The sequence below is a fragment of the Ammodytes marinus genome (genome assembly GCF_949987685.1).
Source record: "Ammodytes marinus genome assembly, chromosome: 1".
NCBI lineage: Eukaryota > Metazoa > Chordata > Actinopteri > Uranoscopiformes > Ammodytidae > Ammodytes > Ammodytes marinus.
This window is the reverse complement of record NC_137230.1, coordinates 1,152,655-1,224,743: the sequence shown is the minus strand read 5'-3', so window position 1 is coordinate 1,224,743 and position 72,089 is coordinate 1,152,655. Positions and strand designations below refer to the sequence as shown.

Below are 72,089 nucleotides of genomic sequence, written 5' to 3'. Positions count from 1 at the left end.
TTAAGATTTATTGAATAATCCCCAAATCCAACGTAAGAGCTGGTTGCAAAACACAAAAACAATAAATCATTAGCTTACTTTACATTCGGTTTTCACGGTCCTTTCATCACATTAAGCTAGCATCAATTAAACTTATAACAAGTGCTAATAAAGTTATCGCACACGAAATTAAACATAAGCCACATTGCTATAACAGTATGACAGTATTACTAACCTTGTGCCTCTTCGGAGGGTGCTAAATATCTTTAACCGTCGGCATATCTGCAGTTATATTGCCGTTTTCACAGAATCTCCGTTCAACTTAATATTGCAGTCAAAACTCCGCAAGATAACAGGAACTGCACAAACACACGCTTCAAAATAAAAGCCTTGTGCTAATAAAACAGGAAGTGAGACAATAAAAGCTTATACCCAGCACAAATACACTGTTTAACAGGGCTTTCTCTTGTTTAAAGCAAAAACACGATTTGGGTCAGTTACACTCCCACTAAAATTATGAATGTCTCATTAAATAATGTACAGAATTAATAATTTTCACACAAATAATGAAACTGTCCTTTCACAGTAATGAGCTTAAGAAGCTTCTAACAACAGAACTAGTTTCTGCACAGGCCGTTCCAACATGGACAATTGCCCAAGGCGCTCTCCTTTCTTATTCAGTCTCTTATCTCCAACTGAGATCTTCACTCTCCGTACGAGTCCATCCTTACCACTGACAGTCTCCAAGACCCTTGCAACTTTCCATTCACCTCTGGGCGATAGTTCATCAATGTCCATAACAACATCACCCACTTGGAGATTTCTCTTTGGCGCATGCCAACGCTGCCTTGCAGTAATGTTGTGAAGATATTCCCGTTTCCAGCGACTCCAGAACTGTTCAGCCAGATGCTGTACGCGGCGCCATCTTTTTACTCCATACAAGTCTTCTCTGGGGAAGGTGCCGGGTGGAGGCAGTGCTGTGCTGGATTTCATCTGGACCAGATGATTAGGGGTTAGCGGTTCCAAACTGTCAGGGCTGTGTAAGTTATCAACAGTGAGAGGTCGACTGTTGACTATGGCCATGGCTTCGTAGAGTAGAGTCTGTAGTGAAGCATCATTAAGTCTCTCCTTAGAGAGTGAAAGAGTGGCATTCAGGACACTCCTTACAGTCTTGATCTGGCGCTCCCATACACCACCTGCATGGCTGGAGTGGGGCGCATTCATGACGAAGTCACACTGCTTTTGTGACAGAAACGTACTTAGTCTCTGTGTGTCGAGCTCCTTTAAAGCTGCCTTGAATTCGTTCTTCGCACCAACGAAGTTGGTGCCTTGGTCACACTGGATTTGACGGACTGCACCTCGAATAGCAATAAAGCATCTCAGACCGTTTATGAAAGCATCAGTGGACATATCCTCTAACATCTCAATGTGGATGGCCCGTGAGCAGAAACAGGTGAAGAGTAGCCCGTATCGTTTATGCTGTTTCCTGCCTTCCGTAGTGACTAAGGGGCCGAAGCAGTCCATACCGCAATACGTGAAGGGTGGGGACGGCTCTAAGCGCTCTATAGGTAAGTCACTCATTCTTTGGCCCTCTGCGGGTCTCCTGAGCCTGCGACAAGTCACACACTGGCGGATGTAAGATGATGCTGCTCTGCTCATTCCAGGAATCCAGTAGCCACTGGATCTGATCATGTTCGTGGTGAAGCCTTTGCCCTGATGCTTTGTCTTCTCATGGTTATGAGCTATTATCAACTTTGTCACATGATGCTCCTTAGGAATGACAATTGGGTGCTTAAAAGAGTCAGCAAGGGATGAGTGTTGGAGTCTTCCTCCCACCTTGAGGATACCATCAGCGTCGACAAAGACATCAAGTTGGTGCAGTTTGTTGCCACGCAGCAGTTGACTTCCTTTGTTCAACAACTTGATTTCCTTTCCATATGCTTGACTTTGAAGGTTCTTTATGATGACTCAACACTTTCCTGTTCACTCACTGTAACAGGAGCGTGTGATTTGACTCTCTTTGCCCTTCGCAGAAGACGGGCTACAGCTTTGGTAGCTCGAGACCATGATGAGAACTTGGACAGACGGTCGGCAAGTCTCATTGATTCCGTGGTGTTTGTTTGCAGCGGCTGTGCCTTTTTGACTTCTGGATCTCCTAGGGGTAGGTCTACTACAAAATCCGTTTGTTGAGGTAATTCCTTTTCCCAGAGAAATGAAGGTCCAGCAAACCAGTCGGATGTCAGCAGCTCATTGACAGTTTTTCCACGGGATGCGCCATCTGATGGATTCTCATCTGTGGGGACGTAAAGCCACTGCTGAGGGTTTGTGCTTTGGCGGATCTTCTGAACCCGGTTGGCTACAAAGGTGTGAAAGCGACGGGCCTCATTATTTATGTAGCCTAACACCACCTTTGAGTCTGTCCAAAAGTACTCCTTTCCATCCGTATAGCCTAGCTCCTCCCTGAGCATGTTGCTGACGGTGACTGAGACCACTGCTGCAGTTAACTCTAATCGCGGTATTGTAATCAGCTTTGTGGGAGAAACTCGAGCCTTTCCTATCACCAGAGAACAGTGAATCTCTCCTTGTTCGTTCCTGACTCTCAGATAGGAGCATTGACCGTACCCACTGGTGCTTGCGTCGGAAAAGTGATGCAACTGTGTCTCTACGACCTCTCCGAAACATGCAGGTATGTAACATCGAGCAATGTTGATCTTTTGTAGGTTGGCAAAATCGTGTCGCCAGCTCTCCCACCTTGGCTTCAGCACATCTGGCAGGGGGTCATCCCAGCCAGTTCCTTGACGGCACATCTCCTGCAGGATCCTCTTCCCTGTGAGGACATATGGTGCGAGGAAACCAAGAGGATCATAAATGGAGGCAACAGTAGACAATATGCCTCGACGTGTCACTGGTTGGTCATTCAAGGTGTTTTCGAACCTGAAGCTATCTCCTTCAATGCTCCATTGGATCCCTAATGCCCGTTCTGGTGGCATGTCATCAAAGGTCAGGTCTTTCGTCTTTGCTTCCATGGCACACTCTGATGACGGTATGCTCTGTAGGACAGAATGGTTGTTTGACACAAATTTGTGGAGACGAAGACCACCTTTAGCGCATATGTCTCTTGCCTCTTGTGCCAGCTGAATGGCCGTATCCACAGTATCCGTGCTTGTGACTCCATCATCCACGTAAAAATCTCTTGTGACAAATTTGGATCCTACGGGATGAGAGTGACTGTTTTCCTTGGCTAAGTGTTTCAGCCCGTAGTTCGCACAGCCAGGAGACGACACTGCACCAAAAAGGTGCACCTTCATGCGATACTCTCGAGGGTTGGTATCTCCGTCTTTCCACCACAAGAAGCGCAGGTAGTTGCGGTCGTTCTCTTGGACGTGAAACTGGTGTAACATTTTCTCTATGTCACACATGAGCGCAATGGGATGCTGCCTGAACCGTATGAGGACGCCTGTGAGATTATTTATCATGTCTGGGCCAGGAAGAAGATGTTCGTTAAGGCTGGTGCCGCTGTACTTTGCAGAGCAGTCGAAGACGACCCGCAGTTTTCCAGGTTTCTTGGGGTGATAGATACCATGATGGGGGATATACCATCGTTCACCTTGAGTTCCATCATCATGCACTTCTTCCACATCACCTCTCTCAATGATTTATTTCATGTATGTTGTGTAGTCCTTCTTGTATTTCTCATCTCTGCTGAACTTCCGTTGAAGATGACTGAGCCTGATTTCCGCAAGTTTCTTATTATCTGGTAAGTGTGGTCGTTGCTTAAAGGGCAGGGGCATCTCCAGATGTCCCTGTTCGTTTTTCTTAATGCCTTCTTTCAGTTTGCTCAGGAATACGAGATCATCTTGTGAGACAGTCTTGTCGTCTCCCTTGGTGTCTTTAAAGTCTGACTCAAGTAGGGGAGAACGGGGTAAGTAGGCACACTTTTTACTCTAGTGAGAATTGCTTATCACCTAAACATCTTTCAATAGTCATTCCTACATTAAATTGAAGCTTAAGGTGTTGGCTTGAAATGTGTACCCCTCACTTTTTCTATCTTATTGTAATAAAGAAGAAATTAATCATCAAAGACACCCTTACACATTGTGACAACCAACCCCATCAAGGGGTCGGTTGTCAAACACTATGGGGTTGTTTGTCACAATGTTATCTTAATGGGAATAATCTTAAAAAGAAGGCAAGAAAGTAGAACTAAATTTGAAAGTTTAATTGCATTGTCAAGTTGACAAATAGGCCTACATAACTTACTGTAGCCTTGGCAGCTGGTCTAGTTTGGGATGCACTGGGTTGTTTTGATTTTGTTGCCCTTTTTTCTTTTGCATGCTAGCTGCCTTTTCCTGCTCTATTCTTTCCTTCTCTGGGGAGTCAGTGAGGATACAGCTTGACAATTTATTTCACTATTGGGTTCCTTTTCTGGCTGCAGCCTTGAGATAACATGTGACAACCAACCCCCCAAAAAATGTGACGACCAACCCCAACTTGAATTTCTTGCTAGCATCAAGGCCAACAACCATCTGACAACTAATTAGCTTGCTAACAACAATCTAAACTATAGTTTACCCTTCACACTTTGTATGGGTAACAAGTGTTTTGTTATAAACCCATTGTGTAAAAGCCTAGAAGAAAAATACTGAGGAGCTAAATATTTTCAATTTGACATGAAAAACACAAACAGTCGACTCACCTCAAATACAGCAGTCTAACTCCAAGGAAGACTATGTAGGTGACCTCTGATCCCAATTCTGGATATTTACATACCAAAATTTAACACACAGCGCCTTCTGGTTCCGAGATATAACGATTGTGACAACCAACCCGTGTGACAAATTACCCCGTTCTCCCCTACACTTAAGACATCCATAGGTGTAACTGGAGGGAGTTCCTTTAAAGTGACTCTATGACACAGGCTGGTTTCTGTTTCATTCAGGCATGGTGTTGAGTATCCAACAATGCTCCACCCCAAATCTGTGAGGATGGCATAGGGCTCGTGGTCTTTACCAGTAATTACTTGTCTGGGTGTTAGTGTTCTGGGACAATTATACCCAATCAGGAGTCCTACGTCACAGGTAAGGAGAGGTGGCATCTTTTCTGTAAGTGCTGTTAAGTGAGGCCACTTTCTTGCCGTTTCACATGAGGGTATGTGATCCCGATTCACAGGAATGCATTCTTTGGTGTATGATGGAGGAAGGTTGATGTGATGGCATGAATTGTACCCTCTCACACGGAGCCCAGACACCCTGTCACTGTCAGTGATTGTGTTCTCTCCTAACAGTGTGGTAAGTTTTAGTTTCACCGGGTAGGTGTCTGCCTTTAATGTATTGCTCACTTCTTTGTCGATGAAGCAGCTGTCACTTTGAGTGTCTAATAATGCATAGACAAGCTGTTCGTCAGATGGGTTTTTAACAGAGGACACCCACACAGGTACGATCATGGAAGTGATGCATGACTGACCTCCTTCAGTGACTGTGAGTGCCGCAGCTGTCTTGGTTTCATTCACAGTGGTTGGTTCTTTGTTCCCAAGTGACTCCGTTCTTTCTTCCTCTTTACGTCTTCTGAAGTTTTCATCATGAAGACAGGTAGGATGCCTTCCCTTGCATGAGTCGCATGTGTGGCGGTGACGACATTCCTTGGCGCTGTGATTTGCCTTTGTGCATCCGTAACACAGCCTGTTTTCCTTTATGTATGTTTGTCGATCCTCAAGGGACTTTCTCATGAAGTCTGGGCACTTGGAGAGTGGATGTTTATCATCTTTGCACCACATGCAGGTGAGCCTTGGTTTTACATCGCTTGTTTTTGATTCATCACTGTTAAAGGCGGTTTGGGTGCTGAAAACATTGGCTTTGTTTCCTTTTGTCTCCCTTGAGCTTCTTTTGTCCTGGGATGAGTTAGAAGAATGAAGAGCATGTAGGGACGTGACTGGGTTACATGCTATCTCTGCTTCTACTGACACAAAGTTAGCGAAAGCCTCAAAGGTTGGAAAGTCCTTATTTTGCATTAGAGCCACTGTAACCTGGCGATTCCAACGGGCTGCTAACCAATCAGGAGTTTTCTGAATTAGCTTTTGGTTTTCTTCACAGTCACTTAATATTTCTAAGCCTTTAACATGTGGCATGGCTTGCAGGCAGGCGTTCAGAAAGTCAGAAAATGTTCTTAACCCTTCTGCATCTCTGGGCTGTATTTTCGGCCATTTTGACAACAATGGCTGTCCATAGCGATGGTTGAGCCTATTCCATGCATCCTTGTATGCCTCTTCATCACTTCGATAAAAGGTGCCTTCAAGGCATTGGAGAGCAGGGCCACTCACGTATTTCTTGAGGTAGAAAAGTTTATCAGATGAAGCAATACTCTTTTGATCCACAAGCGAGATGAATGAAGCCCTCCATTCAATGTAGAGGATTGGGTCTCCACTAAACACTGTGGGCATTGGCATTGGGAGTCTGTTTATGGCTATGCTTTCTTGGATTGCCTTGGCTAGATGGGACACATCAGTAGGGAATGCTGGCGCTGCAATAAGAGGGCTTTGGTGGTTTACAGGAGGGGTGGAAGTTATCTGTCTGTTGTCTAGCTGTATAGACCGATTATCAGTTTCCTGTTTGATCTCTCTGTTGTAGACCGCTAGCCTTGCACGCGCAGCCTCCATGTCCTTTTCTACTTTTAGACGCTCCAATTCAGACACCTGCAAATCCATTTCCTTCTTATGTTGCTCTTCCATAAGTCTTATTTTTTCCTTTTGCTTTATCTCAACTTGCATTATTTTGTATTGAGCCTCCTTTGCAGCGAGCTCTGCAGCTGCTTCTGCCCTTTTTGCACCAATGCTCGATGTGTCAGAGCGGTGGCTGGCACCTGCCTGAGAGGCTGCTGAACCATAAATGGAATGAGCATAGTCTTGGGCTGTTAGTTGATGAAGACGAAGCCTTTCATGTTCTGCGCCAAAATCTCCATCTATTGCTGCTAAACGTTCATGAACGATTTTCAGTATATCATTACTCACAGCCTCACATGCATCGGTTTTGCGTCTCAGTTCATTGGATGGCGTGGCACGCTCTCTTATGTCATCGTAAGCTTTTGTGATGTCTCTTTTTCCCTTTTCAATTGTATCTGCCATGTTAGCCAGTTCTGATTCTGAGATGTCTTTCTTTAAATTTTCCCTGCATGTTCTGATTTGAATTTTCCATTCTTTGTACAGGCTGAGAAATCGCTTTTCTTTTTTACTGAATTCCTCATTTAGGTAAGCAGCCATTTTCTCTGTGTGAATACTAGGACGCTCTGAGCGTCGTGGTAATAGTAACCCATCCGCTTCATCCATTTTGAGTTGAAGATCAGCCAATTGTTTTTCCTTACTTTCAATTATTTTCTTTAATTCCTGCCTTGCCGTGCCTTCATTCTCTTGAAGCAGATATCCTTTGTTTTCTTCTATTTCCGTTCGTAATTTATTTATCTGATCCTTTACGTCATCCATTTTGAGCGTAATTGTATTTTTTACCTTCTCCGTTGACCATCACGTGCGTGCTGCAACTCACTGCTTTGTTTGCCGTGCCGTTTTATAATGGATTCCGTAGGGAGTGAGATGTAGCAGGTGAAGGTGAAGCTCTTACTGTAGCATTCCCCCGAAAGATGGTTTCACACTTGACTGATGGTTTTAAGATTTATTTTTTTGCATTTATATATTTTTATTGTCACAGGCAATTTATATCCTCCAAAGCGGGAATCGTTGCATACAATCGGTATATGTCTACACATATCTACATGCATATACACCTATACAAATACACATACATATATATATATATATACCCATACATACATATACACACATACATACATCCACACATGTCCACATACATACAGATCTTCCCAATGTATTATACAGATTCACACCGTAGTTGTTTCCATAGAAGAAACAAAAGATATATTAAAAAAAAAAAGATTATAATAAATCAAATGTCAGTGCACGGTCAAGGCTCTGCAGACTGGCATGTAAACAGTAAACCCCTTAGTACACCCACCTTATGGACAGGTATTGGGTCATAAGAAGACATTCTCTGATCCCAACCGAAAAAGAAAAAAACATCTAGAAAACAAACTTTCTCGGAATCATCGACTCAACCCCATGTTACCCAATGCGTGCGTATCATTTCCTGCAACACTTTTTTTTTTTTTTTTTTTTTTCCTTTCCCCTCCACCCCCCTCCCTTTCCCCTCCTCTTTAAACAATGAACACAATTAGCAATATACAAAAAAATAAAAATAAAAAAATAGAAATAAATAAACAGAAAAACTCCAATGAAAAGAAAATAAGTAAAAGAAAAAATTACGTAAGTAATGTAAGTAATGTACACTTAAGTTATGACTAGATTTTATCCACTTGAATTTATTTATCATTATTATAATCTTTTTTATTATTATCTATTTATTTACCCATTTTTATTCTATTCGTTTATTTAATTATATATATATATTTTTTTCCCTTCTCTTTTCTTTTCTGTGGAATATGCTAGGTCACTGTCTATTGTTAATGTAATCCAGGAATGGGGTCCATGTAGTTAGGAAGGAATTATGTTGTCCAGTGAGTCTGAATGTGATCCTTTCACAGTTTGCCATGTCTGTCATTAGTTCAATCCAGTCACCGAAGGATGAAGGGGTGACTGATTTCCAATTCCTCAGGATAATTCTACATCCTGTTAAAATGGCCAGTCGGCACCATGATTTTTTTTTGCCGTGCAACTGTTGATCACTTGGTATTATTCCCAGAAGACACAGTGCTGGGCTTTTAGTTAGGGTGACATTAAGCAAAACATTTAAAAGGTATACAATATTAGTCCACAGGTCCCTTACCATAACACACTCGTACAACATATGCACCATTGTTCCAGTCTCATTTTGGCAACGCCAACATTTATCATCATTTCTTAACTTGAGTCTGGCCATTTTGCTTGGGGTCCAGTATGCTCGATGGAGGATTTTATAATTTGTGTATTGTGTTTTGATTTCTCGAGCAGTTGTGTGCCAGCTAGATATGGCTTCCTTCCAGTGTTGTTGTTCTATATTTTCTCTTATATCTTTCTCCCATACTAATTTGAGACTATTTAATTTTGGTGCATTGGAATCTCTAATGTAATTGTAAAATAATGAGGCACCACCTTTTTTTTGGCTGGCATGATGAAGCATACGTTGTATTTCAGTGTTAGGGTCAGGTCCAGAGCTCATGATTGACAGGAGACAGTGACGTAACTGGAGATATTTCCAGAAGTCAGTATTTGTCAGATTGTAATGTTGTTTCAAATGTTACCATGTGGCCCTTGTCGTATAAGTCCCCCAAATGTAAAATTCCCACTTTGGCCCACTGGTACCAGCAAAAAGGCTTTTTGGCTATTCTAATCCTTGAATTGAACCATATTGATGCTTCAAGAGTCAGTGATGGGTTATTTTTAACATGACAATGTACCATTTTCCAACTTTCCCTTGTAAATTCGAGCACAGGATTAAGAACAACATTAAACGTGCTTTTCTGTGTCACAAATGTTTCTATATTAAAAGGATAAAGTAGTTCTTTCTCAATTTGTACCCAGGCAGGGACTCTGTGATGGGGCAGGTTAAATTTTGATGTTTGGGCAAGTGAGAATGAACATTGATACCAATCTAATCTAGGAAGGGATAGTCCCCCACTATTCTTAGCCGAGTATAACTTGGTACGATTAAATAGAGGCTTTTTACCTTGCCATATGAATGATTCAACACACTTATCGTATTCTTTTCGGAGATGAGCAGGAAAGGAGAGTGGCAACATATAGGTTATGTAGTTGACCTTGGGCATTATGATCATTTTTATTAAGTTAATCCTGCCTAAAAGTGATACATTTAGCTTGTTCCAATTAAGTAATAGGGACTCAATGCTTTGTATAATGGGCTGAAGGTTAACTTGCATCATTTTTTTAATGTTGGGCATAAGTTTAATACCAAGATAGGTCATACCTGAGGCTACCCATCTAAACGGCCATTTAGTGCCAAGTGATTGTGTGGCGATGTTTGATATGGGCATTACCTCTGATTTAGTCCAGTTAATTCTATAACCTGAGATCATGGAGAACCTATCGATCAGGGAGCTAAGTATGGGGACAGTTGTTTCTGGGTTGCTTGAGACCAATAAAATATCGTCCGCATATAAAAACAGTTTATGTTCCTGATGACCTGCTGTAACCCCTTTGATATTTACATTGTTCCGTATAGCAATGGCTAAAGGCTCAAGGGCAATGGCGAAGATGAGGGGGGAAAGCGGGCATCCCTGCTTGGTGCCTCTATATAGGTTAAAAGGGGAGGATGTGATGCCATTACACAACACTGACGCCATGGGGTCCATATATAATAATTTTATCCAAGCTAGGAATGTTGGTCCAAAACCAAATCTATTTAGTGTATAAAATAAGAAGCCCCATTCGACCCTGTCGAAGGCCTTCTCTGCATCTAGTGAGAAGGCCATGACAGGGTCTGGGTTCTCTCTGCTCTCCCACAGTATATGTAATAACCTTCTCATGTTATCAGCGGATGAGCGATTCCTGACAAATCCTACTTGATCATGGTGTATTATTGTTGGAAGTATGTTGTCCAATCTATTTGAAAGTATTTTGGCTAGTATCTTGGCATCAACATTTCCTAACGAAATTGGTCTATAGCTACCACAATGCATAGGGTCTTTCCCTTTTTTATGGATAATTGTGATCAAGCTTTTTCTCATACTTGGGGGGAGTAGACCCTTTGCCAGTGCACTATGAAACACGTCCAATAACCTAGGGGCAAGTATATCAGTAAACTTTTTGTAAAAATCGGATGGATAACCATCGTCTCCAGGGGCTCGGCCTGATCTGAGGCCTTTTATTGCGTCTTTGACCTCTTGCAATGAAATTTGTTTTTCCAGTAGTTCAGTATTGGGTGAGGAGATATGGGGCACATCTAGTGTGGAAAAAAAATTGTCGTATTGGTCTGTAGCAACCGCTCCCTGTGATGTATACAGATCTTGATAGAAGTCCCGAAAAACTTTATTAATTTCATTCTTCTCTGTAATTAAGTCATTATGAGTATTAAAAATTGATGGGATGATATTTTGTGTAGCGAGTTGTTTAACCCTATGTGCCAACATCTTTCCTGCTCTCTCTCCTTGTTCATAGTGGCGTTGTTTCGTACAAAAGAGGGCATATTCTGCTTTCTTTTGATGGATACTATTAATTTCAAATCTTGTGGTGTTCATACTTTTCCAGGTAGCTATGTCTGGTTTTTTAATATATTGAAGTTTGAGGTGATTCAATTGTTGCTCAAGGTTAAGTAATTTTTCCCGTTCCTTCTTTTTTTGATATGAGCAATGTTGAATAAGTTGCCCCCTTAGGACCGCCTTAAATGCCTCCCATACAATACCAGGATCAGATACAGAGCCTTCATTATATGTCCAGTATTCTTCCATTGCTGCTACAATTACAGAACATGATGTATCATTTTGCAGTAATGAGTTATTGAATCTCCATCGACTTGTTCTTTCCCCTTTGTCTAAGCTACTTATTATTAAGTCAACTGGTGCATGATCGGAAATAACTATGTTTCCAATGGAAGCATTCTGGACATAATTAACAAGGTTCTTGGACACCAATATGTAATCAATTCGTGAAAATGATTGGTGTGGATTGGAAAAGAAAGTAAAATCCTTTCCTAATGGGTGTAGCACGCGCCAGATATCTAACAAATTCAGATCGTCCATAATTGTTTCAATGGCTGTACATGTCTGTCTTGCACCCTGTCTGAACACAGATCTGTCCAATTTTACATCTCTGACCTGATTGAAATCCCCACCAAGAATAATGCTTTGGTTCCCAATGGTTCTTATAACATTGCAGATTTCATAGAAAAAGTTGGGAGTTTTAAGATTTATTGAATAATCCCCAAATCCAACGTAAGAGCTGGTTGCAAAACACAAAAACAATAAATCATTAGCTTACTTTACATTCGGTTTTCACGGTCCTTTCATCACATTAAGCTAGCATCAATTAAACTTATAACAAGTGCTAATAAAGTTATCACACACAAAATTAAACATAAGCCACATGTTGCTATAACAGTATGACAGTATTACTAACCTTGTGCCTCTTCGGAGGGTGCTAAATATCTTTAACCGTCGGCATATCTGCAGTTATATTTTCACAGAATCTCCGTTCAACTTAATATTGCAGTCAAAACTCCGCAAGATAACAGGAACTGCACAAACGCACGCTTCAAAATAAAAGCCTTGTGCTAATAAAACAGGAAGTGAGACAATAAAAGCTTATAACCAGCACAAATACACTGTTTAACAGGGCTTTCTCTTGTTTAAAGCAAAAACACGATTTGGGTCAGTTACAAAAATGCTTTGGACTGATGAGACAAAAATTAAGTTATTTGGTCTTTATAAAAAGCAGATGTTTTGGTGCAAATTGCGCTGAATTGTTGAACGATGTACAGATACACAATCTGCAGCCAGATGTTCTTGCAGGTCTTTGGAGGGGATCTGTGGGTTGTGTGCAACCATTCTCACAATCCTCCACCTATGCCGCTCCTGTTTTTTTCTTGGTCTGCCATGCCTGGGTTTAACTGCCACTGTGCCTGTGTCCTTCCATTTCCCGACAACGTTCCCTACAGTCGAAATTGACAATTGAAACCTTTGGGAAAGCTTCTTGTAGCCTTCCCCTAAACCATGACAATGAACAATCTTTGTTTTTCAGATCTTTTGGGAGCTGTTTTGATGATCCCATTCTGTCTCACTTCAGCAGAGAGTCAAAGAGAAGTGCAACTTGCATTTAGGCACCTAAAATAAATTCCCTCATGATTAAACAGACATTTCTATGAGGTTCAAGGCTTAACAACATAATCCAACCAACTTTGTGTTTAAAGTCATCAGTTTTACATGCTGTTACAGGCATTAAAATCAACAAAACCACAAGGGTACCCACATTTTTGCACAGCCAGTTTTTCACATTTTATTTTATTTCATACAACCAAATACTGCTTTTCAAAAAATCTTTGTTTGGAAAACATCCCAGTACTTAGCTGTTCCTGGTAAATTAAAGACATACCACTTTTATATTTTTTTTGTGAAAGCAGAGTCAATTATAATGCCGGCTGAGAGGGGTTCCCAAACTTTTTCATATGACTGTAAGTGCCGGCACAGGCGGACACAGGTCGCGACTAATGCCGCTCCTCTTGTGTCGTGCTTGGTGCATGCGAGAGTGTGACAGTGTTTACGTCATTTTGCTTGAGCCAACCCCTTAAGACTAACGATAGTATCAAACATGTTTGATAATGTCGGAACGTCAAGACAGGAAGAAGACTGGCTGAAATCGGGTCGTAAGACCACCATACACCAAATGACTGAGATTACGGGCGCGCGCCACAACTCCAGCACGACTTCTGTGATTTCAGTCCGACATTGGAAGATTGTCTGCGACTGTCAAATTGCGTGAAAAGTCGTGTAGTGTAAGCCCAGCATTAGGTACCCACAGTATTTTGCACACTTCTATTTGATGCTTTGTTTATCTTTGTTTATCTGTTTGTGTCTATAGCCCTCCTTCTCTAACAAGTGCAGATGGAATGTTCCAATTGGGCAAGGCAGCAAACTGCAGCCCCACAGTGTGCTAGGCTCCACACCCAGGGGTGGATTACTGGACGGGCACACCGGGCACAGGCCCAGGGGCCCAAGGGCTCAGGGGGGCTTTGAGCCAGAGATACTGATAGTAACTTTTCATGTTGCATAGTCAAAGAGATCAGTCCTGTCAATAACAGGGTCCAAAAAGGAATATCCTAAATATAAGGATACTCATTAAAATGTAACAAGATAGAAATCATCATGGGCCCCTCAACTTTAGGGGCGACTGTGGCTCAGTTGGTAGAGCGGGTCGGCTGATGATCAAAGGTTTGGAGGATCGATCCCCGCCCTGCCACTTGTGTCATGGTTGTTGTGTCCTTGGGCAAGACACTTCACCCACCTTTCCTCGTGTGAATGTCAATAGTTAGCCTGCTATCGGTGTATGAATGTGTGTGTGTGAATGGTAACGTGGGGAAGGAAAACAGGTCTCCCTTGTAAAAGAGTCTTTGGCCTCAATGGGATTTACCTGTATAAATAAAAGTATTTTTTTTTCTTGAACCTTTATTTATACAGGTATATCCCATTGAGTCCGAAGACTCTTTTGCAAGGGAGACCTGTTCCCATTTACACGTTACCATTCACACACTCATTCATACACCGATAGCAGGCTAACTATCGACATTCACACGAGGCAAAGTGGGTGAAGTGTCTTTCCCAAGGACACAACAACTATGACACAAGTGGCAGGGCGGGGATCGAACCTCCAACCCTTTGATCATCGGCCGACCCGCTCTACCAACTGAGCCACAGTCGCCCTCAAGGTTAAAAAAAACTAGTAGGGGAGAAATACAAAAGCAAGTTAAAAACAACAGCATTAGTAACTGTCTAAGGGGCTTCATGAGGGCACCTCACACATACAGAAATAAGCTTTCTATATGTAAATGATATACTGTTCATATAAGTAGCTATCCACACTTTATCTGTTGAAATGGACCCCTCCATCATAGAACATGGGTCTGCAGACCAATCTACTGTTTTTACAGTTGCAGAGTAGAGTGCTGCCTGTTCAAGAAAAATTTTCTTTCTGCATCTCAGGATTTGATATAGCCTCTAAAATTTCCTCTCAAAGTGCACCAGATTGATGCATTTTACTTTAAAAAGGTAAAAAAAATCCAGGGGGGGCATACCCCCGATCCCCCCGACAAGGACCAGGGTCCCTCCAACAGTATCCCAAAATCCTGTGGGAAACACTGACTTCCTTAATGTGTTTTTGCCATTAATTGTATGTATCTGTGTGGAAAAGTCAGTGTACCTGACTGGATTGGGAGGAGTGTGTGTGTGGGGGGAGGGAGGGGGGGGGGGCATTAAAGCTCCCATATTATACACTTTTCGGTACTATTATACACCATATTATATAGTCTTAGTGGTCCCTAATACGTTTTTCTTTAATTGTTTGCTGAAAAAAACTTTCAGATCATTTATTGTACTATGCTGATGTTCAGCTAATCTCACAATGGCCTATTTTTTAAAAAGAGCTGCAGCTCCCCTCCTAAATATACAATCTTTGAGCTGCCCCCGCCCCCTGTCCGGAAGCGAAGCCAGATACGCCTCGCCCTCTGTCTGTCAGGGCCGTGGACCAATAAGAAATAGGGGTGTGGGCTGCACAGTGGAAGCTTCTGGCTTTCCAGTTTGTGAGGTCAGAAAAGGGGGAAATTCTGACTGGAGTATATTGTGGGGGAGGGGTGGGGGTTTCAGAAAGGGGGAGAGTGAGAGCAGGAGAGATTGTTATTTTTTTTAAATATTTTGGCAGTCTCTAGGCACACTGTGGACCCATGGATATGTTAGAACACATTTAAAAAGTGCATTTAGCATAATATGTGACCTTTAAGAGTTTGTGCCCAGGGGCCCATTATCTCACAATCCGTCTATATCCACACCTACACTGTGTTGACAGCTTATCATGCTGACAGACATCATTAACCATTGGTTTGTCCTTTGACAGTGACATAAACCATTTAATGCTGGGCTTACACTAGAGGACTTTGAATACTTTGAAAAGACTGAAGACTGACACCCCCTCACATGTAAAGACAATCAACTCACACCTGAAGGCAACCAATTATTAGTTCTCTGAGTTTTTTGTCACAGATTGAGATTTTGCAAAGACAGGGGGTCTCATATTGCAAGACCACAATTAGATTCTAGGTTCTACTTTTGTCCTATTTACTTATTATTCGCTTTACTTTGAGTTAGGCTTAGGCCTATTCTTATAATCCAGCCTTCATGCAGCAAGAGTGAGTGTATCCCTCCAAGCCGCTAGGGGGCAGCACTGTTCCGAAGATAGGGTAAGCAAAGCCGTGGTGGAAAGAAAACAACCGAGGAAAAGCTCAAAACAAGAGGTGCGTGAGCGGACCGGAGCGGACAGAAGACAAGTGACAGCACTGGTCAGCAGCAGACTCCACGTCCAAGCATTTTTACAGAACAAACTTGTGTGGTTGTTAAGTGGAGATGGCTGGCGGCTCCGGAAGTGAAGATATATTCGACAGTATTATTATGGCGGATGAGAGGTGAGGTTCTGTTTACTGAAATCTGTGATCCATCAGAATGTGTGTGAATTGATGTCTATCGACCGAGTCTCACAGTAAAATGTGTAAACACTTGTAGGCTATAGCCTACAGTCTATGGTAAAAACCGATGTCCACAGTGCAAACCGTAGGCTAGCCTAAAAGTTTCACAAAATCGGCCCTGAAACTGTGAGACTGTTCCGTTGTTTAAGTTTCAATAACCAACCCAGTGTCACTGTGAACGTTGGTTCACAATGCAAACAGTTCATTTAAATTGTGAGGGGGAACAAAACAAGAATCTCACAATTTGAGTAGGCCTACCTTTATCGCTATGGTAATATCACATTTCACTGTTAAACTTGGTAGATGTTGGCGGCCTATATAACAGCTCCATCAAAGCCGGTCATAAATTGAGATGGGTCACATATTTTGCTGTAACACCAGGACACGTGCCTGACTGGTAGGCTAGTATAGCTGGAGTTTTCATCATGACACCGCTGGAAGACTCCATGTAGGCTTAAAACAAATGCTTTAAAAATGGCATTCATTCAAAACTAGCTAAACTGCAAGCAGTTATGCTCCAGGACCTATTAAAAAAGAGTAATGATGGGGAAGAAATAGGGGGAAAGGATATTAGAAACAGTGTGAGGAGGAGTCGGTTATAGAATGCACAGGCCATATTCACAAAACATCTTATAAGGCTAAGAGTAGCTCATACATTTTAGGACATTAGGCCATACCTTTCAAAAGGGTATGGCCTTAACTACGAGTTTTATGATCATAATAGAGCTAGATTAAGAATTATATATGTATATTGATTGATCATTTTTGTTTTAAGCACATTTCTGTTCATCGTTTTATAGTAAGTAAGGAACTGGAAGTGAGGCTTTATTTATATAGCACTTTAAAAACATACAGTAACAAAGTGCTCGGCGATGTAAGGGGCAGGATCATACAGTGCTTTGTAGGTGATTTAGTATGGGCAGAGATATGTCAGTAGAACTTGAATTCGAATTGATCGACTTGAATATGAATTGATCAACCTGCATTTGAATTATTGATACTTGAATTCGAATTTATACACTTGAATATGAATTAACCCATTTGAATTTGAATTAATACTTGAATCTGAATCAGTTAATATTCGAAATTACACATTCAAATACAAGTTCTGAATTCAAGTTTTCAAATTCAAGTAGAAAAAAATTCAGATTCAAGTAGAGAAAATTCAGATTCAAGTAAACGTGCACATCCGGTTTCTTTGAGGAAGAGCAATCGAGTGCAGATCTCTGATCCTAGGCTACAGCGTCCGGTGGGTGACCGTTATTTAATGTCCAGGAAATATAAAGTCATAAATTAGTTTGTTTAATCATCATCTGTGTTTTTGACCTCTTGTTTTATATCTAATCGAAGTATCTTTTAGAACACTAATCACGTTTGAGTAATGAGTAGTTATAATATCGCCAATAGGCTATATCAATGAAAACAGACGGTCAAACAGCGTCCAAATGAGCTAAAATCCTAAATACAATAAACAGTAACATGGCACACTTGGTCTAAAGATAAGTATGAGCCTATGATTGATATCCAGAAAAATTTTGCGGAGACACAATCTTGTTCGCCGCTTGTATTGTGTGGACGGGGAAATCTGCCTCTGGGCTCCATGGAAAATAAGCTCCCATTCACAGCATGCAGTACCAATGGGTTGGCCACTAGTCCATGCTGGCTGCTCGGAGAAGCATTAATGAGCATTAGGTTATCATTAAAAATCCAGGTTAATGGCACAAAGCAGTAGATAACTTCAACATAGTCACTATACGTTCCCTCTGTCTGCTAAGCGCCCTACCACAGGGGGGAGAGAGAGAGAGAGACGCGCTGACAGGATGCAATGTTCACCTGCGCACCTGCTCCTCCAAGGTGTGTGCCGGTAACTTGGCACGCTGATAAGAATTGTGTCCCTGCCGGCCGGTGAGCGTGCATGCATCAAGTAAAGGCGAACATAGCCTATTAACACTTCGTAAGTAAAAAAGTCGGTCGTCTTATATTCGGGGTCTAGTATTCGGCGTCCAGTAATGACTGCCCGTTACCAGAGCGGTCATTCAGCTTCAGGGCCTGTGTCCAAGTTGTATTTATTTTATTTTTTCGGGTGGAACCAACACTGGCTGTTCTCTCAGAAGCGGCCGGCATGCGTGTGTGCAATGGGAGAGATAACGCTTTGTGTGGAGAGAAAATAGAGGCGCGGGAAATCGCCAAAGCCTCCAATAGTATCTAGCTGCATCCCCGGAGAACAACACCCTAAAGCCTCGACTCATTATGTTGCGAGTCAACGTGTCAGAGGCAGGAATCGGCTGTGCGATCGACTTTTACTGTGGCTTTTTAGCTGCGGTAGTGTTCTGAGGAGAGATTGCCAACTGCACTGTCCTTTTACGCACCACCACGGCCGCCGTAATGTTTAGATTTCATCATTTGCATCAACGCCCTTATGATAATAAGAATGAGAGGCTTCATTAAAACGCTGTCCATGCGCTGTCTATGCGGTAGTTGTGATTGTAACTTTGTCGGCTGTTAACTGAAACTAACGGAGATCGCGGAAGCCTTCCCCTCTACAACGTTAACATGCACTGCCCCGGTTATCATTTCAGCCTTAAACCACGGCCTTGATAGCTTTCGTTTCAGCACTAGGCTATGTGATTAACTATGAGTATTAAATAAATGCTGCGTCTCAAATGCCGAGGACAGCAGCGAGGATGCCACGACCAAACCAGAGTATAGGAGAGATGACAGCGAGAGCGATCACAGCGGGGCACAAGAATAAAGTCACACATCAGAGTTCGGTCTATGTTAGTTTGCGCTGAAGAAAGGTGTTTGGTGAATACAAATTCACCAGAATGCAGGAAATTAAGCATTAAATGCTCCAAAAAAACAGCTGAGTGCTATCTGATAAGCCGGACAGAGAGCGTCGGAGGAATCCTCCGCCTCTAAACATGTAAACGTGTGAAAAAATGAATAAATAATCAATTAGAGCTTCCCTAAAAATAAGTGTGCCATGTTACTGTTTATTATATTTAGGATTTTAGCTCATTTGGACACTGTTTGACCGTCTGTTTTCATTATATATGAAAACAGATATAGCCTTTTGGCGATATTATAACTACTTTCAGTTTCATTACTGAAACGTGATTAGTGTTCTAAAAGATACTTCGATTATAAAACGAGGTCAAAAACACAGATGATGATTAAACAAACTAATTTATGACTTTATATTTCCTGGACATTAAATAACGGTCACCCACCGGACGCTGTAGCCTAGTATCAGAGATCTGCACTCCATTGCTTTTCCTCAAAGAAACCGGATGTGCACATTTTTACTTGAATCTGAATTTTCTCTACTTGAATCAGAATTTTTTCTACTTGAATTTGAAAACTTGAATTTAGAACTTTTATTTGAATGTGTCATTTAGAATATTAACTGATTCAGATTTAAGTATAATTAATTCAAATTCAAATGGATTAATTCATATTCAAGTGTATAAATTCAAGTATCAATAATTCAAATGCAGGTTGATCAATTCATATTCAAGTCGATCAATTCGAATTCAAGTTCTTCTGACACATATCTCTGCCCATAGATTAGCTCGATTTTGAAATTGATTCTGAATTTGATTGGGAGCCAATGGAGGGGAAACGAGCTCAGCTTCTGGTTAAGAGCCTTGCAGCAGCTTTTGAATCAATTGCAAGGCAAGGCAAGGCAAGGCAATTTTATTTATAGAGCACATTTCAGGCACAGGGCCACTCAAGGTGCTTCACAGGGTTAAAATCAAATAAAGAATACAAATACAAAAAAAAAATGAACAAATTTAAAACATGGATAAAAATACAACATTTAAATAAAAGAATTAAAACATTTTACCAAAAAAAAAAAAAAAAAAAAAAAAAATTACAGGTTAAAAGGGAAACAAGAACGTTTTGAGACCCGATTTAAAAGAGCTGAGAGTCTCAGCGGACCTCAGACTCTCTGGCAGTCCGTTCCAGACATTGGGCGCATAAACGCTGAATGCCGCCTCTCCCTGTTTAGTCCTAGCTCTGGGGACTTTTAAAAGACCTGTCCCAGACGACCTAAGGGCTCTGGGCGGCTCATAACGTATCAGCAGATCAGTAATGTATTTTGGCCCTAAACCATTTAAGGCTTTGTAGACCATCATCGATATTTTAAAATCAATTCTTTGAGTGACAGGAAGCCAGTGTAAAGACCTAAGAACTGGGGTAATGTGATCTACTTTTTTGGTCCTAGTGAGGACTCGAGCAGCAGCGTTCTGAATTAGCTGAAGCTGTCTGATTGATTTTTTAGGAAGGCCTGCAAAGACACTATTACAGTAGTCAAGTCTACTAAAAATAAATGCATGGACAAGTTTTTCTAAGTCCTGCTGAGATATTAGCCCTTTAATTCTCGATATATTTTTAAGGTGGTAGTAGGCTGACTTAGTAATTGATTTAATGTGTTTTTTGAAATTCAAGTCGGAATCTATCACTACTCCAAGATTTCTAGCTGGTGTGTGCAACTGCTTTATTGCAGCAGCAGCAGCAGCTTGATTTGGGCAGATGTAAAGGGAAGGACAGTAGTCGACAGGAAAAAATAAAAGTATGGTTTAGTATTTGTAAATCAGAGGAGGACAGCATGGAGCGGATTTGCAATATTTCTTAGTTGAAGAAAACAGGACTGGACAGGCCTGGTGACGTGATGTTCAAAAGTCATGTTTTAATCGAAAATTATGCCTAGGTTATAGGCTTTATAACATTGACTGGTATGGAATTAAAACATTTATAATAATCTCTCTTCTATGCCTTTTTTATTTAAATATATATTTTTTTAATACAATTAGCCTTAAAGGGACTTTTACCGATCCTGCAATTGAGAATTACAGCACTATCATACCATCCCGCCTCCCTCCAATGCCCCACCCCCTCATTCCCATCCCCGGTGTTTTATTTTTTGTTTATTTACATAAGCAGACTTACAACCTACTGCCTCCGCGCACACACTTGAGTTATATTGTAGTGGAGGAAACTGGTGGCTGTACCGGTACTGCGCTGATCTGCTTGTATCACTGGTTTCACTTCAGAGGTGTCGGCCAGAACACCATTTATGGCCAAAGGCGTCAGATTATAAGCATGAGACTAGGAGAGGAGGAGTAGGGTTTTATCCGCTCTTTATTTTCCTTCTTTCACAGGCACAGCCGCATATATCCTTTAGCTATAGTGCCCCCACCTCTTGGAATGCCCTTCAGAGCAACTTCAAAATGACCATTCTCCCCACTTTTTGTTCTTTTAAATCTATGATTTCTAATTTTCACCATCACCACTGCATTTGTTTTAACTGAATTCATTTTTTAAGCTCTTTTATTGTAATTCTTTATTTCTTTTGATCTTTTTTTATCTTGCTAGGATTTTGTGTTTCTCTGTTTTATTCTATGTCACTCTGTTGTTGTTGTTGTGTTTGTTGTGCGCTCGTCGGCGTTGTAAATGAGGGGAACCTCAATGCCTTTCGAGTTTGTATAAATAAAGGTTTTCATTCATTCATAGATCGCGGGAAAAGAACAAAGGCTTAAACTCCGCTCGTGAGGAGATCATTAGAACACAGGGTGTCCGCGGAAGTCTTAAATTCATGTATCTAAAATTAAGGCCTTAAAAAGTCTTAAATTCATTAAAAATGTGATATGCTGGTCTTAAATCCATTACTCAAAGGTCTTAAATTTGTCGGGACAGGACTATTCAATGTTATATATATTTTTTCTTCCGGGACTTTCCGAGAAGGAGATGTAGAGAGTCTACTTTCTAACTAACTGCTCATATAAAAGTCCGACACTACGCTAGAGGCAGTACGGCCGTGTGTGGCTGTGATCCGCATTTAAACGTAGAAGAAGAATGTGTGTCCCCTGCCTCCGAATTTGAAGTCGGTCGCGTGAAAGCAAAAAAGGGGAGAACGACCCAGCGAAATGCATGCCCTGCTATTATAAATTCAGTGAGAGGTAGAGGGTGGACAACAAATATCATGGCTGGCTTTATTCACCCCGCGACCACACACTGCCGCTACTCCGTAGGTGTGCAACCACCCGCCCGCTGGCGATGTAGGTAGGCTACTGACCCAAACGCAAATCACACAGAAACAAACAGATTTATTGTATTTAGTAAAAATGTTTATTTATCTATATTTATTAATTAATAGCTGCTCATCAGACGGTCATTCGGGTCGCGTTGCCGTGAAATCACAGAGTGAGACGCGAGTCTCTGCTTCTCTCTCTGTCTGTCGCTTTCTTTCTCTCCACTCTGCCCTCGCTCTCTGACGGCTAGTTAAGAACTATTGCCGATCGTCCCGTCAATCGCAGACAGTAGCCTACATTTCCATCACCATTCGGTACAACCCTAATACCCGCAGTTTATTAACCTGGCTGCCTGTAACAATATGAAGAAAATAAAACATTTTGCAAATTACCGCAGGTCCCGTGGGCATCCCCCAGTTATGCAAACCTGTATACAGTAGCCTATGCTATGCCTACTTTACAGTAGCCTATTTCCCGATTTTGAAAGTGCAAAAACATTCACCTGTGGAACCAATTTTTAAATAGTTTCTGCCATAAGTTCTGAAAAATAAAGTTAATGGGCTAAGTTTGTTGTTTATTGAATAAGTAGGCTAATTAAAATTTGAAGGACATTCTTCCCCATGAATTACCAGATTTATGTATTTCATTCTAATACTGCATGCTGCAGCTAACACATTTTCTTTATTGATTAAACTGTTCTTGTGACTCGATTAATCAGAAAATGTCAATCAATTGATACAACTCTATAATAGGTTGAAAAGGTGGTAATGATGGGTTTTTACGTTGCCTTTATAGTGATCTTATATTTATTTGATGGTAAATGTGGGGGGACATTGTCTTCATTCAGACTGCTGAACATTTTTTATTTTCAGCAGTTGTTAGCTAAAGTGCATTGAATATTTGATATTCAAACTTAATAAAACTCTACAGAGCATATACTGTAGTGTAGTTTGTAGATTTATGTTGCCAAGGTATTGGTGTTCATAAGAGGTCTTAAAATGTGCAGATACCCTCAGAGAGGCTACTTTCTTCCTAGCTTCTGATATAAATGAGTATCACTTGATGTTCAATAAACAGACAAAAAGTAAACTTGAATGAGTCTCATTGAGTGACACACAAGCTATGCTTGGATTGTAATACAGCTGGACTCCTCAAATATCGCCTATATTGTGTTTTAGGTCTTAAATTTCATTCAAGGTGGTATTAAAAAGTCTTAAATTTGATATGCTGAAACCTGCAGATACCCTGGAACAGCTGTTGCGACCCGCGAATCGCAGCAGTTAATAACATGCAAACTATATTATAACAGCGATCGGGACTGCATGTACATACTCACACACGGGTGATTCACATTTAAACTCAGATAAACACGTTTCCATGTGGAATGATCGCTTACTGCGGCAACTTGCATGCTCACACATCTGACCGAGGGAGAAGAGAAAGGAAACTTACTAAACAGGCTCTCTGGCCGACTGACGTCACGGCCCTAACTGACAGCTATCCACACTGAACAAAACACATCTTAACACACTGTAAGAAATAACAACACTGCAACTTATGAACGTTGGGGCCTTTTTTACTATGGTCGCTACTGTGCCGTGGAATCAAAACAAACCCTCTAGTTGAGAATGCGCAATACAGAAGCAGACGGTAAACCGACAGGTCTGTCGGCCAATCAAATCATTCGGTCCGAATAATATCATTGGTTGAAGTTTTCACAAAATATTATGAGATTGAAATCATTGTTTGTTTTTACTCCTAGTGGGTCTGTCTTGTATTTTAGAGTGTCATTACCTTATTAATACCATTTTAACCTAATCCAAAAAAAGCGTAAAAATGCAACAAAGGTAAGGGTAGCTTTAAATAATTTGTTTGATATTTTTACACATAAGAAAAGTGTGTCAGTAAAATGAAAGGACGTTGTTATTGAAGCATCTTTTCCTAATGTCGGTTTACGTTGCACTGAGTTTTGCGCCCTTAACATTTTTTGGGGCGCAAGCAGAAAATGTAGGGGCACACATTAAATGGACTTGGAACGCACATTTTTCCCAATTTTAACTATATTAGGCCTACTGATATTGTATTGCCAGCATGTTTTGGACTACACTGAAGACAGATGATACAGTTAATTGTGTTTTTGTTTTGCAACGCCATGTGAAATCCTTCAGACATTCCTTTTGGAAAAGGGATTTTTTTAACACATTTTCACCTAGGGCTGTCAAGCGATTAAAACAAATTATCTAATTAATTACAGGCTCTGTGATTAATTAATCAAAATGAATCGCATACTTTTATGACACTTTTATGCCTGAACAGCTGTATAGCCTACTACAGTTTATCTCTCTCTCGCTCTCCGTCTCTCGTATCTTCTGTCTCCTCCCCTCAGCCAGGTTTCTGCATGAAATAAAATTAGGAACTAGCGCCAAATTTTCTCTAAATGACAACTTTCCATCTCCCACAACAGACAGTGCTGCACTGCCACAGATACGCATATGCCGATTCATTCACCATCGTCGTAATATTGACACACACACATACACACACAGGGCGGGTGTCCGTTTATGCGGGAGAAGACAGCTAGCAAATAAAATTGAGACACACAGAGGAAGATTGAGAGATACTGTTTTGAACCTACATTGTTGCACCCACTAAATCAATAATGCACAGACACTGTGGAGAATAAAGTAAGATGTCTTCCTACCTTCATGCTTATTTGCCCGAAGCATCCCATAAACCGTCCATAGAGCCCTCGGCCCCTTTCCCCTGCTTCTCTCTTTACTTTTCTCCCTTTTACCCGTGCGGGCCGTGTCCGCAACAAGCAACAGTTGCAGCTCATGGACATATAAGGAAAGGTACAGCTGCGCACCACTTTTGCACCGGGTCAAAGGGCATTATAGAAGTGCGATTAATCTGCGTACATTTTTTTAATCGCGTTCATTTTTCTGTGATTAATTAATCGAAATTAACGCGTTAATTTTACAGCCCTATTTTCACCACATACCCTTCTACATGTGAGCCCTTTGATTTTTCCTCTTCTATCTCTGCTGAGTCCTCTATAAGAAAAATTGTTATTGGCCCAAATGAAACTATTTAGCTAGATGACATAATCAGCTAATTTGCATAATATGCAATTCTGAAAGAGGCAAAATTAATAGAAAATGCTGACCAGGTAGTATACAAATTTACTTTTTTTGTCGCTGTATAACTGTGGTTAGCTTTGTTATATGCAGTGGCCTATTTGTCTACTTGCCAAAATGTGAACCCAGATATGTTGACTACACCAAAGTTTTAGGTTAGAAATGTAAAGTATGGGTCCCCAGTAGGTAGAAACTGCCGGATGCTGTTGCATATGTTGGGCAATTAGCGTAGCATAGCATAATTATCATTTGTTAGCTTAATTACCATATTGACAATATTTCAGCAACTGATTTGCCAGTTTGGACAAATTTGGTGTGGGTGTTGGGGTTAGTGAGGATGATAAATCCATTTCTGACATTTTCTAAATTCAAAATGGCCGTTAAAACCGGAAGTGGCCATATTTCAACTCAAGGTGGGATGATTTTGATTAATTTGGAGTCTATTTTCCGGGTTATTCATATGACTTTAGACTTTATTGTCCCCAAGGGGAAATTCTTCTTCACGTCACAGGTATATGCTAAATACATTGGCTATCACAACAACCTTTGTGCTAATATGATACAGGAAAACTAGTTAATTCTTATCCAGATCCATAGTTAGCTAGCTAGTTAGCACATTAGCTGGCATGCTAAGTTAAAGCAGAATTAAGCAATTTGATTATTTTAGCTTACTTCCTGTCATGTCGTCCCTACAAACACTTTACTGTCGCGGAACTCTTACGTCACATCAGGTGTCGGGGCGAGATTATTCTGACCAACCAGATCAACTATAATTTAGTGACCGCCATATTTAAAAACAAAGCTACTACAAGACGTAGTCAAAACATAATCCCCGACCGTCGATTTTAGATGAATTTGGTATGTGTTCAGGTTATTTATATGCTTAATACATTGGCAATCACAATTAGCTTTTGGCTAATGGGATATAGGAAACCCTACTGAGTTCCTCTCCAGATCCATGGTTAACTAGCTAGCAAGCTAGTTAGCTCTTTAGCTAGCGTGCTAAGTTATTATGATGTTTAAGAATTTATTACAGCAACAACTGACATGACAATGGACATTAGCTAGCTAGTTTACTAGCAAGCCACTAAAGCAGCAGAGAGCCCAAGTTTCAGTTGATTCACAGACTTAAAAGTTCAGTAAGTGATATGTATCATATTAGCACAAAGGTTGTTGTGATAGCCAATGTATTAAGCATATACATATCGTGGAATTAATTGATGTATTGCTTATCGCGACAGGCCTATAAATGACATAGCAAAGCGGTGACCTATGATGCATTCATGTTCCCTGATGCGCATGATTCTCTAACCACACACACACACTGAGAGTGAGAGCAGTGTGTCAGCCGGGGCAGCAACACTACCACAGTTTTTCTACTAGTGCAATGCATACAATGAGCTAGCGCCCTGTGTTTGTGACTGGACAGACAGAGCAGATTATCATTGCGTTCAACATGTTCATGTTAATGAAGGTTGAACAGGTGTATTGATAAAGTGTTGGCTTTTTACTTGTGAAGGTTTTATTGCTCCTGAGTATTGGTCAGAGCATCGAGCTGTTGAACAGAAATGGCAACTGCCGCTGCATAACTATGACGACATCATAGCTGCTACGTAACTATGGTGACAATATAGCAGCTGGACACAGTGTAGCCTGTTGATAAATTTATTGAAGAGGAAAAACGGCAAACAATATATTCTGAGCTGCGTGGCTACATTTTTCGCTACATTTTCCACAAGACTCTTAATTCTTGCACACGGCTGTTTAACACCGAAATGATTCTGTCGACCAATCGACTGACTGCACAGAAAGCACAGTCACAAAAAAATATGGAAACACACAAACGCATGAGGAGCCCATATCCAAACATATATAGACATATAAACATTATGTTTTGTCACAGAAAACATTACATTTCAACAGATTTATTTGTAAGTACAATTTAGGATTTTACGAGTTTGGATTATTTTATTGAACAATCAATTATTTTACTGAATAAAAACATGAATGTTGAGTAAAATATTACTCATCCCCTCCACCCAACCCATTCAATAAATTAAGTAAAATGCCCCCACCCCATGTGATGGAGGAAGGGCATGGCCTCAATACCTCTGCAGTAAGCAGTTTGCTATGTGCATGTGATTGAGGAATAGTGTACATGTACTGGCATGAAATGTGGTTGTTTTAGTCAAGATTATGCTTAAAAGTATTTTCCCCAACTATATTCAAAATCACTGTTAAAGCCTTTGAAAACCTGGACTAAAGTAGTAAAAATGTTCATAAATATTATGAAACATGTTTGAAAAAAAAGCTTTTTTTACTGTCTAGAACGTTTGCCAGGACTGAAATAACATGGATAGTAGGATTTAATGAATGTGGGTTTCCAGGGCCATTAAGGGCCACCCTTACATTTAGTAAATTCCTGTTTATTTCCATAATTCCCATGGGGAGTTTCCAACATAGAAAATTCCCGGAATATTTCAACCCTAACCGCACCGCTCAGTGCAAACAAGGCTTTATACTCTGTGAAGCACCCTGCATTGAAATGGTTGAATTTGAGATATGTGACATGGGTAATGTTCTGTTTCAAATGGTTTGTCAGTTGATATCTATTCGTGTGTTGGTAGGCAATAGTGTTATCATGGTAAGAGGGTTTTAAAGGTGGAGTCAGGCATTCTAGAGAATGCTGACTCCACCTTGTCTTGTCAACATCACTTTTTCTCAAAATCAGTGAATGTCCGTGTGTGTGTGTGTGTGTGTGTAAGAAATCCAGTGTAAATACACAGCCTAGGCTCTATAAACTGGTACAAAAGAGGCCTCTGTAGCAACATAATAGTTTATAGAATGGGTTCTAAAATAGATTTAGAGTACTCGAACAGTCCTCAGAATTGATGCGATCCATGGATCTTGGAATACACTACTCCGTACTAGCGTCTACCATGTGTAGACATTGTGAGAATAGTATCAGCACCAAGCAGTGACTGTTAGACTGTGTTTCAGGTTCCGAGGCGAGGGCTATAAGGAGGGCTTTGAGAAAGGTACCCGGAGAGGACTGCAGGACGGCCGCAGACATGGGGCCTCGCATGGGGCCAAGCTGTCCACTGAGGTGAGTTAGCTTCAGGTGTAGTGAATGTATGTGCCATGGTGTTATGTAGCATTAGTGCATAAACGTTGTTCATTTTCTCTTGTATAAACTGAACCAAACATCTCTCTGTATGAATACGTTTGAACTTTAATTGTCATTGCTCACTATTAATTTCCTACGTCTGTGAGTGTGACCTGACCATTCATTTAAACCAGGGCTGTCAAACCATACATCTTTTAATCGCAGACATATTTTATTGCATGTTTAAAACTCTTTATTCTGCTTTTCACAACAGTTTTAAAGTCCATGATAACAATCTAATGCGATTAGTATTAGGGATGTGAACAATGTGTCGACTCAACGATCGATTCTCGACTCGTGCTCAAGACGACTCTAAAAATAGAAATCGGTAAATCGGGGGTTTTACTTTATTTGACTTTTTTGGGGACATGGGAGACGTACGTGATGCGAGTTCACGTGTGGTTGCGAGCGCGCTGCAGGTGCTTCATTTCTGTAAAGTGCACGCATTACATGTCCGGTGTGGGACAACAGTGCAGTCAGGGCTGTAAACTAGCGGTCGCCACTCGCCAAATGCGACCAAAATATTCCCCTGGCGACTTAATTTTGGAGGGATACATGCCACTGGGGCGGGTAAAAGTTTGTCCCGATGGTCGTGCTCTTGCGATAAATTATGCATGATAGAACAAAACATTGTAGTAGCTGTAAACTGATAAATTATGACGGTAGCAAACGTCAAGCTAAACTGGTGATTTGTTGTGTGTCACACTGAAGTAGCTCCCCCGACGTCACCGCTGTAGAAAATAAGTTCCCCCGAAGAAACGTAGCGTGCGCGTCACCGCCATAGAATGTGAAGAACGCCGCTCTTTAAAAGTTTTGGCGCAGCAAAAGCAGTTCGAGCGCAGCAATGGAGCTCTAAATAGATACTGGATCGGATTGGTCCCATTTTTAGTTCTGATGAGTAATGAGTGTAGGGCTGCAACAACGAATCGATAAAATCGATTAGTAAAAGCGTTGACAACGAATTTGGTCATCGATTCGTTGAGTCGCGCGATTAATAAATCACTTGCAGGCGCGGCACTGTTTCCGCACGTGAAGCGGTGCGGGAAAGCTGTAGTGTGAGCGGCCACAGCTTGTATTTTTTTGGTCATATCTAACACTGGACTGTAGGCCTATATAAAAGTGTTGTACCTTTGCTGTATTTGGGTTAAAAAAAACTCCTTCAACTCAGTATCCGTCTAGTCCAAAAAAACTCTGTCAGCTGCTGCTGCTGCAGACTGTGTGCAGACGTGCTCGGAGAGTCGGCATCGGCGCATCAACAGTCATTCAAAGCAGCGGCAGTAATCACACAACCGAACGGTGTAGAAAGTCCCGTCAGTTAAAAATAGTAATCCAGTTTTTAAATCCATGTTAAAATCGGAAGGATATAGCTAGTTAGCTTAAAAAAAGTAGCAAACATGTCAACTGTGATGTGTTCAGGCCGGCTCAGTAATATGATTGATGTGTTCAAATGCAACACAAAAAAAAAGAAATTTTAGATTTTGGCGATTTTCCCAGCAATATAAAATAGATAGTAAAGATGGAATTATGACCTGTTTAATGTCCTATCTTGAGCTAGGATCATATCAGCAATTAAAGCAATAATACAAGTTCTATTTCAACAAAATAATAGAAAAGTATCAATAGTGATATCAATAAAGACTTGAATCGTTAAGGAGTCTCAAATGGTATCACTATCCATAAAAATTAATGATCTCCTGTCATCTGAGAGAAATTAAGATGATTTAATTGTTTTAACTGTTAGTATTTACTGGTTAAAAATATTATCGGTTGACTGGTTTACCATGGACATCCCTTATATACTGTATAAATGTATATCATACATTGTATGTTTTTTTTGTGTTATCCCAGTTAGGTTTATTATTCATTTTTTATCATTTAATATTACTTTTAATTGTTCCGGGACATTGGAGCAATAACCTGGTGTTTTGACACTGCAGTCTGTACTGTTTTTTTGAATCTGATTCATCGATTAATCGAAAAAATAATCGACCGATTAATCGATTATTAAAATAATCGTTAGTTGCAGCCCTAAATGAGTGTTTCCTTTGTCACAGTTTTGCACTGTTAAAGTTTTAAATGTGCAATGTTTGAAATGAAATGAATGAAACTAAATTAATATAATATTAAAATGTATTTCTAAATATTACTTTGGTCTCTTTTCTAAGCATGTACTGCTATATAATACTGTTATCTCAATGAAAAGTACTGAAACAGATGTATATATGCAACAAAAAGAGGCAATTTATTATTTGGCCGGTAAAAAATTTACTTGGCCGGTAGATTCTTTCATCTACCGGTCCCCTTGGCAGGTGAGCCAAAAAGTTAGTTTACAGCCCTGAGTGCAGTGCAAAATATGCAGCATAAAGTTATAGGCCTATAGTATTCGTTTATGACCGTGATGTTAAATCACCTTCACATAAAGCCCCCGCCCGAACAAAGCAGCGAGTGGAGCGCTGTGACGGTGAAAATCACCGGGAGACCTCACCGGTGTGAGCGAGTGAGCCGATCTGCAGAGAAACTCTGTGGTTTTGACGGCAACAATGATAGAGAGGGATATCCTGCGTTAACGTTGTCTTTGGGAACAGCTTCCGCGCTCTGTTTGTATTTCTCGAGCCCGATTACACCACAGAGCCATGACGGCAAGCTGACTGCACGATGAAGGGACTGTACAGTGAGCCTCCTCCCTCCGTTATTTTCTGTTTTCAGCCGAGTAGCCTAAGTTACATTCACCTCCGACGCATGGACACTGTAGAAAAGGCCCCAACGTTTATAGGTTACAGTGTTTGTTATTTTCTTTAGTGTTTTAAGATGTGTGTTGTTCAGTGTGGATGACTTTATAACTGTCAGTTACTGGTAGGGCTGCACGATATTGCCCAAAATTATTATTACGATTATTTTGGTCAATATTGATATCACGATATTTTACCACGATTATTCAGTAATTTTAGTGAGTAAAATATTTTTATTGGATTGTCACGTAAACATAACAGCGCTTTCATATCCATGTGAATGGCTATGCAATATTACTGATAATGTTCATATAATTGCATTAAAAAAAATGTATCCTAATTATTAACCTGAAGTCAATGCATTTCCACAAAGAAAATATAAATCAAAATATTGCACCAAAACTTTGCACAAAATCAAATCAACAGAGCACTGCTTTAACTTTTCCTTGTGCTACATTTCTGTTAAATAACACATCTTTGCAGAAAAAGGTGTTTCCTCACCTGACCTCATTGCATCTCCAAAAAGCAAAATATAAAATATTTTACTCCATTCATTGTACCTGCATGATTGATGTGTATAAAACTTGATTTTAAACTAAATAAAATTGTGCCCACAATGTATAACTAAAATAAGTATATTATGAGCTGCGCCCTGTCAAAATAAATCACAACCTATATGGCTCTACCATGTCGGAATTTAATTTGAAAGGACGGACACAGGAAATGGCAGGTAACACTCAGCAACACGTTAGTTAACTGTTGCTGCCTCTCATGCCTTTACTCGCAACAGAAGGTTTCATCTTCGCTTCAGGTCGTGTACGCCGAGGCACTGACTCTACGGAGTTATTAGCAACTCTGACAGCTTGTCTAATAACTGGAATAGTCATTGCAAACCCAATAGGTTCTTATGTAATGAAAACGTAGTTCAGTACGCCAGTAAATAGGAACGACCAAGGATACGAACTAGCAACGGGGAATAGTCTGCTCGCCCCGCTAGTGTCTGCTTCAGCTGACTGAAGGCTTCGGCTCAGCTGTTAGCCACAGACCTACTGTTTTGCTAACACAATTCAAGATTTGCACACTGTACAAACAGTAAATGTAATCGGTCAATATGTTTAACAAGAGCTCCATCTAGCTAACAAAGCATCATCCCAACCCCCAAAATCAATAACACAATTCACGAAGAATTTACATTTCGGGCTGCAGCCTGAAGTTACTGTATAGGCTAATGGCGCAATTTCCACCGCAAATGTAGCTCGACTCGACTCAACTCGACTCGACTCAACTTGGTTTGGTAGCAGCACGGGTCGTTTTCCACCGCAAATAGTACCTGCTGAACGTGGGCGGGGTCGTCGTAAGGGGCTGAAAGCCTACTCCGGAGCAAAGTAGCAGAGCAGAAATTGCGAGCAGTTGTTGCACTATTAACTGAACCAACCGCCAAAAACACGGATGAAAATTTTTTAAGAAATACCCCCCTTGTATCTGTTTGCTAAAAGAAGTAGAAGAATATTGCTACGGGCCATTAAAAGGGATGGTTGTTGTCCCGATGTGTGACTCTGCCACACAGTCAGCTGTAGGGATGCGTCACGTACATCCCTATGCACGTAAACACGGGCATGATCAAGTTGACTGTTTAGTGCTTGTTTCAGGATACGTGTTTTCAAATGCAAGCCGTGTCTCAGCCTGAATATTTTATTGAGGTAATCAGTTCAGTCCGAGGCTTGTAATGTAATCGCTCGCTATCATGTCTGTCCCAGCTGGCTACTATTAGCCTAGCTGCTAGCTGCCCTACATGTCTCCTCTCGTATGATAAGTAACTTCCCCAACAACCAACACTGGGTGAGCTTAGCGAATATATGGAAAATAAATTCAGATCTGTGATGCAAATCAAATGAAAGAGAGCCAGAGAAGGCTGCACGCGGCGTAAATACACTCAAAAGTCCCGGAGAGTTGGGGAGAATAAACAACAGAATGAAGCCGGTAGTCTCTGGCCACTGATTGGCCAGACAATAGTCTCTGGCCAATCAGTGGCCGGCCGTCTGCCGACGTCACCTTTTAGCATCGGCTCAGCTCGCTTGGAACCTAGAGCGAGGCGATACCAAAAAAGCAGCCGCTACGTGGTACCAGGTACCATGAAATTGCGGTGGAAAAGCCAAAAATGCGAGTTGAGTCGAGTCGAGCTGATACCATGCGGTGGGAAAGCGCCATAACTGTCAATATGCGGCCAAACGTACTCACGTCGTCTTGACTGGAGTCCTGTCGGACATTAACCATTACTCTTGTGTTCCCTGCTCTCCTGATACATGCAAAGTCATGTTGAAAAAGTATTCCATTGTTTTCTGAACGAGTAGTAGCCCTGTTTGTGGACGTCTATCCATCAAAACTATGACGTAGGTCCTTAGGTGACCCGTTCGCTATACATTATACCCTTGACAGCTGTCTGTCTTGCTGGAAATAACAGACCTGTAGAATGCCGTGATTTACACAGGATTCTCAAAGTGCCATGGAAAAATTGGTTTATAAATCCGGCCCCACACAAAAAAGAGACTAACAAGGGGATGTATGTGATTTCCCAAAGCGCAGATATCTGCTCTCGCTCGCGCAATAAGCAGCAGCTTCTGCGCGCAGCTCTTGGAGTGCTTTCTATCTATGCAGGCAGAAAATTGTTCACACTTTGGGGGCGGAGCCACTGGACTTTGATTGCCAGCTCTCGGGGAGCCTGGGGTTGCCAGGTTGGAGCATGGACAGGCACATGATCAGCGAGTGGTTTGGGGAGTGATTGATTTGCTTCGCAGCTGAGCACACATTTAAAATGTCGCACATTCATGTACACGTCATTGTGGGAAGCCAATATCGTCATCGCGATGAAAATTCGATATATTGTGCAGCCCTAGTTACCGGCCGTGACGTCAGTCAGCCGGAGCGCCTTTTTAGTGACGTTTCCTTTTCTTTCTCTCTCTGTTGTGAGCGTGAAAGTTGCCGCAGTAACTCATTCCACTGCTCGAACGTGTTTTCCTGAGTTTGTTTGCTTCACCCGTGTGTGAGTAAGTTCATGGAGTTTCCCGATCGCTATTATAAGCTATAATTTATGTACGTTATTAACGGCCGCGGGTCGCAACAGCTGTTTAACGTGTCATCACGAGCAGAGTATAAACTATTGTTTTTTTCCTGGGATCTGTATGCTGCTGTGCATGTTAAAGGGGTAGTTCAGGATTTTAGACATAGGGCCTTATTCCCAAGTTAGCCTTGGTGTTCTTTATCATTGGAGACAGTTTTCAACACATTTAATTCAGTCCTTCTAGTTGCAGAGTGCGCTCGTGCTAAGCTAGCGCACGGCATCGGGGGAATACCTAGCCTGCTACTAAAACAGTCTTACCCACTCCACAGTACACCCGAGGCCAATCAATTATAACGCCAGACTATCGATGTAAATGTCTGTGTTGATAGAATAATTTTAGAAATAAAACCAACCTCAACCGTAAGTCCAAAGAAACATGGCACGGGTTGAGACAAGGCCTGAGAGTCATGTGTTTCCTGTCCCTTGAGGTGGACCTGGACACCAGCTGTTCTGGCTGGAATAAGCAAGTTGAAATTGCCCGGTTGTGCCTGAAGGAGGGTCTGGCCTGAAAGCATGTTTTTAGGATCCCCGGAAGTGAGGGGTCAAGTGTTGTTAACACGCTTCTGACGTGTGTGAACCTGTTCTCTACAGTGGGTAGAGAAGGAGCACAAAGGCTGAAAGCAAGGAGCTCGGGAAAAGCTTACTGTATATCTGTGCGAGTCCAGACTTTTCTGGCCACAGTACAAAGAGAGAGCAGTACGGAAAGGGATGAGTGAGAGTCATCTCCTTGAAAGTGGTCTGCAGCAAAGCAGGTTTTGTGAAGGCTGTCTTTGACTGTAGCTGGATCTCAATCCAGAGACCGGGTCCTTGGAAGGACGCGGTCTATGAAGGCTATAGCCTATGAAGGCCGATTCGAAGGCCGAACCAGGGCCGAACGAGCGTTGTTAAACGAGACGGTCTCCGCAGGTCTCCGTTTACGAGCATTTCCGGTTTGCGTAACAAGCCGTTACCTTGCGTGACGACTCGCCGCTCCTGTGCTGCCTAGCAACCCTGATTGCTGCCAACGGAGACAGCCTTGTCAATGGAGGAAAAAAGAAAAAGAAGTTGCCTACCAGACGAAAAGAAAAAAAAGTACAAGAAAAAAAGAAAGGAAGATAAAAGTTAAGAAGATGGAGCAACACGTTGCTGTTTTGTCATTTTTATTTTTATTTTATGCCATCGTTGAAAAAACGCAATGAATCTTGGGATATGTTGGGCCGCGAAGTATCCATCTGTTGCAGCCTTCAAAACCGTGAAACGTAGGCTGCATTTCTCGGCCGCATATGAAGGAGCTTTGCAAATCGTTGCAAATGGAACAAGCCTTTGCGCGCCGCTATGACGCAATCGGTCTTCAAATGCAGCCTACGTAGGCTGCAACCCCTGAATCGAGATCCAGCTTGTGTGTGTCTGACCAGGCTCACATCACAGGGCACGGCCTGCACTGGTTGTCAAGGGGATTGCACCCTGTAGCAACCAAGAACATAACAACGACTCACAATGTAATAATGCACCATCAAGGCGCACTTTGCTGCCTTGATGGTGCGGTTCAGGTTGGCTCTTGCTTCTTTGAGAGCCCCGCCGTCATCGGATCTGAAGGCAACATCACGCTCCCTTAGCGCTGCCTGAACCTCTCTGGTCATCCATGGTTTGTCATTGGCCCTGGTTATGCACACTTAAAGATGTATGCACACACGGATGAAGCATATTCCTCCACGTCTGTATGTCAGTTGCAGCCTCTCTGAACATGTTCCAGTCAGTCCTCTCAAAGCAGTCCTGCAGCGCCGACATAGCTCCTTCGGGCCACACTTTCACTTGTTTTACTGTGGGCTTACCTCTGATGAACAGCGGTTTGTATGATGGAATCAGTATAACAGAGAGGTGATCTGAGGAGCCAAGGTGGGGGCGGCGGGCTGCTCTGAAAGCCTTCTTGACGTTAGAATATACCAAGTCCAATGTGTTCTGTCCCCTGGTGGCAAAGTCCACATGCTGGTAAAAATGTGGGAGGACAGTCTTCATGTTGGCCTGATTAAAATCCCCTGCCACGATGAAAATGCCCTCCGGACGAGAGGTTTGCAGGTTGCTGATGGCATTATAGAGAACCGACAGGGCTTCCGTGGTATTTGCACTAAGGAGGTATGTAAACTGCTGCGATGATTACTATTGAGAATTATCTTGGAAGGTAGAATGGTCCGCATTTAATAAACTGATTGTCCGTGGAGCAATGACTTACGATCATTTTAGCGTTGTTACACCAGCTGTTTTGTGTATACGCACACGCCCCCACCTCGGCATTTACCGGTGAGAGCGCAGCTTCTGTCTGCTCTAAGTGCAGTAAGCATTTCCAGGTTAATGGCAACGTCCGAGACCGATGAGTTTAAAAAAAATAAAACATTTATAGGATTTATATAGCGCTTTATTGCCTAGGCACTCAAAGACGCTTTACAGGGTTCCTGGTTCAATTCGTTCACACACAGTCATACCGGTGGTGGTAAACTACGAGAGTAGCCACAGCTGCCCTGGGGCAGACTGACGGAAGCGTGGCTGCCATTCAGCGCCAACGGCCCCTCCGACCACCACCTCAAACATACAGCAATCATACACATTCACACAAGGCAAGGTGGGTGAAGTGTCTTGCCCAAGGACACAACAACCATGACACAGGTGGCCGGGCGGGGATCGAACCGCCAACCCTTGGATTGTTGGCCAACCCGCTTAACCACCTGAGCCACAGTCGCCCCTATCTTTGTCCCTAGCCATGTCTCTGTAAAAATGAAAACACAGCAGTCTCTGATTTCCCGTTTGGTGGATAAATCCAGCTTCAGGTAGTCCAGTTTGTTCTCTAGAGAGCGCACGTTGGCAAGCGGGATAGATGGAAGCGGTGATCTGAACGGGTTAGCTTTTAGCTTCGCTGCTATCCTACCGTGACAGCTGCGCTTCTGTCTTCTGTCACACCGCCTCCGGCGCACCCTGGGGCGGTCCATGCTGATGGGTAACTCCGCTGAGACCAACTGCCGTAACAGTCCGAGGCTATGTAGAGTGGCTAGCGATTCGGTGTTTACTGACCCAAAACCACTTAAACCACGGAGTGTCAACACAAACTGACGGCCGTAGATGTGGATAGCGATGTTCCGCTTTGCTGATGTTATAGATTTATCTTGTTCTGATGCTGTATTCTTGCCTTATTTCCTAGTTTGGCGAAAACTAACTTACTTATTACATTAAGAGCCTTATTAACACCACTCATAATGTAATTACAGCTCATAATGTAATAATAGCTCATAGTGAGAAAAGTTGCATTATCATAATTTTTACTTCTGCCATCCCTGCAGGAATGGAAGGAAACGCTTTCACCTATGTTTGTCTGTCTTTTTTTGCAAACATGCTGGAGCATTAGCCAACTTAGATGCCATATACTGTATCACTGCTCCCAATAAGTGGCAGGCCTCATAAAAAGGAAGAGAAGCCTTATTCTTTAACGCATCATCCTCCATATGTCCATGGTATAAAGCCCACAACTGCAAACACTGACAACTAGAATGTACTTAAGTGCAGACGTCTGTTTTTGAGTTTGACTATGATTTGTACATAGGTGGCGCTACAGTAACCAACTCAAAAGCTGGCAGGAGAAGAGTTTGGATCAGGGAAGAAGGAGGGGGACTGTAGTTCATGTAGTTTAATTTTCTCTGCTACAATAACTGATAATAACTCCTCCGATAAAAACACATTTTAAATTGTTCTTATAAAATAAGTAAGTGAACACTATTTCCTTCCATACAACCTGACGAAGACCTTCCAGTCAAAAGGTTGCCAATTGTTATTGTTGGTCTTTAATACCAATTTAATAAAGGCTTTTAAACATTATTTTCCTATTACTTACATTTAATACATGATACAAGCAGCATAACATGTTATTCAAACTTATTTTATTTTGGAACTTTGGAACAATAACAAAAAAGCCATCAAAAGCGTTAGAGATCTGAACATCAAACTAGTCTCACAATACCAGCTATATACAGTATGTGAGTCTAGAACAGACATAGGGGGGTCATAGAAAACATGAACCAGCTCAAAAGCTCTTCAAATGTAAACACACCAAAGTAAAATTATCCAAATAAATTTAACTAAACAATATGCAGAGGTGCATGATCATAAATGATAGTTGCCAACCAAAATAAAATCAAAGGGGCTCCATTTGTCAGTGACTGTGCCAGTGATCACTCAAATCACTTTATTTCTTCCAATGAATGTCTTTTAATATGGAACCACCCAAAAGATATGTGTCGAATCACTATTCATGTTGTTATCCACTTGGCATTTTGGCTGAAGAGCTGCCTGATGTTAGCCTGGTCCTACCAGACCATCCTTCTTAATTTCATTTGTACAGAATCGCTCAATTGAAGAAAAAAATCTACAGGAGAAAATCTGCGAATATACAGCGGACCCAGACTGACTATTGAAGGGAAATGAAAATTGAGCGAAAGTAGGTAGGCGGGCGGTGCCAGGCTAGCCTGATGTTGGATGCAAGGCCACTATTACGTCCAGCTGCTTTATATAACCTAGAAATACTTATGCAGCAGTCTTCATCCGTCACAATATTTAAACATTCAACCAAAGAATCGCATATAAAAATTATTGGTAGGAATGGCAGGGTTAGCTCTCTGAACAAGATGGAAACTCTGTTGAAGGTGCCAAGTGTTATATCCATCAACAGGCAATACTGGATAATGGTTGACAGTACAATCAAAGGCAAATTTAGGGATAGCAATGAAGGGAGTGTCAGGGTCAGCATGGAAGATATGTTTTGGCACTGTAGGACATGTAGAAGGAACAGTATCAGGGTAGGGGGTGTGATGGATACTGTAGGGGTCACCATGTAGGACATCACTGGGATCACCATGAGGGTCATCACAAGAGTCACCGTGTAGGACATCACTGGGATCTCCATGAGGGTCATCACAAGAGTCACCATGTAGGACATCACTGGAATCTCCATGAGGGTCATTGTTGGGGTCAGAGTTATTGTCATAGTCAGGGTTTTAATACTGGTCAGAGTCAGGAACAGGATCAGAGCCAGTATTATAAAGAAGAACCCTCTGCTTCTCTGCTCTCTGAATTCTTCGAATGAATCGAATGAATGGTCTGACTGGTCCATCAAGACTAACATAATGGTCCCCAAAACCTTCAGCAAAATGGCCTAGAATCAGCAATGACAGACTTTCATCAAAGTGACCATGTGGGGATACTATTGCTGTTGCATCAACTACAAGTGTTGACACAATCGTAAACTGCACATTGAATATGGTGGATGTTCTTTGTAGAGTCAAATGATCACCATACAGGTGAAACTCGAAAAATTAGAATATCGTGCAAAAGTTCATTTATTTCAGTAATTCAACTTTTAAGGTGAAAATAATATCTTATACAGACTCATTACATGCAAAGTGAGATATGTGAAGCCTTTATTTGTTATAATTGTGATTATTATGGCTTACAGTTTATAAAAACCCAAATTCAAAATCTCAGAAAATTAGAATATTACATAAAATCAATAAAAAAAGTTTTTTAAATACAGAAATGTCGGCCCTCTAGAAAGTATACTCATGCATATGTACTAAGTACTTGGTTTGGGCCCCTTTTGCATGAATTCTGGCCTCAATGCGGCGTGTGTGTATCATCTTCCTCTTGACAATATTCCATAGTTCCATGGGTGATGGACTATGTAAGCGTTGAATTATTTTGGCCTTGTGCTCAGAACGCTGCTTCTCCTGCTCCCTTGTGACACTTGTCACGTCACATACTGAAAACCATTTGATATGTTAATGGCCTGGGCTGCCTAGCATTCGGAACTTGAATTTGTATTTTGACAGATCTGCATTCCTTTTGACAACTATACCTGGTTTCACAGCATATTGTTTTTGAAAATCTGGGACCTGTGCTAACCCTCACCAACACTTTGACCTACAGTGCTGGGCTTACACTACAGGACTTTTCACGCGATTTGACAGTTGCAGACAATCTTCCAATGTCGGACTAAAATCACAGGAGTCTTGCTGGAGTTGTGGCGCGCGCCTGTAATCTCAGTCGTTTGGTGTAAATGGTAAATGGACGCTTTACATATCTTACCACATTCACCCATTCATACACACACTCATACTGCCATCAGAAGCAATTTGGGGTTCAGTGTCTTGCTCAGGGACACTTCGACATGTGGCGGGGAGACGGGGGATCGAACCTCCGACCCTGCACTCCAGAGGCAATCTCCCTACCCACTTCGCCACTGCCGCCCAAGATTTCAGCCAGTCTTCTTCCCGTCTTGACGTTCTGACATCGTTAGTCTTGAGGGGTTGGCTCAAGCGAAATGACGTGAACACTGTCACACTCTCTCCAGCACCAAACACGACACAGGAGGAGCGGCATTAGTTGCGACCTGTGTCTGCCTGTGAGGCACTTTTTTCGGACCCTTTTACTTGGCAGCCTCGGCTGGAGAACCAGACTGACAACCGCGCAACCTTAACACTTTACCGTCACATTTAGGGTTAGGAGTTAGAATTATTTGGGGACGAGATCAGCAAATAAAGCTGGTCAAATAACTACAGGATGTCCTGCGCTCGGAATATTGAATTAACTTTTTTTAAATTAAATATAATCACAATCGCGTTTCCAGTTAACGTGATCATGCATGTAATTTAGCCTACGTGATAAGGGCATATATTTACTTAACACCCAGTCCATTTTACCCTACTAAAAATACTTTTTATTTGCCTTAAATCCCCGGTAGCAGGATTGGAAATAAACTTAATCTCAAAAGGAATCTAGTTGTAGTCTTGCAATATGAGACCCCCTGTCTTTTCAAAATTTCATTCTGTGATTGAGAACTAATGATTAATTGTCCTTAGTTGTGAGTTGATTGTCTTTAGATGTAAGAGGCTGTCAGTCTTCAGTCTTTTCAAAGTATTTAAAAAGTCCTCTAGTGTAAACCCAGCATTAGTTGTAAACAGATGGTGGTGGATTTCCCCTTGATTTAGTCATACATTTCATGCAACGCTCTGTAGCCTTTAATGCCCTCCTTCGTATCTTCCTGCGGTTTTGCTCAAACTTACTCGTGTTCTGTTCTAAGTCTTCAGGAACTGCATCAGAAACTGAGCCGGGGCTAGCATCACCTGTATTGCTGGATAAGTGAAGAGTCCTGATGTTATTCTTCCGCCCATAATATCCTTCAAAAGGAGACATCCAGTTGAGAACCTTTTTTGGCCAGATTCATAACTCTTGTATAAATTGGCATATGTGCTGCCCAGTTAACAGCACCTCTCCTCGTTTGAAATTCACATAGTCATACATGATTTTTCAACGTACCACCCGGTGTGTTCTCTCAACTTTACCTTGACTCTGGGGGTGGTATAGAGAGCTCTGAATGACTTTGACCTGATATGACTCCATCAGCGTCTGGACTGCACCTTTGAATTCTTTGCCCTGATCATGCTGCAAAATCTTGGGTGGGCCATGTTCAGTGTAGATTTCAATGTTTAGCAATCTCTTTGCTCTTCAGAGGGTGTAGCCATATGTATCTGCTAAACACATCAAGGATGGTTAGAATGTACCTATATCTAACGTTTCTATGCTTGACAGCCCATTTTCCCATGTCGAGAAGGTCGATTTGATGACGCTCTTGAACTGTTTTAGCTCTGATCGGCTTGGGAATGGCCTTGTTTTGAAAAGTAGCTCTGTGAAGATGATGGCGCCTGGACCTGTCCAATACCTTTTGCACATTTTGTGTGCTGATGCTGGAATACTGATCCTTTAAGTATATATTACGTTTTTTGACACGACAACCCTTGGTCACAAAGGGTGGGAAGTTATTCCTGTAGAACTCAAACTTTGAAGCTACTGTTTTCACTGGTTTTAATCATGTCAGGTCATGTCAAACTGTTCAAAGTATGGCTTCGCTCCGGGTAAACACTGTGTTCGCAGTCACGCAGTGTCTCTCTAGTATCACGAGAGCACGGCAGAGACGGTGGGAGGGCCCGGCAGAGAGGTGGGAGGGGCCAGCCAGATCGCAGGCTGCAGACACCAATATAGGTCATCCGGAGACCAGAGGAACATCAGGGTATAGAGGCTTGCTACAATAAATGATCTGAACGGGTTTTTCAGCAAACATTTAAAAAAATAAGTATTAGGGACTACTTAGACCATATAAAATTGACAGCAAAGTGCATAATATGTGAGCTTTAATCATTTATTAAAGTTATAAGTCGGGGTACCACCATTCACTTTAGAATAGAAAAATAATAGCAAGTTTGTCTCGTTTTATCAATGGTTTATTTTTAATGTTGATTAGTCTAGTGATCAGTTAAATACATCAATATTAATAAAAACCTAGTTGAATTATCACTCTATCAAATCTAATAACCAATCAATTATTATTGATTTTATAAATCTGACAATAGGACCACAATACTGAAGGTTAATGAGTTCTTGACGTGTTAGAGTTTGACTTACCACAAAATATTCACAGAAATGAATCAAAGACCCTTCAGGTTACAATATAAAGTAAGTTTATTTTAACAATAAGGAACTTAAGGTAACATCATCCAAATATACAGGCACAGAGAAATTCTACCTAACAACAATCAAAACTTAATAAAAGAAACCTCTAGAAAAAAGGTTGTATATCTGTACACAAATGTCTGTATGTGTCAGCGTGAGTGTGAGTGTGTGGGCTAGCAACAGGGGAACCAAAATGATGGACTACAAAAACAAGGCAGGAGTTTGAGAGAACTACAAAATGGCGGACAATATCATGGGAGTTGGAAGTCATGCATGACTTTGAGATGGTTTTTAACCAGTGGGGGAGAGTCACGTGCAAAAACTCTTTTGCCTTGTCTCAAATCGAACACAAGGAAGAAATCATGAAACCAAAATGCGGCAGACTTGAATTCCCTGCGATCTTTAACTTTACAATTACAGCCAACATTCATGTAGCCTATTCGTTAAGACTACGGGAGTGTAACGTGTGTGTTCCCGTGGGAGTGTAATATGTGTGTCTGCCTTAACTAGAGTGGCACCGATCAGCTGTTAATCTCCGCTGCCATGGCGGAGAGGAGAAAGACCGGCTGCGTTTATGCTTCGCTCCGTGACCCACGGTCTCTCTCGGTCGGTGATGAATGAAGTGCGAGAACAAATGTGTTTGTGTAAAATTAATCCAGAAAGGCCTATTATAAGTCATGTAGGTCTATCATATTTTGGGAGTTCCTTTGCAAAACGGAAGAAGCCATTCTTACAATTGATAGTCTCAGTGTCCCCCGCTTGTGGCACAAACACTGCTTCGTGAGGATGCACTCCTTGGCGTCCACTTTTATGTTGGATCGCTTCTTAATTTATTTTTGCCACAGTCCGACATTCTGAGGCTGCAGAGTTCACAGAGATCGCCAAACTACATTTTCCCATGTTGCAACCTCCCCAACGGGAAATTCAGCGTGATCCACACCACGTGGAGTCTGTTTTTCCATTTCCAGTCAGCGTTTGCCACAATCGCCTTCATGCACTCAGTGAATTATATTAATTTGGGGTGTTTCAATGACTATTAATGATGCCAGCAAAGGCTGCGCCACATTTGGAGCACATTTGTGATTTACAAAAGGAAACGGGTGTAGGACTTGCGTGAGCAATAATAAATCTGAACATCTCTGTGCTCATGCATTTCCCTAAATCCTACGAAATCCTTTTTCAGAATTGAGCATATATGCATAAAAGCACATAAAGCAATACAAAACAATGACGAGAATTAACTTAATTGAAAATTAATAAAAGTGTGTGTGTGTGTGTGTGTGTGTGTGTGTGTGTGTGTGTGTGTGTGTGTGTGTGTGTGTGTGTGTGTGTGTGTGTGTCCTGTCTGTGTGTGTGTGAGTGACGTTTCTGGTGTATGTTGAAACCTATGGTGTGTGCTAATATCCAAAAGTGTCCTGCTTACGTTGTTGTTTCCCAGAATAGGCAGAGCATTTCGTCAGCAGGACAACAAGTCGATTTGTAGTAACCTCATACAGCTTCCTTCTTAGCTTACTCTGATTATTAGATGACCTCTTAAAAACTACTACATTATGCTCCGACTTTAATTCATCGCAATTAACGCGTTTTTGCTGACAGCCCTAATTTAAACACATGGTCAGGGCTTGTCTTATTAGCTGTTGGCTTTGTTTATTTACGAATATTTTGTAGTTGTGTTGCTTTAAATCCCTCCAGTCTTTCAGGTTTGTTGACAGCCTCTTGCTTTCTAATCTCCTATAGATTTCTTTCTATTATGGGTTTGCCATCACGTGGAAATGTCTCCTCCAACATGACACAGATGTAAAATCAAGGTATGTCTCCTCAAACAAGATAACTATCTTTCAATATTTTCAAATAGGACTTACTTGTCCATATAGAACAGGGGTGGCCAACCTGCGGCTCGCGAGCCGCATGCGGCTCTTTGCCTTGCTTCGTGCGGCTCTTCAGTTCATATCAAATTTTGTGATTATAATTATTATTTTTTTTTTTTCTATACTTTTTTTTGTGTGGGCCTATGTGTGTGCATGTTCGCAAACGTTTCATGCGGCTCTTACGTTCGTTTTACATGTTGTTTATTATTACATTTTTTATTTTGTTAATGTGTATGTGTATGCCTGTTCGCAAATGTTTAATCGAGGACGCAACATAACGTTCGCAAACGTTTGGTGTGGACGCAACCTAAAACTGCCCGCTTAGCTTGGAGGGAGGTTTTCCGTGAGTAAACAATTTGTGTCAAGTTCGCTCCGAAACAGAGTGGGAGAGTTTATATTTTTTGTTGAACGTTATACCAAGCCATTCTGCCTTATATGCCAGGCGTCATTAGCGCATTTCAAGGCTTCAAATCTTCAGCGCCACTTCAGCTCACTCCATGCTAAAAGTAAGTCCCACTAAGCAACATGCATAGTAAGAGAAAAACGCTATTGTAAATTGTTATATTTTTGTTTGTGGACTTGGTTGAACTGAGAGTTTGTGTGTGAGGCAGTGCACACAATGTTCATTGTTGAAAATGACTGGCCTGTCGTCTTAGTACTGTAGGAGTCCAGTTCTGTCATTATCACAGGGGCGGCCTTAACGATCTGGGGGTCCGTTTCAAGTCCTAGTATGGGGCCCCCCGTTTTTTTTTTTTTTTTTTTTTTTTAATAAATAATGCGAAAATTAAAAAGATTGTGGAATCCAGTTGGTTCTTCGACGGATTATGAGATAATAGGCCCCTGGACCAAGACTCTCAAAGGGCCCCCCACTCCTACCTATCCAGTCAGTTACACTGACTTTTCCGCACAGATACATAAAATGATTGGCAAAAAACATATTAAGAAAGTCAGTGTTTCCCAGATGATTTTGGGACACTGTGGGAGGGACCCTGGTCCTTGTTGGGGGGTCAGGGGGCATTGCACACTGGAAGAAAATGTGTACCATTTTAAAGTAAAATGCATCAATCTGATGCACTTAGAGAGGAAAATTTTGAGGCTAAATCAAATCTTGAGCTGCAGAAGGAACATTATTTTTCTGATTTTTCTTAAGCAGGCAGCATCCTTTACTCTGCAACTGCAAAAACAGTAGATTGGTCTGCAGACCCATGTTATATGATGGAGAGACCCATTTCAACAGATAAAGGGTGGATAGCTACTTTTTATGAACAGTATATCATTTACACATAGAAAGTTTATTCCTGTATGTGTGGGGGCCTTAGAGGCCCCTCATGAAGCCCCTAATACAGAGCTAATAATGCTGTTGCTTTACAATTGCTTTTGTATCTCTCCCCTACTAGTTGAGGGGCCCATGATGATTTATTTCCTTATATTTAGGCTATTCCTTTTTGGAACCTTTTATTGACATGAGTGACTGAGCTCTGCATTATCATTTTGGTTGTGACATTTACAGTAAATCTGACTGAGCAGAGGTCTGTGTGTGTGTGTGTGTGTGTGTGTGTGTGTGTGTGTGTGTGTGTGTGTGTGTGTGTGTGTGTGTGTGTGTGTGTGTGTGTGTGTGTGTGTGTGTGTGTGTGTGTGTGTGTGTGTGTGTGTGTGTGTGTGTGTGTGTGTGTGTGTGTGTGTGTGTGTGTGTGTGTGTGTGTGTGTGTGTGTGTGTGTGTGTGTGAGGAAGGGATGGGGGGATGTTCATGTGTACCCGTGTGTACGATGTGGCTCTTTGCAGTAACACAGTAAAAAATGTGGCTCTTAGTCTCTGACTGGTTGGCCAGCCCTGATATAGAACTAGACACGTTACGGAGCATCCTGACCCCTCAGGTTTATTGTAAGCACCAATAACTTGCTTCTTATTTTTAACTTTCTTGTCATTTTAATGTTCTTTTTCTGCATATTTGGATTTGGAATGCATTTGTATGCCCTTATAAAGCGATTTGAATTTCCTTGTTTGAATGCTGCGTATGAATTAACTGGCCTCGCTTTTAATATAACCTAATATGATTATTATGCAGGCCACACCGAGGGCCGGAGAGTTAAAGCGGCTACGAGTAACATTTAAATATCTTTTAATCAGCCTCATGGTTCCTTTGATAATCATAAATTACCTTTAACAGCAAACGAGACCATCAGTGCAAAGAAAGACGTTTTTATATAGTTTTTATTACTACTTTTGGTCTGGTCGCACACCCAGTCCGATTTTCGGTTTGCGCGTACATGCTCTATGGTCACATATCCGTATTGGTCGCAGATTTCAGTGTGGCGCAGCAACGCGATTTGAGAAGCCTATCCCTCCAGGTGAGGGAACCTGAATGTTTACGAAAGTAAAAGTGAGGTTTTGTCTTTCTTACGAGAATACAGGTGAAACTCGAAAAATTAGAATATCGTGCAAAAGTTAATTTATTTCAGTAATTCAACTTTATAGGTGAAAATAATATATTATACAGACTCAGTACATGCAAAGTGAGATATGTGAAGCCTTTATTTTTTATAATTGTGATTATTATGGCTTACAGTTTATAAAAAAAACCCAAATTCAAAATCTCAGAAAATTAGAATATTACATTGAATCAATAAAAAAAGGATTTTAAATACAGAAATGTCGGCCCTCTAGAAAGTATAATCATGCATATGTACTAAGTACTTGGTTTGGGCCCCTTTTGCACGAATTATTGCCTAAATGCGGTGTGGCATGGATGCTACAGTCTGTGGCACTGCTGAGGTGTTATGGAAGCCCAGGTTGCTTTGATGTGGCCTTCAGCTCGTCTGTATTGTTGGGTCTGGTGTGTATCATCTTCCTCTTGACAATAGTCCATAGTTTCTCTATGGAGTTCAGGTCAGGAGAGTTGTCTGGCCATTCATGCACAGTAATACCATGGTCAGTCAACCAGTTACCAGTGGTTTATGGTACCGTGGGCAGGTGCCAAGTCTAGCTGGAAATGGAAATTGTCATCTCCGTAAAGCTTGTCAACAGACAGAAGCATGAAGTGCTCTAAAATCTTCTGGTAGATGGCTGTGGTGACTTTGGACTTGATAACACAGTGGACCAACAGCAGCAGATGACATGATACCTCAAATCATCACTGATCCAAATTAAATGTTGCGTTTCATTTGGAAATCAAGGTCCCACAGTCTAGAGGAAGAGTAGAGGGGCACAAAAAACAGTTTCAACAGTCAGTGATGATTTGAGGCACCATGTCATCTGATGGTGTTGGTCCACTGTGTTATCAAGTCCAAAGTCACCAGAGCTGCCTACCAGGATATTTTAGAGCACTTCATATTTCCTGTCTGTTGACAAGCATTATGGAGATGCTGAATTACTTTTTCCAGCCAGACTTGACACCTGTCCACAGTGCCAAAACCACAAGTAACTGGTTGACTGACCATGGTATTACTGTGTTGATTGGCCAGACAACTCTCCTGACCTGAACCCAATAGAGAAACTATGGACTATTGTCAAGAGGAAGATGGTACACACCAGACCCAACAATACAGACGAGCTGAAGGCCACTATCAAAGCAACCTGGGCTTCCATAACATCTCAGCAGTGCCACAGACTGTAGCATCCATGCCACACCGCATTTAGGCAATAATTCGTGCAAAAGGGGCCCAAACCAAGTACTTAGTACATGTGCATGATTATACTTTCTAAAGGGCCGACATTTCTGTATTTAAAATCCTTTTTTTTATTGATTTTATGTAATATTCTAATTTTCTGAGATTTTGAATTTGGAGTTTTCATAAGCTGTAAACCATAATAATCACAATTATAACAAATACAGGCTTGAAATATCTCACTTTGAATGTAATGAGTCTATATAATATATTAGTTTCACCATTTAGGTTGAATTACTGAAATAAATGAACTTTTGCACACTATTCAAATTTTTCGAGTTTCACCGGTATATATATGTTTTGCTATTATTAGGCAACTATTAGTATGCAGAATTATTATGCAACTAAGTAAAAAAACGAAAATGTTCCCATCTGTTAAAGTGAGGATAATAAAACAACTCAAAATGTATAAATAAAAATTTCCGACATGTCAACAAAAAAAAACAGTGACTAATATAGCCACCCTTCTTTTCAATAACTGTCACAAGCCTTCCATTCATGGAGACCAGGGGTTGACACTAAGGTTTCAAAAGCACTTGCCCATAGGGCAAGTACAGGTAATGTTTTACTAAAGCGACTTTAATGTGAAAATAGATTAACACTGTTGACACCTTGTTTGGTGTCCTCTAAAAAGGTTCCATTGTTGCCTGGGTATCTTGCAGCACCTTTCTTTATTTGTTTGTGTTTTCTGTATTAGACTCATTTGATTTGATTCTAAAAATACATTCATGCTAGTAGTTCACTCTTAAAAGTTTGGAAATTACCCAGTTAAGTGTATACACCTGTGCTTTTGCAGGTTTGGATTTAGTGACTCATTTTTGGATACCTTTTTAAATCCAATTTTCAAAGAACAGAAAACTCCAGACTTGTTGAATCATCAACAATCAAAAAAGCTAACTCTGTGGTCCATGTTAACCATTTAAGCCTTTTTCAACCGTATATTAACGCTTATCATCGGTGCACATCATCCGCCCCTATCCAGCATCTCTCTCAGATTGTGATTTTTTTTTTTTAAATAGAGTCGTGCTGGTAGCAGCGGAGCCCCGTTCCTCCCCTCAGGAGAGAGGGCTCAGACAGCACTTGGGCCACAGGGCTCCGCTGCTATTAAAACTATAATAATTACGTGTTTGTTGATTGGATGTAGGGAGGTGAAAAATAAATGATTGTCCGAAAAAAGTCTCAAAAGTTATAATTGTTGTTTAATTATATCAATTCACAGGATACAGTATGCAACAAGTCAAAGAGCAGCAGAAAAAAGTGAAGTCCCATCTACAGCAGGATCATTTTAAAGCAAAACATAACAAGGCTGATCATTGGCTAACTTGTGTCATGTGTTTCATAGTTCTTCCTCTTCTGGCTGACGTCATCTCCTGCATTATGGGAAAAATAATGAACTATGCCTATGTCCTTGAAGATAAGATGTTTTGCTCAGCTGAGTAAACGGAATTACAGGAGGCCTTTGTTTAAAACGATACCTCATCTTGCCCCTAGCCTTATCTTATGGGAAAAGCATCATAAAGTTATCAAGGGGCTTTTTGTTGCAAATGCATATTTCACTCCCTTCCTTTCTCACGAGTTCTGGAGTGAGAGAAAATGAGAGAAGTTTAGACACAAGTTAAGAATATATCGATTGTTCTATTGATTATCTATGAGTAAATGCAAATTAATGAGGGGGGGCATAATATCATTAGAATTAGAAATATATTTTCCCAACACTGCTCTCAGCTCCTGGTGGGCTTCACCGAACATAAACAGTGAGGTGGGATCCTGGCCCCTTGGAAGACTGGGCTCACCAACTGCCCATCTCACCTGCTCTGTTGGGGAGGTGGAATGTGAGTGACGGCCAAGCCAGAGGAAACTCTGGTGGAAGCCTGCAGCGTCCTGACATGCAATATGTCCAAATAAAACATCGCATTCCCCTCCCTCTCTCCCCTTTCATATATCAGTGATTATATATATAACATTTGTACATGGGGAGGTCTACTGAGAGCTTTTTTTTTATTATTGTATTTCACTATAAATGGTCTACATTTAATTTTGTCGGTTACGGTTAATATCCGGTTAATGAGCGTCTGTAACCTGTTACAGAAAAATAAGTATAAGAGAATTTGGAGAAGCTGTTTCCAGATCTGGCCATCACTCTTTGGCTCCAGCTGCCCCAATAGAAGACACTGTGACTTTGATAGAAATCAGGTGTGTGTGTGTGTGTGTGTGTGTGTGTGTGTGTGTGTGTGTGTGTGTGTGTGTGTGTGTGTGTGTTGGCAGGAAGCGGATGAAAGCACTGGAGACTCTCCTGGGTTTGATCCAAAACTCTCCTCACCATGATCCACAGTCTGCACAGCTCCAGGACCACATGGACAAACTTCGTGCCAAGTTCAGACAGGTACAGGTACTATAGTGAAGGAACAGTGCATCTGTAATGTAAAGCATAGCGCTTTGAGTGGAACAAACCAAACAACTGTAGGGGCACCCTTAGCTCAGTTGGTAGGGCGTCCCCCCCCATGGGCCTCGGCCAGCAGCGGACCCGGGTTCGATTCCAGCCCGCGGTCGTTCTCTGCATGTCACTCCCCTCTCTGCCCCATTTCAACTATGTCTCTACACTATCAATAAAGCATAAAAAAAATGCCCAAAAAATATCTTAAAAAAAGAAAAACTGCTAGCAATTTACCTTAGCCTTGATAGCATACGTTTAAAATAAACAATGTCACTGTCTTGTTCAAATGGTTTGTATGTATTTGACTTTGCACTGAAAAATTATGAACAAGAAACAATGTCTTTGACTTTGAGTGGACTTTGAATCCTTTTGAGGTGAAGCATTAAAACATTTTGATTAACACAGGGACATACAGTGCCTTGCAAAAGTATTCATACCCCTTGAAATGTTCGACATTTAGTCACGTTATAACCACACGGGTACATTTATTTTATTGGGATTTTATGTGATAGACCAGGGGTGCCCACTGTTTTTCAGCTTGTGAGCTACTTTGAAAATGACCAAGTCAAAGTGAGCTGCCACCTACTATTAGGGGTCAAAAGTCACGGTTCGGTACGTTCCTTGGTTTTTAAGTCACAGTTCTGTTCTGTACGGTACGGTTCTCAGTTAAGAGGAAAAATGTGTGCAGAATTGCAGCCTAAAGGTATATTCCAGTATAGAAAAGAAAAAACTGCTGCATACAACCAAAGTCTCCAATAAATAAAATACTTCTTAAATAAAAGTGAAAGTTCTGCACCGCAAACCAAACAAGCCTGTACATATTTATTTAAACATATTGAAAATGAATGTACAATATAAGTTGGTGTACCTTGCATAACTGCATGAACCTAGGGATGCACCGATCCACTATTTTTAGTTCCGATCCGATTCCGATATCTGGGTTTTGGATATCGGTCGATACCGATACTGTCCGATACAATATCATAATTGTTATAATTTTTTTTGTTGGTGGTGATGTTATGTATTAGGCTAGGAAGGCTTAAGCAATTCTAATTTAAAAGAGCAAGAAATATACACAAATGCAGGCTTCAAAAGCACTTGCCCATAGGGCAAGTACAGGTAATGTTTTACTTGCCCGAATGTCGTGTTCACTTGCCGAAAAAAACTGTAAAACAATGATATATATAGGCTAATTAAATTATACATTTTAGCGAACCGTATCTCTTAAATGCAAACACAGCTTACTAGTCTCATCCTGACCACATACAACCAACAACAATTCATATAAGCCTAAATATCATGACATCACACTACACCAAGAGCTTGGTCCTGCTGCAGCATCGTAAAAGGGCCTCTTTTTGCCAGGCACCTGGCCTGGTTTTGGGGGTCTCAGTCTAGCTCAGAGTCAAGCTGAAGGTAAGCTTCCACACAAAAGTGTTCAGAAAAATTTTACTTATTTTACTTATTTAAAACGGTCACATTGTGCGAAAAAGTGATAGTCTGCCATACAATTATTGAAGTCCACCATGTTAAAGCTATTGCCCAGTTATACTGTAAGTAGGGAGGGGGATCATTAATTTCTATTCATATTGATACCATTATAAAGACTCCACAATCCAAATCTTTATCGATACTTTTCTATTATTTTGTTAAAAGAGAACTGGTATTATTGCTTTAATTGCTTATAATATTAGAAGAGCTAAGGATAGGACTTTAAACAGGTCATAATTCCATATTTAGGCCTACTAATAATTTTATATTGCTGGGGAAACACGTTTTTCACCCAAACTGTATTATTCAAGCTTCTCACGAAAAACTTAAATTTATTTTTTTCTTGATGTTACATTTGAACACATCATGATGTAATTTTATTGACCTTTGCCTAATAATCATTTTACTGAGCCGACCTGAACACATCACATTTGAACCGTTTGCGATTTTTTTTTTAAAGCCAACTAGTTCTTATCCTGCAGATTTTAATATGGATTTAAAAACTATCCGATTTTTTAACTGCGGGACTTGCTACAGAGTCTCTCGTTTTGTTGATCACCGCTGCTTTGAATGAATGATGAGACGGTGCCGAGCCCGTCTGCAGCATGGTCTGCAGCGGCTCAGCGGACGGATTTTTTATTATTTTTTTGGAGACAGAGTTGAAGCAGGTTGAAGGAGTTTCTTCAAGACAGTCGAAGGTACAACACTTTTACAGTCTATGATGCAGACCACTGATGGAATAATTTGCCAAAGTAGGCCTAATTAGTTGAAGATGACCCGACTCTACTCGATATTTAAAATTACATCATGTGATTGTGACCTACTGGACTCCATAGCGGTATCGATAAGCTCAAACGTTATTGATTTCTGGGGTTTGAATATAGCGGAACCAGGTCCGTAGCCTAATAGAGCCGGCTTTCGGAACTTAGACAGCGAAACTGCGCGCACACAGGCTGTTGTGTGTGTGTGTGTGTGTGTTTGTGAGCGAGTGAGAGAGAGAGAGAGAGCGAGAGAGCGTGACACTGCTGGCTGCCGCGCGCAGCTGCTCAATAGTAAACATAGCCGATCTATTTTGTGTGAGTTAGCGGGGAAAAAATTGTTTTGCGGACTCTAAAACACATGAATAAATAGCTTAGACTACTGACAACTCATCTAAAATCCACTTTCCCGGTCGGGCAACCAAAAAGCAATATCAACTTGTCTGAACATTATTTTCACTTGCCCCGGGCAAGCGGGCAAGCGTTAGTGTCAACCACTGCAAATGCATATAGGTTGATCTTAAAGGCAGAATTATAGTCATACAAAAAAAATCCTTCTCAATGATCACTTCTGTCCCACTAGAATATGTGGTGGTCTGTTTGTCTAAACAGTCTCTCTCTGGCTGTATTTTACATAGTAGAATTTGTCACAGTGCAGAAGCCTTTCCACTTCCTTGACTTGGATTAGCTTTGGTTAGCTCACTGGCTAACAAACTGATATTTACTGTATGTCAAAATAGAAAGTGGTGTCCTCTCTCTCTCCACCGAACGTCGGCGCATGCTCGCATGGCTCGTTCGCTCATTCATAGTAAAAAAAATAATAAAAAAAATTAAATAATTATTATTATTTTTTAAGAATGCCACGCGATCGACCCACACTACCCTCACGATCGACCGGTCGATCGCGATCGACCTAGTGGGCACCCCTGTGATAGACCAACACACAGTGGCGCATAATTGTGAAGTGGAATGAAAATGAAACATGGTTTTAAATTTGTTTTAATACTGTGGCGTGCCAAAGTATTCAGCCCCCTGAGTCAATGCTTTGTAGAACCACCTTTCGCTGCAATTACAGCTCCAAGTCTATTTGAGTATGTCTCTACCAGCTTTGCCTATCTACAGACTGACATTTTTGCCCATTCTTCTTTAAAAAATAGCTTGAGCTTCAGATTTAGCATCAGATTGGATGGAGAGCGTCTGTGAACAGCAATTTTCAAGTATTCCAGAGATTCTCAATTGTATTGAGGTCTGGACTTTGACTGGACCATTCTAACACATGACTATGCTTTGATTTAAACTATTCCATAGTAGATGTGGCTATATTTTTAGGCTAGTTGTCCCTCTGGAAGGTGAACCTCCACCCCAGTCTCAAGTCTTTTTCTGTCCTGTATTTGGCTCCATACATCTTCCCATCAACTCTAACCAGCTTCCCTGTCCCTGCTGAAGAACAGGACCCGCAAAGCATGATGCTGCCACCACCATGTTTCATGGTGGGGATGGTGTGTATAGGGTGATGTGCAGTGTTAGTTTCTGCCACACATTGCATTTTGCATTCAGGCCAAAAAGTTTGGTCTCATAATATGCTGTGTCCCCCGCATGGCTTGTGGCAAGGGTTGGAGGAAGGTGCTCTGGTCAGATGAGACCAAAAAGGACATTTTTGGCCTTAACGCAAAGTGCAATGTGTGGTGGAAAACTAACACTGCACATCACCCTATACACACCATCCCCACTGTGAAACAGGGTGGGGGCAGCATCATGCGTTGGGGATTCTTTTCTTCAGCAGGGACAGGGAAGCTGGTCAGAGTTGATGGGAAGCTGGATGGAGCCAAATACAGGGCAGAAAAACCTGTTAGAGTCTGCAAACGACTTGAGACTGGGTGGAGGTTCACCTTCCAGAAGGTTAAATACCCTAAACATACAGCCAGATCTACTATGGAATGGTTCAAATCAAAGCATAGTCATGTGTTAGAATGGCCCAGTCAAAGTCCAGACCTCAATACAATTGAGAATATCTGGAAAGACTTGAAAATTGCTGTTGACAGATGCTCTCCATCCAATCTGATGCTGAATCTGAAGCTTGAGCTATTTTGCAAAGAAGAATGGGCAAAAATATCAGTCTCTAGATGGGCAAAGCTGGCGGAGACATACCCCAATAGACTTGCAGCTGTTATTGCAGTGATAGGTGGTTCTACAACGTATTGACTCAGGGGGGCTGAATACTTACGCACGCCACGCTTTTCAGTTTTTTTATTTCTTAAAAAAAAATATTTCATTTTCATTCCACTTCACAATGATGCACCACTTTGTGTTGGTCTATCACATGAAATCCCAGTACAATGTACGTGTGTGGTTTTAATGTGACCAAATGTGAAAAATTCCAAGGGGTATGAATACTTTTGCAAGGCACTGTATCAGGGGCCTATTTCAGGAAGCAGGATAAACAAACTGAGTTCAACCCTGCACTCTGAATTGACCAACTCACAGTGGAGGGTTGATGAGTAACTCTGGGTTATCGGTTTCAGAACAGCAGATCAGCGTTGGGTCAGTCAACTCTGTGCTCACTCTGGGTTGAACACGTGCGTAAAAGCCATCGTCAATGGATCCCTAATAACATGATTCACCATGGAAACAGTTGAAACAAATGCTTGATCCTCCCACTTCGCCACTCCTCCCACTGGAGTGACAAATATGAATGAATGGATAATATGGTACGGAGAAGAATTAGCGGTTTATTCATAGCCAGTGAAATGGAAATATAAAGTTTACATAATTCAAACAGAAGAAAAGCCATAACTTTTCTCAGGTAATTTGTTGCTGCTCTTGTTGTTGCTAGTGATCACTGAAGAACATCACCTGTCCCACCCAGTGAACACGTCCTCCTTTCCTCTGATGGAACAGGTAGCTAGGTGAAGGTACTGGTGGGTCAAGGACATCTCATCAAACACAGGCTCCCTCAGTTCACTCAGATATCTGTAAAACATGGTACATTCAATGTCACATTGTGTAGCTGATATGTATTCATCATACATCTGTCATTATGGCAAAGCTACAAACTGATTTTTGTAAAATAAGATATGCTACTAATACATTCAATATAGCCCTGGCCCAAGAAGCAACAAGTTATAAGTGATACTGTGTGCTGTTTGTAATATAATAGACAGGAAACAAACAGCAGCAGAGGCAACTTACAGTATTCCGGTCTATGTGTAGCCTACTACACTGGAGATGTATAGGACTAAGTGCTGCTTGTACCACTACTGCTTACATCATTGCACACTGTCCGCGGACTTCTTGCGGTGTTTACACACACTGCATGGGTTTACCGCAACCATACAGTCAGACAGCTAGCCTGAAGCTATTCAAAACAAATACTCCTTTCAGTTTCCAACACACCATTACCGTTTGTTTTTCACACTGGGGTCTTCTTGGCAGGTGAAACGAGAGCTCACAAAAAAAGAGCCAAAGGCATAAACAGTCATTGCCAAAGACTCTAACAGCTAAAACGGTTAGCCTAAAGCTAACAGTTAAGCTAGCGGACGCTAATGCTAATTACTAAACCCGGCAGCATTCTCAGTCTGTGTTGGTTATTATAGGAAAAATACGATAAAGCACATCACAGACATTCAACTAACAAACGTCCAGAATTATTTTTTAAATAGGACTACTTACATTTCGGACACATGGTGTCTCTCAGTCTTCCTGGCACACAGTCTCCTCCACAGTCCAGTTAAAGGGCAGATTGCCAACCTTTGCTGGACATATCCTAACAAACAAATGTAGCGAATCCATTTAGCTCTGGTGTGCTTCGAGCCTGGGGTTGATGGTAGCTTGAGGATGAGCTAACTAGGGCTGAATACCATTTTACAGGCTTCGAATACTCGTTGGATTTTCCGAGCGAGTATTGGAATACTCGTTCTAAAAAAACACACCATCAAAACCAACATTAATAATCCCAATGTACTCCCTAAAACCGAGTTTGTGGCACGAGACAGTAAGCTGCGTATTCTGTTGATTATTTAATAACTTTCTAACGGTAATAAAGTCGGAGTTCCTTACTTTCCCCGTGGAAGCGAACAGCTGTTGTTCCGTTCCAAATCAGCTCACCATAACCCTTACATGAGCTAATCAATTCATCCAGGAACATGCATCTTTTCGGCGATTTATAAATCCATACAAAGATCCAATATTGATCGTCTTTTGTGTCCATATTGTATCCATTATTGACCGCGTTTTCCCAGGATGCAAGCCAGTCACTGTTGATTGGCAATAGCAGCGCTAGGGGACAGACATTTTTTCGCCCCCCACCCCCTAAATTGAAATACTGTTGAGAACCTGCTAATATTTATTTGTTTATCTGTACAAAACCACTGTATGAGTTTCTGGCATGAGCATTCTGCATACAATCACCTTATTATCAAATTAGATGTTAGATTATAAAATTAGCTGAGATAACTTCTGCAGCAACTTAAAGAAAATTTGAAGTTCAGTTTATTAGCTCAATTTGTAACATTTAAATAAGACTACTCAGTCTGTGTGAATCTCAGGACAGAGAAACAAGAGCAAATGATTAACTGAGGTTTGCATTTAATAAAAAAATAAATAAACTGTAAACATAGTTAAGGTGTTTTTTTTTATTATTATATGCCAATATGTCTTCTGTGATGCGATAACCTATAATTCATTAATGTTATTATTAGTCTACTTGCTTGATTTCTTTTTAAATAGCCTACAGAGACACTTGGAGACACGTGGACATTTATTTACTGCAAATCGCGGCCTTTCACGCGGTTATGACCATACACAAGCACACATCGCGCTTGCTAGCTTTTGGTCAGTTGGAAATCAAGCCCCCCCCCCCCCCCCGACAACTCACGGCGCCCCCCACCATTTGAGAAGCACTGGCATAGGGAATGTAAACAAACAGCTGAGCTAAACTAGCGTTAGCATTTCGCCGAGCATTGCTTTTACTTCCGAGATCGCGCTAATCTTGTGGTTATAAAGTTAAGAGGAACACATAATCTATTCTTCCTCCATCTGTAGTTCCCTTCTGCGCTAGGTGCCACTATTAATTTGCCTCGTTCTGGCAACGTCAGTAGCCTACAGCTGGCTTATCACCGGTTGCGCTTTAAAGGGTCAGCGGCCAAAGTTTTTGGGCATTTTTATGCTTTGTTGATAGTGCAGAGGTGAAATGGGGAAGAGGGGGGAGTGACATGCAGAGAACGACCGCGGGCGGGATTTGAACCCCGGTCTGCTGCTGGGCTCGGCCCGGGGGGGACGCCCTACCAACTGAGCTAAGGGCGCCCAAGTTTAAGATACTTCTGAAAAAAAATATAGGGGAGAACGGGGTAATCTGAGCCACTTTTTACATTTGCTCCCCTCTAAGCGAGCTAAAATTATTTATCACTCAAATTTACACATTTCCCATTAATTCAGGATGTTTCCTAGAAATGGGCATTAGCAGAAAGGGGAGTGAAAATATGATTGTTTTAAAAAAAGTTGTCATGTGGCTCACTTTACCCCAGCTGTGGGGTAAACTGAGACAGACCAGAAAAATCAAGGGGGTAAAGTGAACCAGCTGGGGGTAAACTGATCCACTTACTTTTTCCAGTCTGAAACTACCATAACAACACATATTGTAACAGTTAGAATCCTGAAAGCTAGCCACACATTCCAGAACTAATGTCGGACTAGTAAAATAATGATGGGGTTTGGTCAATTAAGCAAAGCAAATTTTCTAAACACTTGAAAGTAACACTGAACAAAATCAAATACAACACATTATAATTCAAAAGGTTTTAATAAGATTCAAATGAAAGATAGAACTAGTTAGATTAGAACACAGTCTGGGGGTCAGAATACAGGACCCTTAGAGCCAGCTTGTGTCTGGGGGTCAAAGCATAGGAAAATCAGAACCAGCGAGAACAGCCTGGGACTCAGAACACAGGAGAAGACCCAACTGGATTATAACATCAGCCTGTCATACTCTACAACTAGGCCTACACTACATTACAGCCCTGAAGGTTACAGGGAAAGATGAGAAGGTGCTCTTTCCGTGTGGTTGCCCCAGGTCGTCTTCCTGGTGTATTTCCTTGGCATGATGGCTTTTCTACAATGTGTATGACATTAAAATAAAACATATGTTATGTTATATTACATTAAAATATGTTTAAGACTAAACTTAACTTGTCCCCCACAGCATTTGGCTCACTTTCCCCCACCACCACAATTTGAGAAAAAAACTACCTCTCTTAGCATTTCAGGCTAATCTTTAGCTAATATCATCACATGGTTTTTATATGTTGGTAGTTCATCAACACGTATGATAAAAGTTTTTCTACGTGAATACATTTGCTTTGGCACAACAGTTGATTAAGTTGACAGCAAGAAAATGTACTTTTACATGCAAAATACCTATTTTGGTGAAAAAAACATGCTTACCACAGCACCATGAGGTCCTCTCTTTCAGGGCCATGGGGAAATGAGAGGGGCTTGAAAACATACAGGTCCTTCTCATATAATTAGCATATTGTGATAAAGTTTATTATTTTCCATAATGTAATGATAATAATTGAACTTTCATATATTTTAGATTCATTGCACACCAACTGAAATATTTCAGGTCTTTTGTTGTTTTAATACTGATGATTTTGGCATACAGCTCATGAAAACCCCAAATTCCTATCTCAAAAAAATAGCATATCATGAAAAGGTACTCTAAACGAGCTCTTAACCTAATCATCTGAATCAACTAATTAACTCTAAACACCTGCAAAAGATTCCTGAGGCTTTTAAAAACTCCCAGCCTGGTTCATTACTCAAAACCGCAATCATGGGTAAGACTGCCGACCTGACTGCTGTCCAGAAGGCTATCATTGACACCCTCAAGCAAGAGGGTAAGACACAGAAAGAAATTTCTGAGCGAATAGGCTGTTCCCAGAGTGCTGTATCAAGGCACCTCAGTGGGAAGTCTGTGGGAAGGAAAAAGTGTGGCAGAAAACGCTGCACAACCAGAAGAGGTGACCGGACCCTGAGGAGGATTGTGGAGAAGGGCCGATTCCAGACCTTGGGGGACCTGCGGAAGCAGTGGACTGAGTCTGGAGTAGAAACATCCAGAGCCACCGTGCACAGGCATGTGCAGGAAATGGGCTACAGGTGCCGCATTCCCCAGGTCAAGCCACTTTTGAACCAGAAACAGCGGCAGAAGCACCTGACCTGGGCTACAGAGAAGCAGCACTGGACTGTTGCTCAGTGGTCCAAAGTACTTTTTTCGGATGAAAGCAAATTTTGCATGTCATTCGGAAATCAAGGTGCCAGAGTCTGGAGGAAGACTGGGGAGAAGGAAATGCCAAAATGCCTGAAGTCCAGTGTCAAGTACCCACAGTCAGTGATGGTCTGGGGTGCCATGTCAGCTGCTGGTGTTGGTCCACTGTGTTTTATCAAAGGCAGGGTCAATGCAGCTAGCTATCAGGAGATTTTGGAGCACTTCATGCTTCCATCTGCTGAAAAGCTTTATGGAGATGAAGATTTAATTTTTCAACAAGACCTGGCACCTGCTCACAGTGCCAAAACCACTGGTAAATGGTTTACTGACCATGGTATTACTGTGCTCAATTGGCCTGCCAACTCTCCTGACCTGAACCCCATAGAGAATCTGTGGGATATTGTGAAGAGGAAGTTGAGAGACACCAGACCCAACACTGTGGATGAGCTTAAGGCCGCTATCGAAGCATCCTGGGCCTCCATAACACCTCAGCAGTGCCACAGGCTGATTGCCTCCATGCCACGCCGCATTGAAGCAGTCATTTCTGCAAAAGGATTCCCGACCAAGTATTGAGTGCATAACTGAACATAATTATTTGAAGGTTGACTTTTTTTGTATTAAAAACACTTTTCTTTTATTGGTCGGATGAAATATGCTAATTTTTTGAGATAGGGATTTTTGGTTTTTCTTTACTTTTTTGCCAAAATCATCAATATTAAAACAATAAAAGGCTTGAACTACTTCAGTTGTGTGTAATGAATCTAAAATATATTAGGCCATAAGGTGAACCCGTTTTTCGTTTCATCTCGTTCCCATGTCTGGGCACTAAATAAATTTTGGTTCTTTAAAAAGATATATTGGTTTTGAATGACAAAAAAAAAGTTCTCCACTTGAAATCCTGCAGTATTTTTTTAATTAGTGTTTAAAGTCGGGACTATTTCTTGCTTAGCGGAACAATATTTCGTTCCAAATGGTGACGTTTTTGTCACGTGTTTCACATTCGACCAATCAGGCAGCCGCATAAATCCAAGATGGCGATGTCAACAACAACAAACGACCATAGCGAAGACGAGGAATATGCTGAAAAACATCTTAAAAAGTGCGAAAAACGGATCATAAAATATGCTATATGTATCTCACGGCTGTAAGAAGTAAAGAGGTAAACGATTTTACTCTCCCAAGGTGGGATACTTTCAGAAACTGTAAAACGGTGGCTTTGCTCGCATTGCAAGAGTCAAAATGTAGCAGAGACATTCAACCGCTGTATAGATATTGGATATGAAAATGTTCCCGAAGACGTTTCACCCGTCTTGCTACCGCCGTTTCATTGACAAAAGGCTTGTGTATTTTGCCGAGAAACGAGCCATTTGGTTGACTGGAGTTCAAGATGCACACGGGGCGAGGCTGTGCCATCGGACAACAGTGTGTCAGGCTCTACAACTCCTAAAAAAAAACTTCGATCCAAGGCGGGCCTGCCGATAGTTTCTGCTGGACCTGAGCTCCCTGCCTTGTGTATCATTTTTAAGAAAAGGGACAAGATCATCTGTGGGAGGCAAACACCAAAAGGACCATCTGTCAGAGGCAGAAACGTTTTCAGCAGGTAACCACACACACACACACACACACACACACACACACACACACACACACACACACACACACACACACACACACACAACATACAAACCATTTATTTATCTTTTATTTTTAGGCCAGTAGATGAACGCTGCCAGGATAAAACAATATAGCAGCATGCTCTTGCATATTCAAGACAAATAAACTCTGTGGCCATGGAGGTGCAGTACCACTAGTCCTGTCACAGACAGTACACCAGGTTCCTGACAAAGTCTACTGTACAGTTACTGGGACCTGTGAGTTATTATATTGCAATTGCATTATATTTTATACATTATATACATTATACAATTAATATTCTAGATTCATGCCACATACAGTGTGTGATGCTTCAAACTACAGGTAATTGAGCAAGCTTCTTTGGTATCGATGTAAAAAACGTTTATGCAGGAAAATATCAAAATATAATATAATAAATAATTGAAATGCATAAAAAAAAGGCTTTAATAGTATATTTTAACTAAATTCATTTTCAGTATGAATATGTGTTTATTTACACCCTTGTGCTCATCTTTCCCTGTGTTCTTATGTTGCAGGCTGCTGGCAGGATAAATTGAAGAGAAGGTTGACCCTGGACTTTCCCTAGCTGGTGTTTCACTGCCCCGGCAAGCGCAACATCTGACTGACATGTGAACTGGTTTTTGTTGGGACATTCGCTGCGTTTCAAAAGTAGTTCCACTTCTCCTCAGCCCTTGGTTTGACGTAACAGCATACGTCGCACAGAGGGCACTTAGAGCGCGGAGGGAGAGTGGGCGGGGGAGGAGCGGGGGATTTAGGGCACACTCACATTAGGCAAAGTTCTCCCGTTCTCCAGCACGATTGCTTAATTCTCACACGCTATATTCAAGTCCAAGTGATGGGCAATTCTGGTGCAGTAAGGCAGCGGAAGTTTAACCGACTATGCATCCTTAATAAATTCACGTCAGGAACGCCGCCTGGGCGCTTGCTTTTGCGCGTGTCATCTCATTAGCATCTGTACCGTGCCCAGGCCCACCTCTCCCAAGCGTGCCGTGGCAAAGGAAGTGTTCCGTGCTGGAGTACGGATGGCGTGCTCACACTAGCCAAATGTGCTCGGGCACGGAACAGATGGCTTAGTGTGAGTGCGCCCTTAAATGGAACACACGCCATTGGTTTTAATTACATGCTGAGATTTAATATTGCACTCATCCGCTACTTAGGCCACTGCAGGCCACAAGCGGTTTCCCTCTCTCTATACAGCTGTTTCTAAACAGGCATAAAAGTGTGATATAGGTATGCGATTAATTAATCACAGAGCCTGTAATTAATTAGATTCATCTTTTTAATCGCTTGACAGCCCTAGTATATATGTGTTTTTCGCAACAAGTTTATGTGTGTGTCCGTGTGTGTAACCAAATTTATATACTATCTATGATCCAAACAAATAAGCTGAAATTCACATAGAGTAAAACTGCTCAATGTAAATCCATGAAAACAGCACGTCACGTTTTGATCCCATGGTCAATTGAGGTTAAATACATGATTGTGGTAATATTAGACTTTCATCCTGTTCTTCTACCTTGAAATTATACATTTTTACTTTTTTACAGATGATGCGTGAATTTCATCCTTATAGGCCTGAAGAGCAAAGATACCCCTGGTGGAAACGAGGGAACTGTGATACATTTTCTATTGTTATTAGTTGTAAAGGCCATAGGCAAGGACACAATTCATGAAACATCTTAAAAAACATAAACATATGACATTTCAAGTTATAAGAGCAGGTTGAATGTGTAATATTACAACAATCATGAACTTATCCTCTATTAACCATGGGATCAAAACATGCTGTTTTCACAGATTTACATTGAGCTGTATTTCTCTGTGAATTTCACTGTCTGTTATTGGATACAGACACAGGCACACAGACATATTTGTCGAAATACACATATACACTACTCTATGCTATTATGATGAACCAAGACAGCATTTCATCTTAAATTAAGATGAGAAAGAAAGTTAGAAAAAGAAATTGGGGGAATAATAAATTCATGGTATTCTTATTTACACATAATTTCTCAAGGTACCGCAAACGGCCTTAAGGCCTTTGCACACCGGGCGCGTTTTATTTGTGCGATTAATCCGTTAATTAACGAACGTATACAGAGTCAATACAAGCTTCCACACCAGCGCCGTCATTTCGCATCGCGAATTTGCGTTTTTAATTTTTTAGAACTGAGTTCGATTTTTCTGGGACGTCGCTTCTAAAGTGGGACGCCTCAAAATTCACATTTCAAAACATTCTCTTTTACGTTGCGTTTATTTGCGTCGCGTCCGGTGTGCAAAGGCCTTTAGAGTGTGAGTTTTTTAAGGGATGCACCAAAGGTTAAGTTAAATACTAAAATTATAAACAAAACATCAGGTTACAGTGCGCTTGACCTTCAAAATACTGTATACTCAGTTCATCCTCTAATCAAAGTGTGAGTCTGTGCCAAATTTGAGGAAAATGTATCAAAGCATTCTTGAGATATGGCTTTAACAATATGCAAAGTTAGTAAATAGTAATACAAAAAAATACAAAAAAAAAACTCAAGACCTGCTGTGACATCAACACATTGTTTTGTTCAGGTAAATATTGTTGTTTACCATATTGTGTACATATTGTGAACTGTAATGCAGTTTTTGTTGTATTATCAATTTTTTTGCATTATTCAATATTTTAATAATAATAATTAATTTAATAATAATTGCTTGGATTTATATAGCGCCTTTCATGATACTCAAAGCGCTTTACAGGGTTCCAGACAATTCGTTCACACACAGTCATACCGGTGGTGGTAAACTACCATAATAGCCACAGCTGCCCTGGGGCAGACTGACAGAAGCGAGGCTGCCATTCAGCGCCATCGGCCCCTCCGACCACCACCTCAAACATACAGCAGTCATACACATTCACACGAGGCAAGGTGGGTGAAGTGTCTTGCCCAGGGACACAACGACCATGACACAAGTGGCCGGGCTGGGATCGAACCGCCAACCCTAGGATCATTGGCCAACCAGCTTAACCACCTGAGCCACAGTCGCCCTATTTTGATTGATGTCAGCCATTTTGGGCCAAAGTGTTCTTTATTTTATTTTATTTTTTACTTCCTCTTATAACACAGTATCTACTGAAATTTTTAATGCATAAAACATCATTGTTTAGCAAAATGTACCATGTGTATGTTCAATTGTACAGGTTGCTATTCACTTATTTTGAAGCGTTTTTTTTATTTTTCTTGTATATTTCATGGTTTAAATTCAAATTAAAGTATACTAATGTTAAAATACTTGTCTCAAATGTTAGGTATATGTATTAATGTCAATTTGTGAGAGAGATTTTGTTTCCAGAATGAATGTAAATACATTTACAAGAAAAAACAGCTGCATAAGATTTTCGTTTTTTTGTAATTCCTATTTTTATACATTTATGGCTCTTAAAAAAATACTGCAGGATATTTTGCGGAGAACTTTTAACCTAATGTCCACAATGGCATTTTCTATGCAAAAATGCAAAAAAAGAGTAGTGCCCAGACGTGGGAACGAAAATCACTTTCTAGGCACTTTTTCCTGGTTCACCTTATGGCCGAAAGTCTAATGTTTATCAGTACATAACAGAAAATATTGAACACATATTGATCACAATATGCTAATTATATGAGAAGGACCTGTATATCTCACATGACCACAAATGTTTTCCCTTGCCTAGATACAGGGGGTGGCTCACATTACCCGATGCCTCAGATTCCCCCGTTCTCCCCCTATAATAAAAAATATTCCGAATACTGAATTGAGCTTCGAACACTACCTTAACAAACGAGTATTCGAATAATTCGGGCCAGCCCTAGAGCTTACACTGCAGCTTGTAACTACTCTATGTTGCTGCATTAGCAAGTGGAGTTTCAGGTGTGTGTGTGGTTACAAACGGGGGCGTCTTGTTATGCTAATCAACTGTCGAGTTTCTGGCGAGCTTTCCTGTTGAGTGCATTAGCAGAGCAGTTATTGCATGCTTGCTAACCTCCATCTGGTCCTGTCTAGGTCTGCTGTATGCTGAGCGTCCCCACTGACTTCAAGGATTACATCAAAACTGCTGAAGGGACTTGTTTCTGAATGTGTCCAGAGGAAGAGGATCTGAGCCTGGGATTGACCCTCACGTTTGACTGATAAAACAGTGGATTTCTTGCAGTGATTAAGTGTGTTTAAGCAACTAAACAACAATGACAAACTCTTAACAGAACACAAACATAACGGTAGCTATACCCACTATAATAATTCCAGAACCATTCCTCCATGCTTATTGCCTCTCATTTCCACCTTATGTCTGTTATATTGGCACAACAGCAGGTTAAATTGTTTAAGAATCAGTGTTGCTTCCTAACTGGACATGTTGATATCCCAGAAGTGTGATGATGGACTTGGAGTTGCATTGTTATGATTATGTGTTCCCTTAATTTTCTTGAGCAGTGTATATTATAAAGCCTATTTTGAATCGCATGCTTTCTAGGGCTGGCCCGAATTATTCGAATACTCGTTCGGAAAATTAGTATTCGGAGCTTAAATTAGTATTCGGAGCTTCGTTTTTTTTTTATAATTTTTATTTATTTTTTTTAATTTTTTGCAAGAAGCTAGTACTGCAATATAATGTCATCAAATAATTTTATATTTGGATATAAAAGTTAGTAATATTGTAGTAGTAGTAGTAGTAGTAGTATTGCTCATTTAGGAGGATATTACAGCACTAAGTGTCATAGCGCATCCATTACTTCACCTCCGAGCGCGTAAATCTTCAACAAAATATGCAGATACTGTCAAAATCGGTTCCAGGGAGTATATAGGGATTATTAAGTTTTTAATTTTTTTTTATTTCTTTTATGTTGTTTTTGATGGTGTGTTTTTCTGGAACGAATATTCGCTCGGAAAAACCAACGAATATTCGAAGCCTGAAAAATGGCATTCGGGCCAGCCCTAAAGGTGAGAACACACCGGGCGCGTTGGCGCTTTGGGCCAAAGCGACCAACGCGCCCGATCTGGCGCTTGGTCATTTTGTGTCAAAAATGGTTCAACGCGTCCAACCCTATGCAGCTAGTCTCCCCCCCGATATATTTATTCCCCTAATCAACCATGGCTGCGATCAGACCCGACCCGACACCACAGCGTTCATGTCCGCACAAAAACAACAACAACACGGCCAACAATTGTGCCAAAAGACAAATAAACAGCAAGTGAACGGAACAAATAGCCTTACAACAGCATTGAAGATTCACGCCACTCGGAAATGAACACAAACAGCAAGGCAGCACCATGCCAAACACATTTACAGCAGCATTGTGCGCAGGGCAGTAGAAAATAAAGGCAAGTAGCCTACATTACCTGGCTGCAGGGCCGCTGCTACGCTTTTGGGTGCCCTAAGCAGAAATTGTCAGTGATGCCCCCCCCCCCCCCCCCCCAAAAAAAAACACCCAGAAGCTCGCGTCCGCAGGGCGCGAGCGAAATTTTTTTGCCCTTGCAAGATCTCTGCGACTGCTTTTTGGCACATTTGCCAGCATTTACTAATGGAAAGAACAGCTTAACTTGTGAAAAAACTGCCTTTGCAAAGGAATTGAGTGATAGGATCATAGACTGATTATGAGATAATGGGCCCCTGGGCTTACACTCTTAAAGGGCCCCCCACTTGTCCCTATCCAGTCAGGTACACTGAATTTTCTACACGGATACATACAATTAATGGCAAAAACATATTAAGGAAGTCAGTGTTTCCCACAGGATTTTGGGGTATTGTTGGAGGGACCCTGTACCTTGTTGGGGGGTGGGTGGAATTTTTTTTACCTTTTTAAAGTAAAATGCATCAATCTGGTGCACTTTGTGAGGAAATTTTAGAGACTAGAGAGATATCAAATCCTGAGATGCAGAAGGAACATTATTTTTCAGATTTTTCTTAAACAGGTAGCACTCTTTACTCTGCAACTGTAAAAACAGTAGATTGGTCTGCAGACCCATGTTCTATGATGGAGGGGCCCATTTCAACAGATAAAGGGTGGATATGAACAATTTAGAATTCACACATATAAAGTTTATTTGTGTATGTGTGAGGGGGCCTTCAACCCCCTTAGACAGAGCTACTAATGCTGTTGTTTTTAACTTGCTTTTGTATTTCTCCCCTACTAGTTGAGGGGCCCATGATGATTTCTATCTTGTTACATTTTAATGAGTATTTATATTTAGGCTATTCCTTTTTGGACCCTGTTATTGACATCAGTGACTGAGCTCTTTGACTATGCAACATGAGAAGTTACTATCAGTATCTCTGGCTAAGGGCCCCCCTGAGCCCTTGGGCCCCTGGGCCTGTGCCCGGTGTGCCTGTGCAGTAATCCACCCCTGGATAGGTTACACAATTAAGAAAAAACAACGATGGGCCTGTTCATAACAAATTTTTATATTTTTTGTAATGTAATGATTATCATGAACTTTAAAAAAAAATAAACTATTTTGGGGGGCCCCCGGACCATCTCTTTTTCCTTTTTAATAAAAAAAAATATATATATACAGTCATATGAAAAAGTTTGGGAACCCCTCTCAGCCGGCATTATAATTGACTCTGCTTTCACACAAAAAAGATAAAAGGGGTATGTCTTTAATTTACCAGGAACAGCTAAGTACTGGGATGTTTTCCAAACAAAGATTTTTTGAAAAGCAGTATTTAGTTTTATGAAATTAAATAAAATGTGAAAAACTGGCTGTGCAAAAATATGGGAACCCTTGTGGTCTTGCTGATTTTAATGCATGTAACAGCATGTAAAACTGATGACTTTAAACACAAACTTGGTTGGATTATGTTGTTAAGCCTTGAACCTCATATAAAGGTCTGTTTAATCATGATAAAAGGTATTTTAGGTGCCTAAATGCAAGTTCCACTTCTCTTTGACTCTCTGCAGAAGTGAGACAGAATGCGATCATCAAAACAGCTCCCAAAAGATCTTAAAAACAAAGATTATTCATTGTCATGGTTTAGGGGAAGGCTACAAGAAGCTTTCCCAAAGGTTTCAATTGTCAATTTCTACTGTAAGGAACGTTGTCAGGGAATGGAAGGACACAGGCACAGTTGCAGTTAAACCCAGGTCTAGCAGACCAAGAAAAGTACAAGAGCGGCATATGCGGCGGATTGTGAGAATGGTTGCACACAACCCAAAGATCACCTCCAAAGACCTGCAAGAACATCTGGCTGCAGATGGTGTATCTGTACATGGTTCTACAATTCAGTGCAATTTGCACCAAAACATCTGTATGGCCGGGTGATGAGAAGGAAGCCCTTTCTGCGCCCACGCCACAGATACAGTTGCATGGAGTATGCAAAAGCTCATTTAGACAAGCCAGCTTCATATTGGAAGAAAATGCTTTGGACTGATGAGACAAAAATTAAGTTATTTGGTCTTTATAAAAAGCAGATGTTTTGGTGCTAATTGCGCTGAATTGTTGAACGATGTACAGATACACAATCTGCAGCCAGATGTTCTTGCAGGTCTTTGGAGGTGATCTGTGGGTTGTGTGCAACCATTCTCACAATCCTCCACCTATGCCGCTCCTGTTTTTTTCTTGGTCTGCCATGCCTGGGTTTAACTGCCACTATGCCTGTGTCCTTCCATTTCCTGACAACGTTCCCTACAGTCGAAATTGACAATTGAAACCTTTGGGAAAGCTTCTTGTAGCCTTCCCCTAAACCATGACAATGAACAATCTTTGTTTTTCAGATCTTTTGGGAGCTGTTTTGATGATCCCATTCTTTCTCACTTCAGCAGAGAGTCAAAGAGAAGTGCAACTTGCATTTAGGCACCTAAAATACATTTTCTCATGATTAAACAGACATTTCTATGAGGTTCAAGGCTTAACAACATAATCCAACCAACTTTGTGTTTAAAGTCATCAGTTTTACATGCTGTTACAGGCATTAAAATCAACAAAACCACAAGGGTTCCTATATTTTTGCACAGCCAGTTTTTCACATTTTATTTTATTTCATACAACCAAATACTACTTTTCAAAAAATCTTTGTTTGGAAAACATCCCAGTACTTAGCTGTTCCTGGTAAATTAAAGACATACCACTTTTATATTTTTTTTTGTGAAAGCAGAGTCAATTATAATGCCGGCTGAGAGGGGTTCCCAAACTTTTTCATATGACTGTATATATAATTTTTTTTTTTGTTGGGGTGCCCCCCCCAGGAACTTGGTGCCCTACGCAGTCTGCGTACTCTGCGTATAGGGAGCGGCGGCCCTGCCTGGCTGTGACGGGACCGTGGCTGGCGTAGATATAGGCATAAACACCGGTGCTTCGCTGTACTCGTTGTGAAAGTTCCCCGGACTTATGTTTGGGTTCATTATATGGAGGTGGTGGCCGCACACAGCCGGGTGAGTTAGCTAACGCTATCCGACCGGTGCTAACTTGGTTTATCGGCTTAAGCACAGCCACACATATTCACTGAATTAACCAGGAAGCCCATTCTCCTGGCTCACTTTCCCCACGTCTTCTACCCCGAGCGGCTTCATATCACCAGCCAGCCGCAAATACATTTCCTACTCGGTGGTGTTTCTCAGCCTCTGTGTTGTCCTCCCACCGAGCTGATGTCTGTGTCGGGTCAAGCTCACCGCTGATTGGCCAACGCGGCTAAACGTCACGCAACGGAGCATTGAAAGTTCAATTTTTTCATCTTTTTTCATGGCACGTTGACGCTTTGCTGGCGCGTTGATGCTTTGGTAACGCTTCCAAAGCGCCGCTTTGCCGTGGCCAACGGATCCTCGCGCCTAAACCAATGGTTCCCTATGCAAAAATAGGATTTTTCAACGCCGCCACCACACCCAACGCGCCCGGTGTGTTCTCACCTTAATGCTTTCTTTCTGGCTCATGTCCATCTGTTAGATTATAGCTTCACAGTGCAAACTCAACTCACAGCTCGATCCAAGAGAGCTGGATCGACTGGTTGAGTCTACTGGGTCTGCAACACGTTCATTCACCAATCAGAAGCTTTAACCCGACCCCTGACTTTTGATGACTGAAGTTGACAGATGTATTTTGTTCTCTGCAGCAAGTTACGCAGAAGAAAAATTTAAGTATGAATAAAAGTATAAATAAATAATTTAAATTATAAATAAATATAATAATAAATATAAAAGTATAAATAACTATATAAACATTTAGTTATATAATTATACAATTATGTATTTATTTCTTTATACATTTAGTTGTGTATTTATTTATAATTTTATTTGTTTAGTTTTGGCTCCATAGTGGTGTTAGATCTACGGTGCCTACCATCTCTACCACTGTGTCCTTCAGCAAGACACTTACCTCAAACTGCAGCAGACCCTGAGCGATGACCCCCTTCTGTACAACTGCATGTGTGTGTGTTAGAGATATAGGAGGGGTGAGCGAAGATGTGATTTTGATTACCGTGTGTGACTTACCTTGCATGTGGGGGTTGAAGCTGAAAGTCTTCTATACTAAATGACACTGAATTCACTTTCTTGCTGAAAATACCTACTTTGTGTACTTTATTTTTTTCAGTTTTTACTTTACGTTATGGCATACATGTGTTTTTGTCTTAGTCCGTGGCCTGTTGCTCAAGCTGTTGATATCAACATTGTTCGTTTATTTTAATTATTTTATAAAGTAGTCTAGGGCTGCAACTATCGATTATTTTAATAATCGATTAATCGTCGATAATTTTTTCGATTAATCGATGAATCTGATAAAAAAAGGAAACATTTGTAATTGCCGCATCTTTATTCAAAAACTGAACATTACTTCAAATTCACAGTGCAGACTGAAGTGTCAAAACACCAGGGGCCGGTTTCCCGAAGCCTTCTTAGAGCCTTCTTAACGCTACGTCATTCGTAACCCCTACTTAGAGTTCCTACTTAACATTTCGCCTGTTTCCCAAAACATTCTTTGCTACGAATCTCTTTCGTACGTCATACGTTGGTAAGGTTGGTCTGGAGCGCCCTCAGAGCCTTCTTAGCTCTACTGTAGCTCTCACTTGTGTCATTTAACTAATACATCTGAC

At 41.2% G+C, this 72,089-nt stretch overlaps 1 protein-coding gene across 1 annotated transcript; it reads left to right on the top strand.

Annotated features, from left to right (window-relative positions):
• Positions 1 to 16,027: 16,027 nt before the first annotated feature.
• Positions 16,028 to 66,543, top strand: lto1 (LTO1 maturation factor of ABCE1). The gene is made up of 5 exons (XM_080053841.1): positions 16,028 to 16,157; positions 28,390 to 28,495; positions 44,663 to 44,733; positions 50,725 to 50,842; positions 66,074 to 66,543. The coding sequence occupies exons 1-5, from the start codon at positions 16,099 to 16,101 to the stop codon at positions 66,143 to 66,145; spliced, it is 426 nt and encodes a 141-aa protein (XP_079909967.1). The 5' UTR covers positions 16,028 to 16,098; the 3' UTR covers positions 66,146 to 66,543.
• The last annotated feature ends 5,546 nt before the right edge of the window (positions 66,544 to 72,089 follow it).

Excerpts from the sequence above, each read along its gene's own strand:
- lto1 (XM_080053841.1), top strand. The coding sequence starts at position 16,099 with ATGGCTGGCGGCTCCGGAAGTGAAGATATATTCGACAGTATTATTATG. Across the intron at positions 16,158-28,389 it reads ATTATTATGGCGGATGAGAG|GTTCCGAGGCGAGGGCTATA; the intron begins GTGAGGTTCTGT and ends ACTGTGTTTCAG. Across the intron at positions 50,843-66,073 it reads TTCGTGCCAAGTTCAGACAG|GTCTGCTGTATGCTGAGCGT; the intron begins GTACAGGTACTA and ends GGTCCTGTCTAG.